We start from the raw sequence: 72,089 nt of genomic DNA, 5'->3' as shown, positions 1-72,089 counted from the left end.
CACTTCACCATTGGAGTCGTGGCTACCATAGTCCCAACCACTCTTAGACACTGAGATGCTCGAAGGTGAGTGGCCGTCATAGCTAGGCGTACCCTGTCCCTGACTACCGGGATCTTCTCGAGGGGCAAAGAAATTGTGCCTTGACTTGTGTCGAACCGAGCTCACAGAAATATTAATGACTGGGTAGGCTCCAGGTGGCTCTTCTCCATGTTCAGTAACCAGCTAAACTCGCAAAGAGTGGCTATTACCTGAGACCTGTGTACCAGAAGTTGTTCTCGGTCTTGTGACAGCAGGAGCAGGTCGTCCAGATAATGGTGTAGACGGACACCTTTGGTCCTGATCAAAGCCACCACTGCTAGTAAGACCTTTGAGAATACCCGCAGCGATGTAGTAAGCCCAAACGGGAGACAGACAAACTGTAGATGATTCTGATCTACTGGGAATCGTAGGAACTTCTGGTAATCTGCTGCCACTGGCACATGGAAATAGGCATCCTTGAGGTCGATTGACACAAGCCAGTCTGCCGGTTGTATTGCTTGACGGATGGTGAATAGTGTCTCCATCTTGAATTTCTCCTTCTTGATAAAAGAGTTCAGGTGCGTGAGGTCTATGACCGGTCTCCAAGCACCGCTCTTTTTCTGAACCAAGAAGAGAGGAGAATATAGACTCTGGAACTTCTCATTGGTTGGAACTGGAACCACTGCGCCTTGAGCCACCAACAGATCTACGTAAGACAGAAGGCCTTGTCTTTTCTCTTCTGACTGTGGCAATGAGGTTGGAATGAACTTCCAGGAATTTCCAGGAATGGCCTGTTGATACTGCCTTGACGACCCAGAAGTCGTTTATCGAGGCTGCCCAGACATGTTGGAAGCGTAGTAGCCGAGCCCCGACTTGCTCCGCCTGGGCAGGCACAACGTCAAAAAGACTTTGTGGCCTCCCGACCACCAGAAGACCCTCCTCTGGGTGCTTTCTGTCCTGAAGGCTGTGGTCTTCTCCAGTTCTTTCGGAATTGACGGCCAGGCTTATATAGGCGAGCATCCCTTGCTCAATCAGCCCCTTGCCTGGGCTGAGACTTCTTCTGGTCCAGCAAGTGCCTATCCTGGGGAAGGAACCCCGACTAACCACCTGTGGCACGGGAAATGGCGCATTCTAACTTGTTGCCGAATAGGGAGGACCCCTCAAATGGAATTCGGCACCAGGCCTGTTTTGACGCAGGATCAGCAAACCAAGGACGTAACCAAAGAGCCCGTTTTGCAGTCACCGATGAAAGCATTATCCGCACCGCAAGGCAGACCATGTTTAGGGAGGGCTCCCCCAAAAAAGCCGCCACCAGCCTCAGCTCATGTACTGGCGATTTTTCTTGCGACTTCTTCTGACACGCTTCTGAGCATTGTGTCCACACTGTCTGTCCACACCTCCATTGCTTTAGACAGGGCTGCGAGAGCCAATGCTGGCTTGCATGCCATTCCTGCTAACACATAGATGTGCTTGAGGTCTAAATCAATGCGTCTCTCAAGGCCATCCTTAAAGGTGACTGTCTTAAAGCGGCAGAGTGACATGACGCACCAGACACATCAGTGCTGCATCCACCAGAGGTGCAGATTCCAGGTGTTTAACCTCTTCCATTTTAAACGGGTACATTTTATTCACTTTGGAGAGTAGAGAGTTTTTTCTCTCTGTGCAGCCCCATTCGTCTGTAATGATTTTGCCGACCTCCCCTAACAGGGGAAAGACAGGGCGTTCCTTCTTGAGGTGCTTAAAATACCTCTTCTGTTTAGAGGGTGACTCTACCGGCTCATCCCACTTCAGGGCTTCCTTCACAGCTTTGACCAAGGAGGGAACCATGGCAAAGTCAAAACCCACACCAGGGTCATCCGCTTCAAGCTCACCCTCAGAGTAGTCAGATGAGGAGTGACTGTGCTGGGAAGGCCCAGGGATATGAATATTTTCACCAGCCGGAGTACTCGCCATCCTGGGGGAGGAAGTTCCAGCACGAGCAGGATCCAAGGTTTTTAAGGACTCCTTAACTACTCGCCTGACCAGCGACTCCATCTGCTGGTTGCTGTCTTCCCTTTCGTTTGCAGCATGTGCAAAACATGGCTCACAGAGCGACTTTCCGTCAGGCACCTGTGCCCCACATCCCCAGCAGGATCTTTTGTCAGAGTGGTGGTGTCCTGAAGTAGCTCCAGACTCTTCACCATGGCGCCTAGAGGACGAACAATGGCGCCTGGAACTTGATGATGAATACAGCGTTTGCGACCTGGGAGGATCTTGATCTTCACGGGCTGAGTGATGTCTTTCAGACCTAGAAGAGCTTTAGGAAAGAAAATAAAGACTCAACAGAACAGCAGAAAAACCCCCAAACATTACAGGGAGAGGAATAAAACCAATCTTACCTGTAATGTAAGGGCTGGCCACCAGGGGGCTGTGAGACATCCATATCACTTTAGGAAAACTGCAAGAGACCATGAATGAGTGACATGCAGAGAGCAGGCAGGAAGCCTATTCAGCATAATCACAGCCATCTCTCACCTTTAAAAGACTCCTGCAGAGCACGGGAAAGCCGCTGGAAACACTGCTGAACAAACCCACAAACAGCTGAAACTGACAGCTATTTGAATTTTCCGCCGGAATGACGTCACCACTCCCCTCCCCCCACCTGTGCGAACCAAGCCTCGATTCAGATTGAGCCTGGAAGGCACCAGGAAGCAGTGGAGCGGAGGGGAAGGACGTGAAATGGAACGCCCTGCATCCCACAGCCAAACTAGACCCCAGGGAGAGATAAGTAACACACAACAGGAGAATATACAAAAACAAACTGCTGCCATAGACTGTAAAGCAGGGTACATCACCACTTCCACGACCAGACCTTGGACCATACGGACACCGCGGCTGCACACACGATGGGGCGTATTAATGGGCCTCCCGCTAATAGCTGGGAAGATTGGCCAAATGTCGCTTTGCCTGCCATTGGCCAGGTTTGTAAGCTCTTCTGACAACTGACTCCACGCCCGTGTCCTACCCTGCTAATAGCTAGGGCGTGCTGGACATGAAGGGAACACCACCGGATCCAACGTGCAGACCGCCAGGTCGAGGTAAGATTTGACCACAATCCTTTCAGGAGGAAAACAAAAAAAAAAGGAACACGGCCTCTGGCACGGAGTAAAAATTTATGGGAGTAGGGTCCTATGAGGTAGGAGGAGGCGGGACTAACCCACATATAAGCTGCCATGGAGTCTGTCAGGAAATTATTTTTTGTCACTGGTGGTATTTGATCAACTCTTGTTTTTTTATTTTTTTCAATATAAATGAAAAAAGAACAAAAATTTTGCAAAAAGAAAAGTCCAAAATGTTTTACTTTTTGCTATAAAACATATTCAATAAAAAAAATTAACAAACATGAATTGTCTTTCTAACTTTTGGCCAAATTGTATTCTGCTACACGTCTGATTAAAAGAAAAAAAATAAATAAGTGTATATTGATTGGTTTGCGTGTAAGTTATAGCGCCTACAAACTATGGGATTTATACTGGAATTTTTTTTTATACTACTGATGACGGTGATCCGCAACTTATAATGGGACTGCAATAGTGCGGCAGACAATCTGGCACTAACTGACGCTGGTGGGGAACTGACTGGCACTGGCATCACCAGTTACATTAATAAAGCAATCAGTGATATTACATACACTGTCACTGTTCTAATGACACTGGCTGGGAAGGGGTTAACATCTAGAGTGATCAAGGGGTTACATATGTGCCTAACTATGTGTGCTGTTTTTACTAATTGATCTTTAGGTTTCTTGAGAAACACAGAGATCGAATCCTGTGAATGGAGCTCTGTGTTGAGCTCTGGGCTGTACACAGCCAATCAGCACATGCCCCATTACCCAGAAATAGGCAGTGGCCTAAGGGTATGTCACTTTGCCTACAGCGGCCGCCTGTCTGCAGTACATTGCGGGTGGGCGATCATTAAATGTTTATCTTAATTATATTTACTTATTATATATATTTATATTATATTTACTTGTTTTATATATTTATATTATATTTACTTGTTTTAAACTTTTTACATTTCTTCAGTTATTTCCTGGTTTCTGGCCTAGGCTAAAATGATGTCATACATCCCAGGGGTCCTCAGGAGGGGAGGAGGGGTTTTCTCAGCTAAGCACACCCTCCTGCCTGCATGCCTGAACTAAGAGCAGATGGGACTCCAGGAAATAAATGCTACATGAATCATCTTCCCTTACTCAAGAAGGCTGTGTTTTTCAAAGTGATTAAAAATGACTAAATAGCATGTTTGGTTCGCGGTGCTCAGATATGGTTTGGTTCCACTTTAATATAGAACGGATGGCAAAATATTACATTTCGAAATCAGTAAAGTGAAAAATTACTTTAACTATAAGTAAATCCAGACACTAAAATCTTATACAAGTTTTAACATGTCAGATGTCATCTATGCTACACATGCCCCAAAAAATATAATCGAAAGTTTAATCTGCTTTTATTTTGTCTTCCTTTGTATTCCTTACCACCATCCTGAACATGCTGTAATGGCATTTTTAAAATAAAACGGTTCCATTTTCATTACATATCTTATTTTAAACAGCGAGCTTCCTTATGCAATGCAGGCAGACAGGGCCAAGACAAGGGGGTGGGCAGGAGGGACAGCTGCCCTGGGTGCAGCAGAGCAAGGGGGCTGAGAATAAATGTATGAAACCCATTCTACAACATGCATTAGTAGTGGGGGAGGGGTGCTGGATGGACTTGTCCCGCTACTGCAGGCAGATCACGGCTGGTGGGAGCCTTCCTGAAAACCTCACAGCACCCTGTGATGGATTAGGTAAAATGTCTACTTTTCTATGTCTATTTTTGTACATGTAAATATGCTTTTTTATTCCTTACTCAAAATGCCCGCTAGCAGCTCCCCCTCCCATCGAGCGAAGCTCGTGTAACTAAGCTGGCGCCTCCATCCAGGACTACACCCAAGATGATGATGTTATGTAATGGTATCAGCCAAATGATCAGACCAGTGGTGATATGCAATTTCTACTTTACTGAACAATGAAAATCAACTTAGATTACACAGGAGATCGTGTGAAAAGGGGTGTGCAGTACAAAACGACAGCATGAGGAGTGGGGAAACAGGCATAAAACATATGAAAACAATTCTACTGCAGTTCTACGAATGGCCACTGGATGGCAGCAGAGTGCTCTGAGTTCAGTTTACTGATAGGATAGAGAGCTAGAGAAATCTCACGTGTCCCAAGATGTTAATCGTTCATTCAGCAGACTGTGAGCTGAGGGATTTCCTGCTGGCACAGACTTCACACTGGCACTGCTGATGCTGACTTTGGTCAGGAGGCTGGGGGCTGTAGATAGGACCTCCCCACTGCTTGGACAACTTCTCCACATGGATTGTAACAGAGTCCTCTCCAGTGACTGGGGCTTGGATAGATGCTGCATGCTCTTGTGCTCGCTGCTGGTGGCCCGCACACCAGACTTGGCAGATAAGGACCCAGCACCTAGGGACAGCTCACTTGCCCAGTCACTGCTGTCCCATCAGACAGGATCTCTCCGAGCACAGGAAGCTGGGCGGAGCTGGCATTTATACTCCCTGGGCGTGTCCTGGAACTCAGGGGATGCTGGGAGCCCAAAAGATTGTGGGGAATTGAGTTATAGGGACTTGCACCTGCATCTGAAAAAAGGGGCACACCACTACAATGACACCTAGATCCTTACATGGACATGACCAATCAGAAGCTACAAGCAAACAGATAACGCTATGCTTATGACGCACTTGCCCACGACACTAGCCCCACGTATCCAGTAGCAATAAAGGAAATATCATTTACCTGCACACGTGGTTCTTCTCGTGCATGCACCAGATTATATACGCCAAATCAGGAAGGAGGCAGAAATTCACCAGACGATTGGTCTGATCCAAAACAGCCCTGCCTCAGTACTCCTCTTAGGAGTCCCCAGCCCCAATGCAAGCAGTGGGCTGGCTTTTGGGAGGAGCTACTCAAATATCAAGATGCCTTGATGGGTAGATGTCAGTCTAGAGGAGTGGGTGCTCCTAGGCAGGCTGCTTTTGCATGCTGAGCTTCCATGAATGAAAGAACTAAAATCCAGTGAATGAAAGGGGTGGGACATGGACTGTCAGGGCTTGGGAAGAAAGGGCTAGATGATGCTGGAAGTTCTACAGCCATGAAATGAGCTGCTGCAGCTTCTAAGGCACGCTGTAAGAAGCTCTCAGTGTGCAGTGAAATCAGAGTAAGCCATTTCACAACTGTGCAAGACAGAAGGGAAGGCCGGAGGTCAGAAATTCAGCTCTGTTTTATATATCTGCAGATCAAAGGGATGAGTTTCAATCTGCATTTGATGTCAGTTATCGCAATCTGACAGGTAAAAACTTTTATTTATTTTTTATTTTTTCTTTGTCTCTATTTACCATCTCGAAAATAACGGACTTTGTAGTAGGGATCGACCGATTATTGGCAAGGCCGATATATCGAGGGCCGATATGCACTTTCCCTGATATATCGGAATCGGCCCCGGAGGTTACCGATATTGCTGATATTGTCGTGACGTCATTGCGTATGTTGCGCCACGTGCCTCCGCGCTTCTGTCTTTTTAGGCCACCTCCCTCAGCCTCATCTGGAGTCGGGGAATCTCGGGACAGCGAGTGTACAGTGCACACAGTGTGTTTAACACAGCCACCACATACATACACCCACCCACAGCTGCCCGGGGCAAGCCAGCCACCCACACACCCACAGGCCTGTACCAGCCAGCCACAGGCCCTGCCTGTACCAGCTAGCCAACCACAGGCCCTGGGCCTGTACCAGCCAGACACCTACCACACAGGGTGCCAGCCAGCCACCCACCACAGGGTGCTAGCCAGCCACCCACAACAGGGTGCCAGCCAGCCACCACAGGGTGCCAGCCAGCCAGCCACCCACAACAGGGTGCCAGCCACCACAGGGTGCCAGTCAGCCACCACAGGGTGCCAGCCAGCCAGCCACCCACCAAAGGGTTCAGTAACAGATTTGTGTTAAAAATTGTGTTTATTTTGCAAAACTTTAAATGTTCAAAATATCGGCCGATACCGATATGCAATGGCCAAAATATCGGTATCGGTATCGGCAATGAAAAACCGATATTGATCGATCCCTACTTTGTAGGCACAGCATGAGGCAGGTAGTATAATTAACTGAAATCTTTATTACAAAAGTCCTTAAAATATCATAAAATCATAGCAACGCCCTCTACTTCTCAATAAATACCCAAACCCAAGCATGGAGGCATGGAATATATGAAGGTCCATTAATAGAGAGTAAGGTTCGTACTGATGTGGATATCAAGAGTTAGGTCCACAATTCCACCATGCCTATAAGTCAACGTGTTTCACTAAATACACTTGCTTCCTCAGGACTGGTTGGGTGGGTGCTGATAAGCCTTGAGAGTAAGGATTTGAACGAAGGCAAATCCTGGGGGTGAACACAGGTGCCCCTTCAGAGATAAGTGGGAGGACACCAAAAAGATGGCCCAGGTGTCCACTTCTCCAGATGTTTGGCCAGCCAAAACCAGACAAATAAAATAAGATGTTGTATCTATGCGCTCTATAGGGGGATCGATAAAGAAGTATACAATATCGTTTTTTCTATATATTTGGATGTTGGCAAGGTAAGGGTCTTCCCTTTCCCTCTCTAGTTAGCATCTTTTAATCCCTTTTATAGTCACTATTATGAGTTTTATTTAACGCCCTCTTCCCCTTCTCTCCTGGACATTATTTTCCTGCTGAGTTTTGTTATTTTGTTTTTCAGATGTATTCAGGAATCGGATTCAGAAGCCAATGCAGAATGTTTTCAGATGCTTCTAAGATGCTTTGATCTGCCTCTGAGTTGAATAAACCATTTTCTGAGTTGCTTTTGTATTCTCATTGATTGGTACAGAAAGGAAAAGAGCAGCTCGGATGACAACAAATGCCAATGTACACAACCCCTTAAAATGTATCTAAAGCCTTATTATTTTTTTTTTTTTACATTTTGAATAGAGTTGGGATTGAACCTCTGTCAGCCTTTTTATCACTGCCGCATCGTAAGAGCTGCTTTTTCACGCATTCAAGAAGCAGCAGGTTAGATCACAGCGATATAAAAAGAATGGTCTCTTTTTTTAAAAGGGGTCAAATACAGCGATTGCTAATCAATTATACCTTTTATTGTATAGCAGCTGCTTTTTGTATTGGATATTCTCCTATTTTTATATTTAATTATTAGAATTTTCTATTTATATATTTATTTATACATCCATCTGGTATTTTATCCTTGGTGCGTGGTATATACTCTGTATATTTTTCCACAGATCACAGCGTTAATCTGTGTAATAGTAAAAAGTTAAACGAAGATCCTCCTTCGTATGTATTAAAATTTGGGATCCTAATGGAAAGAACTGTACAGTTCTCTGGAGCTTTTACTAACCTGCTACTCTAGTGACACCAAGTGGACACAACAGGGATTATCATTTGAAGAGTCAATGCCAGTGGTTTTCAGTTTAAGAGGTATAGGGCTCCTCAACTGTGCCTCCTGAAAGCATCAAAGGGCCACACATAATATTCAGTGTAGTGCAATGCTACAGAAGACTGTCAGAGACTACAGACATACTAGAATAAATTGTCAGAGACTATGGACATACTGGAATAAATGGTCAGAGACTACAGAAATACTGGAATAAATGGTCAGAGACTACAGACATACTAGAATAAATGGTCAGAGACTACAGAAATACTAGAATGAATGGTCAGAGACTACAGAAATACTGGAATAAATGGTCAAATACTACAGACATACTAGAATAAATGGTCAGAGACTACAGAAATACTAGAATGAATGGTCAGAGACTACAGAAATACTAGAATAAATGGTCAGAGACTACAGACATACTGCAATAAATGGTCAAATACTACAGACATACTAGAATAAATGGTCAGAGACTACAGACATACTAGAATAAATGGCCAGAGGCTACAGACATACTAGGATAAATGGTCAGAGACTAGAATAAATGGTCAGAGACAACAGACATACTAGGATAATAGTCAAAAACTATAGACTTACTAGAATAAATGGTCAGAGACTAGAATAAATGGCCAGAGACTACAGACTTACTAGAATAAATGGTCAGAAACTACAGACTTACTAGAATAAATGGCCAGAGGCTACAGACATACTAGGATAAATGGTCAGAGACTAGAATAAATGGTCAGAGACTACAGACTTACTAGAATAAGTAAGTCTGTAGTCTCAGACCATTTATCCTAGTAAGTCTGTAGTCTCTGATCATTTATCCTAGTAAGTCTGTAGTCTCTGATCATTTATCCTAGTAAATCTGTAGTCTCTGACCATTTATTCTAGTAAGTCTGTAGTCTCTGACCATTTATCCTAGTAAGTCTGTAGTCTCTGACCATTTATTCTAGTATGTCTATAGTGTCTGACCATTTATCCTAGTAAGTCTGTAGTCTATGACCATTTATCCTAGTGAGTCTGTAGTCTCTGACCATTTATCCTAGTAAGTCTGTAGTCTCTTATAGTGGGACTACGATATTGCAGCGGACAAATTGGACACTAACTGACACTTTTTTGGGGACCGTTGAAATGATTCCAGTGATCAGTGCTAAAAATATGCAGTCACTGTACTAACGACAATGGCAGGTAACGGGTTAATATCAGTGCTGATCAAAGGGTTAACTGTGTGCCTAACTGGTGTTTTAGTGTAGTGGGGGAGGTGCTTTTACTAGTGCAAGGCACTACAGGAACACAGGATCCATGCCTTCTGTACTGACAGAACGGCAACCTGCCTTGTTTACATAGGCAGATCGATGTTATGCCTGTGTACAGAACGATCAGCAGGTGTTGGCAAACATCGGGACCGCAGAACCTCCTGTGTAGAACCACAGCGAGAGCGAGCCGGCGGCAGCGTGCACTCGTACCTGATAAAAGGAAGTGCAGGATCACACACACATTTATATATATATATATATATATATATACTGTACATATATATATATATACACAGTATATAGTGGGAGATTAGCTCACATGAATCACCTTTTCTGGAAAATAAGACCAGCATTCAGGTAATTTCTTTAAAGACTGGTGGGTCCAGCTTTATTCAGCAGAGGTTTTGCAAATATGAAAAAAAAAACAACAAAACAGTAAAGTAAATCCTTGCCATCCGGCACCAAACTATACAGTAGACTTCCTCACTATACGATGTGGGGTCTGTCCCCATCACCCACAAACAGGGCTGGTGCAAGGATTTTTGACACCCTAGCCTAGGCGTAACCTCAAGTTGCCGCCCCCTGGCACCACCTCCTTTGCCCTGCCCATGTATACAGCAAAAAACCTAGACATGAGTGCCCATCAGCTTAACCACTTGCCGACCGCCGCCCGACTATATACGGCGGCGGTCAGCCCCTCCCAGGCAAAGTGACGTACTGGTACGTCACTAGCCTAAGAGCCAATAGGGGGCGAGCGCGCGCCGCCGGAGGCGCGCTCCCGCCCCCGCTCATACCCGAAGAAGCCGGTGCGTGTCTGCCGGTCACTCGTGATCATCGGGTAGAGAGGGAGAAAGGCAGGCGGCTAGTGTAAACAAAGCCGCCTGTCACTCTCCCCTGTGTAAAAGCACAGATCACTCGGTCCTGCTATGTAGGACCGTAGATCTGTGCTGTTACACAAACAGCCACATCCAATGACAGTAAAAAACACGCCCCTAGGGACACACTTAACCCCTCCCTCTCCAATAAAGTTAACTCCTTCCGTCCCAGTGTCATTTTTACAGTAACAGTGCATATGTATAGCACTGATTACTGTAGTAATGTCACTGGTACCCCCAAAAGTGTCAAAAATGTCAGTCAAGGGTTGGATCTGTCCGCCGCAATGTCGCAGTCCCGCAAAAAAAAAAAAATCGCAGATCGCCAGCCATTACTCGTTAAAAAAAAATGACAAAAATCTTTCCCTTAGTTAGTAAACGCAATAACTTTTGCGCAAACCAATCAAAATATGCTTATTGCGATTTTTTTTTACCAAACATAGGTAGCAGAAAACAAATTGGCCAAAAATTTTAAAAAAAATTGATTTTTACATTTTGTTTTTGGGGAATTTCATATAAAAAAATGTGAAAAATATTGTTATTTTTGCAAAATTGTCACTCTTTTTTTGTTTATAGCGCATGATCAAAAAATCGCACAGGTGATCAAATACCACCAAAAGAAAGCTCTGTTTGTGGGAAAAAAAGGACGTCAAATTCGTTTAGGTACAGCGTCGCACGACCGTGCAATTGTCCGTTAAAGTCACGCAGTGCCGAATCGCAAAATACCCCCTGGTCAGGAAGGGGGTAAAATTTTCCGGGGCTTATGTGGTTAAGGTGACTACATTTCCAAACTGCCAATCAGGGACACCCCCCCCCCCTTCCCAAAAAAGATAATTTCAAAACCCTCACCGATGATGGAAGAATCCATCACCCCTTTCCCTCCTGCGTAGCTATCTCTATCATAGAGCGCTAGGAGGTAGTGATGTCACTTTAGAGCATCGGTCCCCAACCTTTTTGACACGGGGGACTGATTTCGTAGAAGAAAATTTTGCCAAGGACTGGAGGGGGATGCAGTTTTAAGGTTGATGGGGAATTTGGTAGCTGTGATTTGTAGGGCAAATGGCTGGTGTTAGCACTTAAATCATCCCGACACCAGGCTTGATATAGTGTCAGGATGATTGAAGCACATTATTTCTATAATTACATTGTATTATATAATAAAATAGTTCAACTCACCATAATGCAGCGTGCCACCGTCGCCTGTCACCAGATGCAGCTTGTCACTTGCCACCAGATATAGCATGCCACCATCACCTGCCACCAGATGCAGTGTGTCACTTGCCACTGTCGCCTGCCATCAGATGCAGTGTGTCACTTGCCATTGTCGCCTGCTGCCAGATACAGCCTGCCACTTGCCACCATTGCCTGTCCCCAGATGCAGCGTGTTACTTGCCACCATTGCCGGTCCCCAGATGTAGTGTGTCACTTGCGACTATCACCTTCTGCCAGATGCAGCGTGCCAATTGCCATTGTTGCCTTCTGCCAGATGCAGCGTGTCAATTGCCATTGTCGCATTCTGCCAGATGCAGTCTGTCAATTGCCACTGTTGCCTTCTTGCCAGATGCAGCGTGTCAATTGCCACCTGAAGCTGGCCACCAGATGCAGTGTGTCACTTGCCGCCCGCAGCCTGCCACCAGATGCAACGTGTCACTTTCCACCCGCAGTGTGCTACTTGCCACCCTCTCTGTCCCTTCTCTTCAGCTGGGCATGCTGGGGGCTGCAGTTTCCCCCAGTCCTCGGGACTACATGTCCCACCATCCTCTCTGCTTCTTTTTTATTTTTTTCCTCTTGCCAATAGGAGAGGAAGGAGAAGAAAAAACAGATTGTGAGTGGGTGTTCTGGCAGATGCCGCTCCCGAGAATACAGCAGCTCAAGGAGGAGGGGGGGGGGGGAGAAGAGCCTCTCCTCCTCCTCCTCGTGCTGCTGTGTTCTAGGGAGCGGCATCTGCCAGAACAGCGTAAGATACCGCCACAGCCTTTCCGATCCTCTCCATTCTGCCCCCCGCTGCTGACAAAGGGAGGGAGAATGGTCAGGAAACAGAGCCCTCTTCTGACAGCGGCGGCTTCGGGGGGGGGGAGAGGGCAGCACAGTCCTTCCTTGCTAGTGGGGAGAGCAAGCAGGAGGGGGATCCGCGGCAACCACACTCACAAATTTGCGAGCCTCTGCCTGTAGCAACACCACTAAGCGCTGCCCCTGACTGATTTGCGCTCTAGGCCAGCGCCTACCTTGCCTATAGGTAGCGCCGGCCCTGCCCACAAAACATATGGTAAAGCAAACCTTTTCTTTTAAAGTCCAAAAAGAGCTCCTGTGCTCTCTTCCTGTTCATTTAAAGTCCACCTGAGCATGGACCCACAATCTCTGGACCGGAACCTAGCCTGTCATAGAGGCTGAAAAAACCCCGGGCCGGATTCCGGTTCAGTCTCTTACTACCGAACGCATGTGAGGTGAAATATACCGATTATTGACTACCTCCCCTCGCATACCGTCACATATCCTCCCCCTCTGCTCAAGCGCCTGCGATTGACCCAAGCATACAGTGCATGCGGGAGAGGGCATCCGCATTGTTTTGGAGTTTGCCTGGCCTATGCTCTAATGTAAATTTAAAGGGCTGTAGAGCCAGGAACCATCTTGTCACGCAGCCATTTTTCTCCCTGTTGTCACACATCCCCTTTAGGGGAGCATGGTCAGTGACCAACTTAAATGACCTCCCCAACAAGTAATACTTCAGGGAGTTCAAAGCTCATTTAATAGTGAGGTACTCCTTCTCGACAATAGCATCGTTTTTTTTCATGCTTGTTTAGTTTTCAGCTCAGGTAGCTCCTCACCACCTCTGTTCTGGGATAGTACAGCACCTAGGCCCATCTCGGAGGCGTCAGTCTGTACCACAAACTCCTTTGTGAAGTCCGGGGTCACCAGCACAGTAGTACACAAAGGGCCTGCTTTAACTTCTGATATGCCTCCTCCGCTTCAGGATTCTATTTGACCATGACCGACCCTCTACCCTTCGTCAGGTCAGTCAGAGGGGCGGCAATGGTGTCAAAGTTGGGTATAAACCACCAGTAATACCCTGTAATGCCTAGGATAGCCCGAACATGTTTCTTGTTTACCAGTTGGGGCCACTTTTGAATTGCCTCAATCTTATTAGTCTGAGGCTTTACCAGTCCCCGACCCCTAACGTACCCAAGATATTTGGCCTCCTCCAGGCCTATGGCGCACTTTTTTGGGTTGGCCGTGAGACCTGCTTCCCTAAGGGAATCTACTACTGCTTGCACTCGGGGCAGGTGCGAGTCCCAATCTGGGCTGTGGATGACCACATCATCCAAATAAACAGCTGCGCACGAGTGATGTGGTCTCAAAGTTTTGTGCATCATTCGCTGGAAGGACGCAGGGGCCCCATGCAGACCGAAAGGCATACGCTTGTATTGAAACGAGCCGTCAGGAGTGGAAAAGGCAGTCTTCTCCTTGGCCGATTCAGTTAGGGGTATTTGCCAATAGCCTTTCATTAGATCTAGGGTTGTTATATAGCGGGTATGTCCCAACCTGTCCACGAGTTCGTTGACCCTAGTTCGGGTATGCATCGAACTTGGATACACTGTTGAGTTTCCTAAAATAGTTACAAAACCTGATAGTGCCATCAGGTCTTGGGACCAGTATTATGGGACTCGACCACTCACTGTGAGACTCTTCTATCATGTCCAACTCTAACATATTTTTGATTTCCTTTGTGACTGCCTCTCGCCTGGCCTCTGGGATTCTATATGGCTTTAAATTTACGCAAAAACCATGGTTCCATCACTATATAATGCTGGATCATGTTGGTCAGTCCAGGCAGTGGCGTAGCGTGGGGGGTGCAGGGGGGGCCGGCCGCACCGGGCGCAACATCTGGGGGGGGCGCATCTGCAATGTCACTCTGTCTGTCTGTCTGACTTTGACATACACAGTTCACACACTGTCTGCGGCTGCCTCCATCTTTAGGCTGGGAGATGTCCAGCGCGGCCGCCCTGTGGCTTAAAATGGCGGGTCGGGGCGGGGCTGGACTGTGCCTCACCTGTCCATTGGTGTAGGGTGGGGTGGCGTTGCAGGCCAAGCCCCGCCTCTCCTCACTGCTCAGTCAGTTTAGCAGCGAGTGAGTCAGTAGCCTGGCGCTGGTCTGTCTGCATTGAAAGGGGGCACGATGATCTCTCTGCATTGAAGGGGGGCATGCTGGTCATTCTGCATTGAAAGGGGGCACGCTGGTCACTCTGCATTGAAAGGGGGCACGCTGGTCACTCTGCATTGAAAGGGGGCATGCTGGTCATTCTGCATTGAAAGGGGGCATGCTGGTCACTCTGCATTGAAAGGGGGCATGCTGGTCATTCTGCATTGAAAGGGGGCATGCTGGTCATTCTGCATTGAAAGGGGGCACGCTGGTCACTCTGCATTGAAAGGGGGCACGCTGGTCATTCTGCATTGAAAGGGGGCACGCTGGTCATTCTGCATTGAAAGGGGGCACGCTGGTCACTTTGCATTGAAAGGGGGCACGCTGGTCACTCTGCATTGAAAGGGGGCACGCTGGTCACTCTGCATTGAAAGGGGGCACGCTGGTCACTCTGCATTGAAAGGGGGCACGCTGGTCTTAGGGGGCGCAAATTACTTGCCCTGCCCCGGGTGCTGACAACCCACGCTACGCCACTGAGTCCAGGTAATGGGGTGAAAAAGTCTCTATTTTTGTCAGGTGTCACCGGCACTCGGTCTGCTAGGGCCAGAGATGCGGCTAATAAAGTTTCTCTGTCCTTCCAGGGCTTTAAGAGATTCACATAATAAACTTTTTGCGGTTTCCTTTTCCCTGGTTGGTAGACTTTATAGTTGACCTCTCCTACCCTTTCAATAACTTCAAAAGGGACCCTGCCACTTGGCTAGGAACTTACTTTCAACCGTGGGAACCAGTACCAACACTCTGTCCCCGGGGCTAAAAGTACGGACTTTGGCCCTCCGATCATAGACCCTCCTCTCGGCCTCCTGGGCTCACTCCATATGTTCTCGCACCAGGGGCAGGACAGCTGCAATTCTATCCTACATCAAGGAGATAGGCTCTATGATGCTTCTATATGGGGTGGCCTCACCTTCCCAGGTTTCCTTGGCGACATCTAGCAGCCCCCTGGGATGTCTACCATACAAGAGCTCAAAGGGAGAATAGCCTTTGGATGCTTGCGGAACCTCTCGTATGGCAAACATAAGATATGGCAGCAAAAAATCCCAGTTTCTCCCATCTTTGTCAACCACTTTTTTAACATACTTTTCAAAGTTTTATTAAATCTTTTGACCAGACCATCCGTTTGGGGGTGGTATACAGAGGTACGGAGATGGGAGATTTTGTATAATCTACACAGTTCCTTGATAACCCTGGACATAAATGGGGTGCCCTGATCGGTTAAAAGCTCTTTTGGGATTCCCACTCAAATAAACAACTGGACTAACTCCTTGGCGATGGCCTTAGCAGAGGTGTTACGCAAGGGTATAACCTCAGGATAGCGAGTTGCATTGTCGAGGATTACCAGAATATGCTGGTAACCCCGGGCAGACTTCACTACCAGCCCCACCAGGTCCATGCCAATGCTCTCAAAAGGAACCTCGATGATTGGTAGAGGGACAAGGGGACTGTGAAAATGGGGCGATGGTGCCGACATTTGGCACTCAGAGCATGATTCACAGTACTCCCTGACATCTGTATGCAACAGTGGCAGCTGGTGCTCAAAATTTGGGGGGGGGGGGGCGCAAAAAACAATATAATATGTATTGCTTCGCGGCAAAAAACGCTGTAAAAAATTGCGTGACTTTGAGGTCCCCCCCACAGTCAGACTCCTCATCACAAATCCCCCCCCCACTACCACAGACTCCCCTCATCACAGATTCCCCCCACAGTCAGACTCCCGTCATCAAAGACCCCCCCCCCTCCCACTGTCAAGACTCCCCTCTTCACAAATCCCCTCCACTATCCCCCCCAATCACAGATCCCTCTCCATCACATATCCACCCCCTAACACAGATCCCCCCTACCTCAGACCCCCCCTCATCACAGATCCCCCCCTCATCATAGACACTCCATCACAGTCCCCCACCCCCCACCCCCACTCATCACAGATCCCCCCACTATTACAGACTCCCCTCATCACAGATCCCTCCCCATCACAGACTCCCCTCATCACAGATCCCCCCCCACAGTCAGACTCCTCTCATTACAGATCCCCCCACTGTCAGACTCCCCTCATCACAAATACCCCCCACCACTGTCAAGACTCTCCTCATCACAAATCCTCCCCACTACCACAGACCCCCTCATCACAGATTCCCCCCCCCCCACTGTCAAGACTCCCCTCATCACAAATCCCCCCCCCCATCACAGACTCCCTCATCACAGATCCCCCCCCACAATCACAGATCTCCCCACTATCACAGACCCCCTCATCACAGTTCCCCCCCACAATCACAGATCTCCCCACTATCACAGACCCCCTCATCACAGATCCCCCCCACAATCACAGATCTCCACACTATCACAGACCCCCTCATCTCAGATCCCCCCCACAATCACAGATCTCCCCACTATCACAGATCCCCCCCCACTATCAGACTCCTCTCATCACAGATTGCCCCCCACAGACTTCTCCCTTTACAGACCATCTCCTTACAAATCCCCCCCCCCAATCACAGACTCCTCTCCATTACAGACTCATCCCCCAATTCTGTGCGGGATCCTGACTGTGCTGGGATCCTGGTCAAAGATGATGAGGGTCTAGAATCGGAATGATCAGAGACCTGAGAATCTGCAGCTGCTACATGTGTCTAACCAAGCTAAAAATGCAGGCAGGCACTAGAGGTCCGGCAATCGGCGCGGCCAAGTGTCTCCCGGAGTCCCACCACCATTGTGTTGGAGTCCTGTCCCTTATTCATGATAGGGATTAGGGAAGAAATTAGATAGCTTCTATTTACCTGAGGAATCCAAGCCGCGGTGTCTAAGATCTCATACCGCTGAGTGGAGCGGACAGTGAGGGGATGTCAGGGAGCCTATGGTAGGGCCGGCCGGCTGGGTGAGAGAGACGGAGGCGGCTGCTTCAGTTCAATCATTCACTTACCTGCTCTTGGGCTGGCTCGGGCTGGCTTACTCCTCGACCGGACCGACTGCTGCTGTGTGCTGCTGCTGCTGAAGACTCTTGACCGACCACGCCGCTGCTCCTCTTAGCTCTGACGGTGGGCGGCAAGCGCAGCTCTCGCAGTCTCCGGGCGTGAAGGTGGTCACGTGACGCCGGGACGGTGAGTGACTGGCACACGCACCGCCCCCACGCGTCACGTCACCAGGTCCCGGGGTGTCCTCCTGTGTGATTGGTCCAGGCTGGAGTCTGGACCAATCACAGCCAGGACATCTGTATAGTGGGGAGTGTCGGGGCGCATTGCTCTGCGCCCTGATGACCCCCCAGAAGGCCGCCAATCGTCATCTCTGTCTCCCTCACGTGGGTGGCAAACCCCCCCCCCCCCATATCCACCACTAGGTCCAGTGCCCCTAGTGGACAAAAAAATTGGAAATTTTGTTTTCTTTTTTTAATCTTTTTTTTTTCTTCTTTTTTTTTTTGGGGGGGGGGGGCGCCGCCCCTGCGCCCCCTATGCACAGGCCGCCACTGGCATGCAACCTGGGCAAGAAAAATCTCTGGGTGATTCTCTCCCTGGTCTTTTCGATACAGAGATGTCCCCCCATTACATGACCATGGGCCAGGTCTAGGATCCCCCTGCGGACGGGTTTGGGAACCAGTAGCTGTTCAACCTCATCCTCTCCACATTTTACCACCTGATACAGTAAATTGTTTTTAATGGCCATGTAGGGAAAAGACACCCCCCAGTGAGGATCTACTGGTTCCCCATCCACCATCTTAACGTTTTCTCTGGCTCCAAGGAAGGTGACATCTTGCAGTTGCACGGTACAGAAATCCTCTCTCCTGACCTCTAAGTCAGGTACCACATTCTGCCTACTTTCATTGTCAGGGCCAGAAATGTCCTCCTGGGCGTTACCCTCGGGCTGGGAGCTAGCTTCCAGGTCCTCCGGCTCCCCAGTCATGACAGGGAAAGGAAGAGGATCATCAGCTCCCTCAATTTCCCCAACAGTCTTTCCTTCCCTTGGGCAAAAAAGGATCCGGGGAGAGTTCTTGTGCTTCTGGAGCAGGGGGAGCTCTATCCACCAGCCTCCCCTTGCTCTCCCACAACCTCCAAAAATGGGGGAAATCCCTCCCCACTAAAGCTTCATGAAACAGTGAAGGCACCACACCCACTGAATGGGTCATACTGCCCCAATGGGTATAAACCTCAACCACCGCTGTCTGGTAGACCTGAGTGTCCCCATGGATGCAAATGACCCCGATAGTACAGGTCGAACATTTGAGTTCGACCTGTACTATCGGGGTGGCTTGCTGCTGGAATAGATCCACTAATGCACGCGCTGGGCCCGGACTGCCATGGTGACACCCAAGCGTGCGAGTATCTCCATCTTCAGAGTCTCATAGTCCTGGGCCTTATCCGTGTCCAGGTCAAAATACGCTTTTTGTGGTTCTCCGGTCAGAAACAGGGCCAACAGACCCACCCACTGTTCATTTGGCCAGCCTTCACGGACAGTGACACTCTCAAAAGTCGCCAGGTATGCTTCAACATCATCGGCCAGTATCATCTTCTGCAGGTGATACGAGGCACGTACCAATTTTGGTTCAGCTGGCAGAAGAGATGCAAACCCTTTTTTCAACTCCAGCAGAGCCTCTGCGAACTGCCGTTTTATCTCCTTCTGGGCCGCCTGTTGTGCTGTAGCAGCCTCTACGATTTGGCAGTTGGTTTCCCGCTGAGCTGCATTGGCCTGTAGCAGGGCCTTTAACATTTCCTCCATCTTTAGAAAGTGCCCGCTGAGTCCACCACATGTGGGAGATTAGCTCACAGGGATCGCCTTTTCTTGAAAATAAGGCCAGCATGCAGGTAATTTCTTTAAACAGCCTCCTCAGCACTCCATCCCCATATTACACCCAACTTCCCCTGCTAGCATTACTCATGGCTATTTATGAAGTGGCCTGCCCCCTTCCAACCCCTTTCTGCTGGGGATTGGCTGAGGCCCTCATAAATATTCCAAACAGCCTCTCCTAGCCTGCATCCACTGCATCTGGAAGCTTCTCCAAGGTTCCGGAAAACGGGGATTCACAGGAGATGCTGTTTGCTGAGTCATCCAGCTTCCCTGAGTCACTCAACTCTGACCCAGATTAAACCCAGGCCTGACTCTCAGCCAAACTAATTTGCCTACACTAACAAAACCTATTTACACCTAGCACACTAGCTAGAGGGTGCTACACTTACAGTCACCATTTGCGTGTGTATAGCACTTACAGTATCTCACAAAAGTGAGTACACCCCTCACATTTTTGTAAATATTTTATTTTATCTTTTCATGTGACAACACTGAAGAAATGACACTTTGCTACAATGTAAAGTAGTGAGTGTACAGCTTGTATAACAGTGTAAATTTGCTGTCCCCTCCAAATAACTCAACACACAGCCATTACTGTCTACACCGCTGGCAACAAAAGTGAGTACACCCCTAAGGTAAAATGTCCAAATTGTGCCCAAAGTGTCAATATTTTGTGTGCCCACCATTATTTTTCCAGCACTGCCTTAACCCTTTTGGGCATGGAGTTCACCAGAGCTTCACAGGTTGCCACTGGATCCTCTTCCACTTCTCCATGACTACATCACAGAGCTGGTGGATGTTAGAGACCTTGCGCTCCTCCACCTTCCATTTGAGGATGCCCCACAGATGCTCAATAGGGTTTCGGTTTGGAGACATGCTTGGCTAGTCCATCACCTTTACCCTCAGCTTCTTTAGCAAGGAAGTGGTCACCTTGGAGGTGTTTTTGGGGTCATTATCATGTTGGAATACTGCAATGCGGCCCAGTCTCCGAAAGGAGGGGATCATGCTATGCTTCAGTATGTCACAGTACATGTTGGCATTCATGGTTCCCTCAATGAACTGTATCTCCCCAGTGCAGGCAGCACTGACCATGCAGGCAGCACTGACCCCAGACCATGACACTGACACTCCCACCACCCACCACCATGCTTGACTGTAAGCAAGACACACTTGTCTTTGTACTCCTCACCTGGTTGCCGCCACACACGCTTGACACCATCTGAACCAAATAAGTTTATCTTGGTGTCATCAGACCACAGGACATGGTTCCAGTAATCCATGTCCTTAGTCTGGTTGTCTTCAGCAAACTGTTTGCGGGCTTTCTTGTGCATCATCTTTAGAAGAGGCTTCCTTCTGGAACAACAGCCATGCAGACCAATTTGATGCAGTGTGCGGCGTATGGTCTGTGCACTGACAGGCTGACCCCCCACCCCTTCAACCTCTGCAGCAATGCTGGCAGCACACATACGTCTTTTTCCCAAAGACAACCTCTGAATGTGACGCTGAGCACATGTACTCAACATCTTTGGTTGACCATGGTTAGGCCAGTTCTGAGTGGAACCTGTCCTGGTAAACCGCTGTATGGTCTTGGCCACCGTGCTGCAGCTCAGTTTTAGGGTCTTTGCAATCTTCTTATAGCCTAGGCCAGGGATCCTCAAACTACGGCCCTCCAGCTGTTGCGGAACTACACATCCCATGAGGCATTGTGAAACTCTGACATTCACAGACATGACTAGGCATGATGGGAATTGTAGTTCCTGAACAGCTGGAGGGCCATAGTTTGAGGATCCCTGGCCTAGGCCATCTTTATGTAGAGCAACAATTCTTTTTTTTCAGATCCTCAGAGAGTTCTTTGCCATGAGGTGCCATGTTGAACTTCCAGTGACCAGTATGAGAGAGTGAGATTGATAACACCAAATTTAACACACCTGCTCCCCATTCACACCTGAGACCTTGTAACACTAAGGAGTCACATGACACCGGGGAGGGAAAATGGCTAATTGGGCCCATGTGTGACATTTTCACTTAGGGGTGTACTCACTTTTGTTGCCAGCAGTTTAGACATTAATGGCTGTGTGTTGAGTTATTTTGAGGGGACAGCAAATTTACACTGTTATACAAGCTGTACACTCACTACTTTACATTGTAGCAAAGTGTCATTTCTTCAGTGTTGTCACATGAAAAGATAGAATAAAATATTTACAAAAATCTGAGGGGTGTACCTACTTTTGTGAGATATTGTAGTTAGTTCCCCCCAGCGTCAGTGAGTGTCCGATTGAATGCCACACCATCGCAGTCCCTCTATAAGTCACTGATCGCCATTACTAGTATAAAAAAATACATAAATATTCCAGTATATATCCCATAGTTTGTAGGCGCTATAACTTTCACACACACCAATCAATATACACTTTTTTTTTACCAAAGAGGAAGCAGAATACAACATATTTTAAAAGTAAAAATCATTGTTTTTTTGTTTTTTTATTTATATAATAACCACTTGTCGACCGCAAAACGTATCTACACTATATTTCCAAAAGTATTGGGACGCCTGCCTTTACACACACATGAACTTTAATGGCATCCCAGTCTTAGGCCGTAGGGTTCAATATTGAGTTGGCCCACCCTTTGCAGCTATAACAACTTCAACTCTTCTGGGAAGGCTGCCCACAAGGTTTAGTAATGGGAATGTTTGATCGTTCTTCCAGAAGCGCATTTGAGAGGTCACACGACTGCACAATTGTCAGTTAAAATACCGCAGTGCCGAAGCGCAAAAAATGGTCTAGTCATTTGGGGGTAAAACCTTCCGGTCCAGAAGTGGTTAAGTACTGTAGTTTGTCGCCATTCCACCAGCGTGCGCAGTTTTAAAGTGTGATATCTTAGGTATCTATTTACTCGGTGTAACATCATCTTTCACATTTTACAAAAAAATGGGGTATATATTGTTTTTTTTAAGAAATTCGTAAAATTTATTTTTTCCCCAAAAATTGCGTTTGAAAAAACACTGCGCAAATACCGTGTGACATGAAAAATTGCAACAATCACCATTTTTTTTTTGGGTCGCATAGCATTAACCACTTTACGACTGCCCGCCGCAGATTTACCGCGGCAGGCAGCCGCTCCTGGGCAAAACGACGTAGCTCTATGTTGGTCGAGCGCAGGCAGCTAGGGGGCGAGTGCGAGCTGCCGGCGGCGTGCTTCCACCCCCCGATCGTCAGCGGGGAAGCTTGCGCGTGTCAGGAGGCTCCAATTGCCGCCTGACACTCTCGATCTCTCCCCTCTGATGAGCAGGGTCGGAAGCGCGCCTCTGCTGACAGAGAAGGACGGTCGGCTGATGTAAACACAGCTGTCAGTCCTTCTGCCTGCAATGATCACAGAGACCATGTGATCCTGCTATATAGGATCGCATGTCTCTGTGATCATTCTCACAAGCCCAACCCCCCACAGTTAGAATCACTCCCCTGGGTTCACCCCTTGATCACCAACAGAATTAACCCCTTCCCTGCCAATGGCAATATTACAGTAACAGTGCATATATATAGCACTGATTACTGTAGTAATGTCACAGGTACCCCTAAAGCGTCAAAAATGTCAGTAAGGGGTCCGATCTGTCCGCCGCAATGTCGCAGTCCCGCTAAAAATTGCAGATCGCCACCATTACTAGTAACAAAAATTACATAAATCTTTCCCCTAGTTAGTAGACGCAATAACTTTTGCGCAAACCAATCAAAATACGCTTATTGCAATTTTTTTTTTTTACCAAAAATATGTAGCAGAAAACAAATTGGCCTAGAATGTTAAAAAATATTGATTTTTAAATTTTTTTTTTTTTTGAGAATGTCATATAGCAGAATGTGAAAAATATTGTTTGTTTTTTTTTTTCTCAAAATTGACGCTTTTTTTTGCTTATGGCACAAAAAATAAAAATCGCACAGGTAATGGAATACCACCAAAAGAAAGCTCTGTTTGTGGGGAAAAAAGGACATGAATTTTATTTGGGTAAAGTGTCGTACGACCGCACAATTGTCTGTTAAAGTAACGCAGTGCCGAATCGCAAAATAGGGCCTGGTCATTAAGGGGGGAAAATCTTCCGGTCTTAACCACATGTCGACCAGTCACGTTGACTGTACTGCGGCAAAGTGGTTATTTATCGTAAAGCGGCGTAGACCTACGTCGCTGGACTCCTCCCCTTGTGGGCGGCGCGCTCCCGCTGTATTCAGTCACAGCGGGAGTCGGGCCAGGGGAGGAGCAGCGGTGATCACCGCCGCTCTTCCCTGATCGTCGGGGAATCGAGTTTGTAGATCCGCCCGCTTGTGTAAACAAAGCAGGCGGATCTCCTAAGTGACAGGCAGTGACAGATTTCAGGGTTCAGCATAGCTGAACATGCGATCTGTGCCTGTGTCACTCAGTCCCCTCCCCCCACACATGTCAGTAAGCACCAGGCATACATTAACCCCTTGAACACCAATAAAAATTAACCCCTTCACTGCCAGTGTCATTTTTACAGTAACAGTGCATATGTATAGCACTGATTACTGCAGTAATGTCACTGGTACCCCCAAAAGTGTCAAAAATGTCAGTCAAGGGTCCGATCTGTCTGCCGCAATGTCGCAGTCCCGCAAAAAAAATAAATCGCAGATCGCCGCCATTACTCGTTAAAAAAAAAAAAACACCAAAAATCTTTCCCTTAGTTAGTAAACGCAATAACTTTTGCGAAAACCAATCAAAATACGCTTATTGCGATTTTTTTTTTACAAAAAATAGGTAGCAGAAAACAAATTGGCCAAAAATGTTAAAACATTTTGATTTTTACATTTTTTGGGGGGGAATTTCATATAAAAAATGTGAAAAATATTGTTATTTTTTCAAAATTGTCGCTCTTTTTTTGTTTATAGCGCAAAAAGTAAAAATCGCACAGGTGATGAAATACCACCAAAAGAAAGCTCTATTCGTGGGGAAAAAAAGGACGTAAATTTAGTTTGGGTATGGCGTCGCACGACCGCGCAAATGTCCGTTAAATTCGCACAGCGCCGAATCGCAAAAAGTGGCCCAGACGTAAGACAGCAAAATCCTCCAATGGTAAAGTGGTTAAATGGCCTGGTCAGGAAGGGGGGTAAAACCTTCCAGAGCTGAAGTGGTAAATAATGGCAGGATTTTTTTCTGAGCAGACCTGGTATATTCCCTTCGCTGTGCAATGGAGTGTGTGCAGCACTTTATATCTTCCCCTCACTATAAATTGGGCATTGAAGTATGTACACTTTCCCCTCACCCCTTACTATAGGCCGGGGAATAGAATGTGTGCATCATGTTAGGCTTTCTATGGGCAGGGCAAGGGAATGTGTGCAACTATATGTATGTTCTCCTTTATAGACAGAGCAATGGCGTGTGTACTGTGCAACACTTTGTAATTTCCCATCCGCTTTGTAGTAGGAGGCCGCATTTCTGTGACCATGGCAATAGTCCCCCGAGTGACGTCACCTCACTAGTGACTCCTCCCCAGACTCGCGAGATCGGGAGTTATCGCGAGAAGAGAGTACGGGTTTCTGAGTGTGGAGGAAAGAGGCGCTCCGGGGACGGTGAGTGTGTGTGAGGGGATGAGGGAAAGGTGTGTGTGTCCCGGGAAGTGTAGGTGGCTTTGTGTGGAAGGCGGTGCGGACAGCGAGAGCTCATCTTCCCGTGCGGCCTATGAGTCTTCCTATACCTATACGGATTACCGCCGCCGGTACAGAGCCGGCCTGACTGATATCCCTCCGCCTGTGACTTACTGCCATGTTACCATATCCCTCCGCCGCCTCATTTCCTTTATTATAGGGGGACTTCCCAATATACGGGGTTATCTGACCTAGGATCCCCCATGCTATCCCTCCGCCAGTAGATCCCCCGTGCTATCCCTCCGCCAGTAGATCCCCCGTGCTATCCCTCCGCCAGTAGATCCCCCGTGCTATCCCTCCGCCAGTAGATCCCCCGTGCTATCCCTCCGCCAGTAGATCCCCCGTGCTATCCCTCCGCCAGGAGATCCCCCGTGCTATCCCTCCGCCAGTAGATCCCCCGTGCTATCCCTCCGCCAGTAGATCCCCCGTGCTATCCCTCCGCCAGTAGATCCCCCGTGCTATCCCTCCGCCAGTAGATCCCCCGTGCTATCCCTCCGCCAGTAGATCCCCCGTGCTATCCCTCCGCCAAGAGATCCCCCGTGCTATCCCTCCGCCAAGAGATCCCCCGTGCTATCCCTCCGCCAAGAGATCCCCCGTGCTATCCCTCCGCCAAGAGATCCCCCGTGCTATCCCTTCGCCAGTAGATCCCCCGTGCTATCCCTCCGCCAGTAGATCCCCCGTGCTATCCCTCCGCCAGTAGATCCCCCGTGCTATCCCTCCGCCAGTAGATCCCCCGTGCTATCCCTCCGCCAGTAGATCCCCCGTGCTATCCCTCCGCCAGTAGATCCCCCGTGCTATCCCTCCGCCAAGAGATCCCCCGTGCTATCCCTCCGCCAAGAGATCCCCCGTGCTATCCCTCCGCCAAGAGATCCCCCGTGCTATCCCTCCGCCAAGAGATCCCCCGTGCTATCCCTCCGCCAAGAGATCCCCCGTGCTATCCCTCCGCCAAGAGATCCCCAGTGCTATCCCTCCGCCAAGAGATCCCCCGTGCTATCCCTCCGCCAAGAGATCCCCAGTGCTATCCCTCCGCCAAGAGATCCCCCGTGCTATCCCTCCGCCAAGAGATCCCCCGTGTTATCCCTCCGCCAATAAATACCCCGTGTTATCCCTCCTCCAATAGATCCCCGTGCTATCCCTCCTCCAATAGATCCCCCGTGCTATCCCTCCTCCAATAGATCCCCCGTGCTATCCCTCCTCCAATAGATCCCCCGTGCTATCCCTCCTCCAATAGATCCCCCGTGTTCTCCCTCGGTGGCCAGATCCCCCGTGTTCTCCCTGGGCCGTCAGATCCCCCGTGTTCTCCCTGGGCCGTCAGATCCCCCGTGTTCTCCCTGGGCCGTCAGATCCCCCGTGTTCTCCCTGGGCCGTCAGATCCCCCGTGTTCTCCCTGGGCCGTCAGATCCCCCGTGTTCTCCCTGGGCCGCCAGATCCCCCGTGTTCTCCCTGGGCCGCCAGATCCCCCGTGTTCTCCCTGGGCCGCCAGATCCCCCGTGTTCTCCCTGGGCCGCCAGATCCCCCGTGTTCTCCCTGGGCCGCCAGATCCCCCGTGTTCTCCCTGGGCCGCCAGATCCCCCGTGTTCTCCCTGGGCCGCCAGATCCCCCGTGTTCTCCCTGGGCCGCCAGATCCCCCGTGTTCTCCCTGGGCCGCCAGATCCCCCGTGTTCTCCCTCGGCGGCCAGATCCCCCGTGTTCTCCCTCGGCGGCCAGATCCCCCGTGTTCTCCCTCGGCCGTCGGATCCCTTCCTATATTCTACTCTATAGACCAGGGGTGGGCAACCTTGGCACTACAGCTGAGCTGAAACTACAAAATCCCGTCAGGCCTCTGCCTCATGAGACTTGTAGGATGCCTATCCCTGCTATGGACTGTCCCCATGGATAGTGCTGTATCCTGATAGCTGGCCCACAAAGCTATACTCCCCCCCCCCATCTGTACCTCTTGTTCCCTCCCTGTGCCATCAAGAGCCCTCACTCTGTTGAGGTAATGGAGCCAAGCTTCCCTATTCCGGTTAGCTTTGGACTGTGCTTGTGCCTGAGCAGCCAATCGCCAGGCCTGAACACTGCCAAGTGGTTGGGGGCAGTGACATTAACCTGTGTAACTTCTGATTCCAAGGGTTACTCTTGCGGGCAGCTGGCAAAGGAACTCGGATGAATATACCTTGCTGATAGGGTGGGTTATTGGAAAGTGTTGCCCTGAATTGCCAAATGATGAAGTCCATTCAATTGCCAAATAAAGCAGCCTTCAGTTATAAAAAGCAGCCACCCAGAGGGGAATGCACCAGCTGGAATTGCTGAACGGGCATCATAAGAAATGGCTGGTGGTGGGGGGTAAAACTTTATTGACGTCCCTCACTTGTTCCCCACCTCATCCTGTAACCCACATGACAGTTACCAGGGTGCAGGGCTGTTCCTTTTTCTGACCCCTAACTCACTATGGGACACAGGCATCTGACACTCCCAGAAGTGTCAAATGCTGAGGAGTCGGGTGAGGAAATAGACAGGAGGTAGGAGTATGGGCTGCCAGAGAGGCGAGGTTCTCTTCTAGGGAAGTCGTGTTTTTAATTATTTATTTTTAGTGACTTGATAGGATCTCTTTTAAACAGACCTTCACTTATTATATTATTATACAGGATTTATATAGTGCCAACAGTTTGCGCAGCGCTTTACAATGTTAGGGCAGACAATACAGAGAAATCAGAGTGCGCTGCTTCTTAGAGCTTACAATCTAATCACTTAAATTTAAAAATGTAATTCCAGTCAATCCCTAACTAAGCTAAAATCGACTCCCACCCCCATTCTAAGCCTATTCTATCGACCCTGTTAACGGAAAGCTTGCCTATACTTACCTATTCTGAAGTCGCTTCGATCCAGTCACATGATTGGATCCTAGTGATGGTTTCAGTGTAGAGGAGGGACAGCCGTCAACGGCTGCTCCATAGTAAGTCTATGGGTGATGTCATCATCCATGCTCTGCAGTTGTCACTTTTCTCTCCTCTACTCTGAAGTCCTCGCTTGGGAGATCACATGACCGGACTGGAGCAACTTAAGAATAGGTAAGTATAGACATCTTTTCTTTTACCGGGTAGACAAAATAGGCTTAGAATTGGGGGTGGGAGTAGATTTTAGCTCCGTTAGATTTTAAGTGGAATTACACTTTAATACATCAATACATCCTAACCCTTCCCCCTTCTTTAATACATTAATTTTTTTCTATTTTTGGGTAGCAAGCGAGCACTGTTCGGAAGGTACGGGCGGTGCCCTATATCGCTCTTGGCTTATTCAAGAGCGAATACTGCTGCACATAATGTGAGCAGGTTGTTTCCTTGTAAACCCAGGTCCTGAATCTAAGGAAGCAACTGGCAAAACTGTGAAGCATCACCAACCTGAAATCGAGTTTGGACCATACTTGTCAGGTGCTGGCAGGGGCCAGTACAGAGGTGGGTGGAAATATAGAGGTGCAGGCACCAGAGTTGTTGGGTGACAAACTGGGTAGAAGGCAAAGTGTTGGGGAAGTCAGTCCTGAGCTAACCCATCCCAATAAATATGCCCGGTTGCATGATGGTGGGGATATCGATCAAGAAGTGACCTTGCTGGAGCAGAGTGACTCGCCTACCTGCCTCGAGAACCACTCCTCTAGTGAGGGCGGGGGCAAGGATAAAAGAAAAGGATAGGCAGAGACTGGTGGTAGGGGATTCAATTATTAGAGGGCAGTCTGCCACAAAGACTGTCATCACTGAACAGTATGTTGTTTGGCACATCGCAGATCGTGTTGACAGATTGTTGGGTGATGCTGGGGATGACCCAGCTGTCATGGTACATATTGGTACTAAGGACAAAAATAGAGGAAGGTGGAGCATCCTACAAAATTATTTCAGGGACCTATATTGAAGAAAAAGAAATGCAGCTCAGAAATGCTACCTGTACCTCAAGCCACACTAGAGAAATATCAGGAGCTTAGAGTACTTAAGAGGCCAGGTAACTGGTGCAGGAAGAAGGATTTTGGTATCCTGTAGAACTGGGCTGACTTTTCGGTCCGTTAGCAGCTTTATAGCAGGGACAGACTGTACCAAAATGGGGAGGGTGCGCTATGTTGGGGGAGAAGATGGCTTAAAAACTGGGGGGGGGGTCAAAGAAAGAGATAGCCAGTAGTGAGCGAAGGTCAGAGGCTACTATTAGGTGCATTAATTGTAATATAACCAGAATACCGAAACCAAAGATGAGTAGGTTGACAGAACGCAATTGCAGTTTCAGAACAACTAAGGAAAATGATGTGCTCATGAAAAACGAAAAGGAATGTACACAAATGCTAGAAATTAAAGCGGTAGTATCCCCTGAGTACAAAAAACCCTGCAAGACAATGGCATAATGTGCTAATATTCATCGCATACTAGCACATTATGAAATGCTTACATTAGAACGAAGCCCCCACACGGTCACCTGGACACCACTAAGGGAGCTGTTGTGTTCCCTCGGCGGCTCCGGCACTGTGAGTGGCCAGAGCTGCGATGATGTCTCTCCCATGCATGCATGCGGGAGTTCACTTTCCGACAAGGTCCACCGGGGGGCGTATGTAAAAGGCCCTATGTCTTGAAGGATGAAGAGGAGTCTGACCTTTTTGTTACATTTAGGAATGGTGGCAAGGCAGGGCAATGTTATAATGGGGGATTTCAAATATGGGCAGAAGGAACTGCTCACTCATTTAAGGCTCGCTGTTTCTTAAATGTGTTGCAGGACAACTTTATGAGCCAATTGGTAAATGCCCCGACTAGAAATAGTGCTCTGCTAGATCTACTAATTACAGATAACCCAGATCTAATGGCACATGTGGAATTACGGGACCGGATAGGAAACCGTGATCACAGGGTAATTACACACCGAGTAAAAGGAGGGTAGGGCAAAAACTCTAAATTACAAGAGCTAACTGCTATAGATTGTGATCAGATTCTAGAAACTTTGAGCTCTAAGAGAAAATGGGAGTGCTTTAAGGACATATTAAATAAGAGTATTAGCCAGTCCATTCCAATGGACAATAAATATAAAAGAGCTAAGGGTAAACCTGGTTGGGTAAACTTTAATGAAAACAGGTTTAAAAGAAAAGGCTCTTAAAAAATATAAGGCCGAAGGGTCATTTTCAGCATTCCAACACTACAAGGATTGCAACAAGAAGTGTAAGAGCACAAACAGACTACGAGAGGCACATGGCAGAGGAGGGTAAAAAAATAAAATAAAAATGTATAAATAGATTAATAGTAAGAATTGAAAATGAGGTCAGAACATATTGGCCCCATAAAAAATGATCAGGGGAAGTTGGTTACAAATGATAAGGACAAGCAACTGTACTAAATGCATTCTTCTCCTCAGTTTTTACAAAGGAGAAGGAGGGGTATAGTAATCAAGACTGGATCGTTAGTAACGAATGTACCCTTGTGGCTAACAGAACCGGTGTCCGAAAAAGACTTGAAAAACTGAATGCAAATAAATCACCAGGACCAGATGGCTTACACCCAAGAGTCCTCAAAGAACTTAGCCAGGTAATAGCCAGAACATTATTCCTAACTTTTATGGACAGCATACTGACAGGAGTGGTACCAGCGGATTGACAAAAAGCCAACGTGGTACTAATCTTTATAAAAGGGCAAAGACGTATACCTGGAAACTACAGACACCAGTCAGTCTAACATCGATAGTATGTAAACTATTGGAAGGGATGATAAGGGGATTATATCCAAGAATTTGAACATGAAAACCCTATCATTAGTCATAATCAACATGGATTTATGAAAGATCATTCTTACCAAACCAATCTGCTAGCATTCTACAAGGAAGTGAACTGTCATCTAGATAAAGGAAGGCCTGTGGATGTCGTGTATCAGGATTTTGCAAAAGCATTCAATACAGTCCTCCTAAACACCTAGACCACAAGGTACGTACCTGGATAGAAAACTGGTTACAGGGGCATGACCAAAGGGTGGTGATAAAAGGTGTGTACTCAGAATGGTCTGGAAAGTGGGGTATGCTCTCCTGGGACCAATTCTGTTTAATTTATTCATATGAATAAAAAGTGTTTTGCTGACAATACAAAGCAGGGCGCAATGACTTTACATCGGGATATAGAAACCTTACAAGAAGACCTCAATAAAATAAAGGGATGGGCAACTAAAGTTTATTGTTGAGAAATGTAAAGTAATCCACTTGGGGGCCAAAAATGTGAATGCAAGTTATTCACTGGGGGGGGGGAACCGTTGGGGGAGATGAAGGATCTAGGGGTCTTAGTAGATCTCCAGCTCAGCAATGGCATGCAATTCCTAGCATGCATAAAAAAAGGTGATTTACTCAAGAGATAACACTATAATTCTACAAGACTATGGTCGGGACACATCTTGAATATGTCGTCCAGTTCTGGTCACCAGTCCTCAAGACAGATGTGCTGGAACTGGAAATAATCCAGAGGAGGAGTACCTTAGTTGGGAGGAAAGAATGCAAGCGTTAAACGTATTCTCCCCGGAGAAGAGACGCTTGTGAGGAGATATGACAGCGATATACGAATACCTCTGTGGTGATTCTAGCATAGGAGGGAAACTATTTTTAGGGAGCTTAAAGTAGTTGTAAAGTCAGAAGGTTTTTTTTTATCTTAATGTATTCTATGCATTAAGATAAGAAAACTTCTGTGTGTGGCAGCCCACTAATACTTACCTGAGCCCCATCTCAATCCAGCGATGTTGTATGAGAGACTCTGCTGTCCGGGTCTCTCCCTCCTTATTGGCTGAGACACAGCAGCAGGGTGCATTGGCTCCCGCTACTGTCAATCAAAGTCAGTGAGCCAATGAGTAGAGAGAGGGTGTGGGGCATAGCCCTTGCATAGGTGTAAATGGAGCCCTAGAGCCCTTTCACGCTGATGCATTTCTCTTGCGTTTTTTACCTGCAAGAAAAATGCAATGAAAATATTTCCCAATTAATCCTTTGGAACTCTTCCCGCCGCTGTGGGTGCGGTGGGTTTTAAAAAAAAAAGTCCAGCATGCCACAACTTTGGTGCGGTTTTGAAAAGCGCACCAAAAATGCAGAGTTCCCCATTGAAATGAATGGTAAACGTATCAAAAACGCTCTGCATTTGCATTTTTTGGGATCCGATGTTTATTTTTTATGGGTGCAGGCAACCAGAAATGCATCTAAAACACAGTAAAAACCGTGATTTTTTCTACAGAGCAGCATGAAAGTAGGATTATTCCTGGCTCCAGCAGGCTCTCTACATCCATGCACCTTTCTAATGGGCCATACACACTATAAGATTTTCTGAAGACTTTTTCCTTTAGATTTACCAAAACCATATAATATGAGGTCAAACCTAAACACTTTCAATTTGTATGCAATCTGGCAGGCCCTTGCAATACATAGAAAAGGTAAATCTGAAGGAAAAAGTCTTCCGAAAATCTTATAGTGTGTATGGCCCTTTAGGCTCTTCCAGCCTCTGATAATTTTGACATCAAATTTTATTTTAGTTTTAGTCAGTCTTTTACCATTTTAGTCTTAGTCATATTTTAGTTATATAAATTTGTTTTGTTTTAGTTGTATTTTAGTCAACTAAAATCTAATGGGTTTAGTTAAACTATAAAGTATTATTTAACCCCTTGCCGACTGCCCCACATACATTTACTGGGGGGGGGGGGGGGGCTCCCTCCTGTGTGCAGAATCATGTACCAGTACGTCTTCTACACTTCTGGGTCTGGGGTGTGCGGGTGTGCCGCTAAGCACCCGTTCCTGCTGTGATTAGGCACAGAGAGGGAGTCACTCAGCGGGTCTTGTGTACCTGATGTCTGCCGCACCTTGTGATCGTTCCCGAGGTTCCCTATGTAAAAAAGGCAGATCACCGTTCTGTTAGTAGGGAAGACAGAGATCCTGTGTTTCTGCTAAGCAATTATCCCATAGTTTGTAGATGCAATAACTTTTGCGCAAACCAATCAATATACGCTTATTGGGCTTTTTTTTTTTTTTTTTATGTATAGAAACGTAGCAGAATACATATTGGCCTAAATTGAAGAAGAAATTTGATTTTTTTTTTTTTTTTTTATTTATTGGATATGTTTGTTTTATACCAGAAAGTACAATTTTTTTTTTTTTTTTTTTTCAAAATTGTAGCTCTTCTTTTTATTTATTTATTTATTTATTTGTGGGGAAAAAAAGGACATCAATTTTATTTGGGTACAGCATTGACCGAGCAGTTGTCAGTTAAAGTAACTGTGGCGTATTGCAAAAAGTGGCCTGGTCATTAGGGGGTAAAACCTTCCAGAGCTGAAGTGGCTAAGCCTTTCTCTAGAAATGCCAAACCCATTATATACTAGAGTAAAAATCGATTTACATTATTATTTTATGGTAATAAGGTTGGCACATACACTACAGACAGATTTACCTTTGTGATATGACGTCTTTAGGAATAAAACCAAGTCTCATAAACAAAAATAATGTTTTTTGACAAACATAAGTGCAACTTTAAAAAAAAAAAGGAAAAATATTGCCTGAATATATTACCAACATGGAATATTAAGGGGGAAAAAAAAAGGAAAAGCCTTTTTTTCTTAATTTTTTTTTTCTTCCAGAAGCTTAGTAGATACCCCCTACTTATTCTTATGGAATAGTGCAATACATGTTTAAACTTTTAATGTGCTATTAATATAGGCTGGGGATGGAATTGTATTGTGAAGGAAGAAAATGGTCACACACCATGGATTCCGTGGTGGTGTGCGACCATTTTCTTCCTTCGTGCTTCTGGTGGCGAGCCGAGGTTCAGCACCCACCTTGAACCGTGGACTTTGACTAGCCTGAGTGGTGTTATCTCTCTTCATTGATGGAATTGCGTTGCAGATTTAGAAAAGGCCAGCAGAGGGTGCCAGAGCGTGAATGAGTGCAAGGCCCCTTTCACACGAACCATCCGATCAGATCTGCCTGTCAGTTTTCCAGGCAGACCTGATCAGATGCTCCATGCATCCCTATGGGGGCAACGGATGTCAGCGGAGACCTCTCGCTGCTATCCGATTCCGATCCTGTCTGTGAAATCCGAACGGATGGAAACCCTATTTTCCATCCGTCCAGGGGATTGGATGAGAGCGGACAGGCGGACCGTTCTCATCCTATTCCCCCATAGAGGACAGCGGGTGTCTGCTGGCAGCTCCGTCTCTGCACACAGAGTGGAGACAGAGCTGTCATCCGCCTGATCGGCGGATCCACCCCCCCCCCCCGAGCAGAACGGACCACGATGGACGGCGCATCATGTGTAGGGACACTAAATGTGGAACTGCATAGGTAAGGGAAAGGATTGATGGGAGCCTGCGCCTCTCTTCCAATACAGCTTGCCGATAGTCAGGGGACTGGGGGGCTTCCTCAGGGGCAAAGCCCTGAGGAAAGTGGAAGTTCAGGTGGGTAAATGTCCCTCCCTCACATTTTCGCTCGTTGACGAAAATTAGAATTGATTTTTGTCATAGTTTTCGTCAATTGACTTTGTTGAGTTTTCATCTTTGAAAACATTCAGCCGACGAAAACATTTTCGTTGCTTCCAGCTGAGGGACGGCCAACAGCTCGGAGTTTCGGGCAGAAGAGAACAGCGCTAGAGCTTGCTGGACCGCGGGATGGAGGTAAATAATACCGCTTATCTCTGCTCTCCCCTACACTAAACAAGCATTTAACTTGCAGTGTTGGGGCCCATTTAATATAGTAGTTTTTGTATAATTCCAGTAGTTCAGCTTTAACCGCTTGCTGACCGACTATTTACTGCGGCGGTCAGCCCCTCACAGGCAAAGCGACGTAGGACTACGTCGCTAGCCTGTGAGGCTCTAGGGAGCGAGCGCGCGCCCCCGAAGGCGCGCTCCCGCTCGGTCGCGGACCCGCCCCCCCCCCCCGTGCGTGTGCACCGGCGGACACGATGTCCGCCGGTCACTCGCGATCGTCCGTTGCAGCGGGAGAAAGGCAGGCGGCTAATGTAAACAAAGCTGCCTGTCATTCTCCCCTGTGTAAGAATGGAGATCAAACGGTTCTACTATGTAGGACCGTTGATCACTGTTCTTACACATCAAGCCACATCCAATCACAGTTAGAATCACGCCCCTAGGGACACACTTAACCCCTCCCTCTCAAAAAAAGTTAAACCCTTCACTGCCAGTGTCATTTTTACAGTAACAGTGCATATGTATAGCACTGATTACTGTAGTAATGTCACTGGTAACCTCAAAAATGTCAGTCAGGGGTCCGATCTGTCCGCCGCAATGTCGCAGTCCCGCAAAAAAAATCGCAGATCGCCGCCATTACTCGTTAAAAATAAAAAACAGCAAAAATGACAAAAATCTTTCCCTTAGTAAACACAATAACTTTTGCGCAAACCAATCAAAATACGCTTTTTGCGATTTTTTTTTTACCAAACATATGTAGCATAAAACAAATTGGCCTAAAATGTTAAAAAAATTTTGATTTTTAAATATTTTCTTTTGGGGAATTTCATATAAAAAAAATGTGAAAAATATTATTTTTGCAAAATTGTCGCTCTTATGTTTATATTGCATGATTAAAAAATCGCACAGGTGATCAAATACCACCAAAAGAAAGCTCTGTTTGTGGAAAAAAAGGACGTTAAATTGGTTTAGGTACAGCGTCGCACGACCGCACTATTGTCCGTTAAATTCACGCAGTGCCGAATCGCAAAATAGGCCCTGGTCAGGAAGGGGGTAAAATCTTCCGGGGCTTAAGTGGTTATCTGAGTTTTTAGCCGCCCCATATCCTATATAACCTCTTCTTTTGTATATTTGTCCCACCCAGTGCTGTATTTGCACAGTGCTGGGGTCAAATGCTACAACATGGAGATCTTGGCATTGAAAGTAACTGCTTTGCATACAAACTTTTAACAAAACGTGAAAAAAAAATCATAAATGCTTATTTGTACAGATGGCTGAAGAACTCGCAAAGCAGTTGGCTGGATACAAAGCCCAGCTTCAGCAGGTGGAGGCAGCGCTAACCGCTGATGGTGACAATGAGGATTTGCTGAAACTGAAAAAGGATTTAACGGTAAGTGTGCGCCACAAAGGCGCCTATAGAGTTGTATTCCTTTTAATAGTGGTGAAAGCCTCTGTTTGTGTCCATCTGTGTATAAGAAGCACGTGTGATCCTAAAGTGTGTGTCTGGGGAACATCGAAAAACAAATTCTCTATATAAGAATACATGGATGATTCTCATTTTCTTTTTTCACTTTAACCTTTTCGCTGCAAGAGCCTTTTTTTTTTTTTTTTTTTTTTAACCCGTTTAAAAATAATAATTTTAGACGTGAAGATTACATTAAAACCCCCAAACATATATTTTCTAAAGTCAGACACACTAGAGCTGGCGAACCTTGGCACCCCAGATGTTTTGGAACTACATTTCCCATGATGCTCAACTACACTGCAGAGTGCAAAAGCATCATGGGAAATGTAGTTCCAAAACATCTGGGGTGCCAAGGTTCCCCATCACTGCCCTAGAGAAAATAAAATAGAGGGTTCCATTTTTGTTGTTTACCGCAATGGTCTAGTAAACACACTAAAGTGAATTTTAGGGCAAAGAAAAACCCTTTTCTGTTAAACTATAAAGGCCAAGGTTGCACCAAGTAAATGGATACCAGCATGTCAACCCCTAAATTTGCGTGCGCCCGTGAAATGGCAACATACTTTAATACCCTATATTTTCTATAGGCGACTCTTCAGAAGCCCCCCTTTAGGTCCTCAGTTTTTAGTGTTACAGAGGAGGTCTGATGCTAGAATTATTGCTCTCACTCTGGCGTGCACAGCGATATGTAACATGTATCACAATAAAAGCATGTAGGCGCCCTCGACACGTGCATTTACAGTCATACTATTTGTGGGCAGGGGGGGGCCTCCAAATTTGTGGGGGAGGGGGGGGGAATTTAGGTGGTTGGGTGTAACGATTTTTTTATATAAAATAAAAAAAATGTTTCAAGTCCCCTATGTGATTTATTTTTAAGTGACAGTTTCTCTTTATTGAGACATGCAGGGTCTAAAAGACCCTGATGTCTCCTTCTAGCTCCACTGAATGTAATGCAGTGCAAATCACATTGAAATACAATCCTTCCCGGCTATGCTAGCCTCGGAAAGTGACGGGTGACCCAGAAGTGACGTCATACACGTCACTTTCCAGGTCACAGCAAGAAGGGGAAAGAGCGGACGTGTCTCTGCTCTTCAACCTCCCCTCCACCCGCAATGTCGGTCCTGAGCCCACAGATGGGCAAGCAGTGCCCAGAATACATGGCAGGTGGTGCCAGTACCGGGTTGTGTGGAAGCTGCACTGTGCAGCCGCCCGAATGCTTCCACCTGACTGGCAAGAGTCTGCATGGGCAGTGATCACCTGGAGAAACAGAGAGGGTATGGCCTCATTTACAGCGGTGTACTTAAACATACATCTGTGCAATGGGCCATTTTTGGCTGCATGTGTGTCCCGTGCATCTGCGTGCAAGCAGTCCCATTTATGTCTTTTGGGACACAGTGGCTGCAGAGACACAACAGCTGCGGCTACCTATTGGACATCTTAGTGGGTGCGTGACCCTGAACTTAACACTGTCTGTGTCTGGGGACATGCATCTGCACGGATGTAAAATTGGGAGCAGCAGCTGTGTCCGTGCATCCCAATAGACATGACAGAATGGGACTGCCTGTATACGGATGCAAAGAACAGCCTAAATTTTGCCGGGGGGGGGGGGGGTTTAAAGCAATACAGATTCGTCTGAGGTTCTGTTTCTTCCCTGCTCTGTCCAAAACTGAAAAGAAAAGTTTTTTTGTGTGTGTGTGTGTGTATATATATATATATATATATATATATAATGTGTATGAATCTATCTATCTATCTATCTAACTTTTCTTTTCAGTTTTGGACAGAGCAGAAACAGAACCTCGGATATGTACTCTTTTTGTGAAATACTGTGTGTGTGTGTGTATATATATATATATAATTTAATAGCACAGCACTCTTGGAATGCTAAATTGAATTTGCTGTATACGATGTGAGGAGCCTTAATCATTACATCAGGAACCTTGTGGAAAATTTTTGAAATGTTTAAATATTTTATTAGGCTGATTGGCAAGGTCATACTTTTATAATCGCTGGCAAAAATCCTGACCTTCATTTTTTCCAGGCTGTGGGATTTTTAAAGTGGAAATTGCAGTACAATGCAAAGGACACTCAGATTGCCTGGGCCCCCTTCTCCTTTGTAAATAAACTATTAGTTGGTGTAAAATGAACCTGTACGGAAAAAAATAATAATTGGCCTTACGTGCTTGCCCTACCCGTGTGTTCTGCTTGGTGTCACCATCTTTCCAGGAAATGCAGAACAGGCAAAATCTCACAATAAGACACTCCAGTCCATTGCAAAAGAGTCTTGCGAGTTTTTGGCTGCTCTGTATTCTCCAGGATCTTGCTCATCCTCGCCTAGGTGTGGTGAGGTAAATATAAATCTTAACGATACATTTTACACCTAGCAGTAGTAAGTGATTTGTGATGGGGGGGGGGGGTCCAGATATTGTAAGTGGACATTTTACTGCAAAGGCTGCTTTACAGACAATCAGCAGACCTTCCATTTGTAAAGGAACCATCAGATTGCCCTCAGTTTTCCGCTTCCTTGCTGTCTGGAACTACCCGAATTGATGAGTTTATTTTCAACCACAAATCTGCACAGTCTCTACTTTTTTATATAATTTCAGGAAGTCATTGAATTGACTAAAGACCTTCTCGCCTCACAACCCTCGGAAACCCCTGATGATTCAGATGATCCAGCCTCTGCTGGTGGCAGCCAGGTCTGGAAAGTGGGGGAACGTTGTATGTCCGTATGGACGGAAGATGGACAGTAAGTGGCAGGCTGCATAGTATTGGTTTATCATATGATGTACTTGTGAGCCGGTAAGATGTGCTTGGTCTGTTGTGGCTGTAACATTGTGTTAGCTCTGTAGATTGCATGCAGGGAACACTATCTCAACTGTTGCCTAGAAGAAATGCTGATTTTATTGCTTGTTTTATAAAGGGTGTATCTAAAGAATGCAGGGTAATCATCAGTATAGGCCGTAGTGTACTTTGGTTTTGTGCTGCCCTAGGCAAGACAAAACATGGGCGTACGCCCTCCTCGTCCAAATTTGGCCCAGCCGCTCTAAAATTGCGCACGCCTGGGCAACGGCCACAAACAACATAAATTTTACTATCCATAGGTAACAATTTAAAAGCTTTTGCAGGTTCCCACTTTGGATTTACAGAGGGGGTCTGGTGCTAGAATTACATCCCATGATCTGATGTTCGTGGTGATACCTCGCATGTGTGGGGAAATCGCTGTTTGCGTGCTTACGGGACAGACACGTGCGTTCATATTTGCAAACGAGCATGAGAGGACAGAGGCACTGATATATATATATATTTTTTATCACTTTTATTGCTGTCCCAAGGATTGTTAACATCCTTGTGACAGGTAATCTTTATGGAGAGATCTGGGGTATAAGACCCCAAATCCCTCCTCTGCCCTTAAAAGCTTGTAAAACACGATTGGTGTTTTTTAAATGCTTTTGATTTTTCAAATGTGGCGCAGATGGTTCCCGAAGCAAACTGAACGGAGCTCCCAATAGCAGTAAAAACATGACCTCCTAGCCTACTTTAACCACTCGCGGACCGCCCACCGTACATATACTGCGGCAGGGTACGTTATCTGACGCTTCCGGGTCTAGGGCGCGCACATGTGCTGCCAGTGACCTGCTCCCGAGTTCTGCAGGTACTGCAGACTCAATGTCCGCCGGCACCTGCTGATCATTCATTAAAAAGGCAGAATGGCAGTCTGCCTATGGAAACAAGGCAGAGTACCGTTCTGTCAGTAGGGAAGGCATTGCAGGAACATAGATTAATGCCTTCCCCTAGTCAAAGCACCCCCCCCCCCCCCCACACTACACAAGCACTGGCTAGGCACAAGGTTAACCCTTTGATCGCCCTTGATGTTAACCCCTTTCCAGCCAGTGCCATTTGTACTGTGACAGTGCATATCTTTAGCACTAATCAATGTATTCGTGTCACTGGTCCCCAAAAGGTGTCAGTTGGTGTCCCAACTGTTCGCCGCAATATGGCAGTCCTGTTATAAGTTGCTGAACGTTGCCATTACTAATAAAAAATAAAAATAAAAAAAATATCCCATAGTTTGTAGACAGTTTATAGTAACTTTAGCGCAAACCTATCAATATACGTTTATTGGGATTTTTTTTTTACCAAAAATATGTAGCAGAATACGTATTGGCCTACATTTATGAAGAATTTTTTTTTTTTACATTTTTTTTTCTATTGCATATATAGCAGAAATTAAAATTTTTTTTTTTTTTTTTCAAAATTTATATTTTATGTTTATAATGCAAAAAAAAACCAAAGAAAAAAACGCAGAGGTGATCAGATACCACCAAAAGAAAACTATATTTGTGGGGGGAAAGGGGACATGCATCCCATTTAGATACAGCGTTGCACGTTGTCTGTCAGTAAGGGCTATTTCACACGGCCGTTCAGTTTGTTGGCTCCGCTCCGGTCCTTTTTTTTTTTTTTTTCCACGGAGCGAATGACATTTATGTCATCCGCTCCGTATGTCCTCATATCATCCCATCCGTTTGCGGATGATACAGTGGATACGGAAAGTATTCAGACCCCCTTAAATTTTTCACTCTTTGTTATATTGCAGCCATTTGCTAAAATCATTTAAGTTCATTCTTCTTCCTCATGAATGTACACATAGCACCCCATACTGACAGAAAAACAAAGAATTGTTGACATTGTTGCAGATTTATTAAAAAAAGAAAAACTGAAATATCACATGGTCCTAAGTATTCAGACCCTTTGCTGTGACACTCATATATTTAATTCAGGTGCTTTCCATTTCTTCTGATCATCCTTGAGATGGTTCTACACCTTCATTTGAGTCCAGCTGTGTTTGATTATACTGATTGGACTTGATTAGGAAAGCCACACACCTGTCTATATAAGACCTTCCAGATCACAATGCATGTCAGAGCAAATGAGAATCATGAGGTCAAAGGAACTGCCTGAAGAGCTCAGAGACAGAATTGTGGCAAGGCACAGATCTGGCCAAGGTTACAAAAAGATTTCTGCTGCACTTAAGGTTCCTAAGAGCACAGTGGCCTCCATAATCCTCAAATGGAAGACGTTTGGGACGACCAGAACCCTTCCTAGAGCTGGCCGTCCGGCCAAACTGAGCTATCGGGGGAGAAGAGCCTTGGTGAGAGAGGTAAAGAAGAACCCAAAGATCACTGTGGCTGAGCTCCAGAGATGCAGTCAGGAGATGGGAGAAAGTTGTAGAAAGTCAACCATCACTGCAGCCCTCCACCAGTCGGGGCTTTATGGCAGAGTGGCCCGACGGAAGCCTCTCCTCAGTGTAAGACACATGAAAACGCGCATGGAGTTTGCTAAAAAACACCTGAAGGACTCCAAGATGGTGAGAAATAAGATTCTCTGGTCTGATGAGACGAAAATAGAACTTTTTGGCCTTAATTCTAAGCGGTATGTGTGGAGAAAGCCAGGCACTGCTCATCACCTGTCCAATACAGTCCCAACAGTGAAGCATGGTGGTGGCAGCATCATGCTGTGGGGGTGTTTTTCAGCTGCAGGGACAGGAGGACTGGTTGCAATCGAGGGAAAGATGAATGCGGCCAAGTACAGGGATATCCTGGACAAAAACCTTCTCCAGAGTTCTCTGGACCTCAGACTGGGCCGAAGGTTTACCTTCCAACAAGACAATGACCCTAAGCACACAGCTAAAATAACAAAGGAGTGGCTTCACAACAACTCCGTGACTGTTCTTGAATGGCCCAGCCAGAGCCCTGACTTAAACCCAATTGAGCATCTCTGGAGAGACCTAAAAATGGCTGTCCACCAACGTTTACCATCCAACCTGACAGAACTGGAGAGGATCTGCAAGGAGGAATGGCAGAGGATCCCCAAATCCAGGTGTGAAAGACTTGTTGCATCTTTCCCAAAAAGACTCCTGGCTGTATTAGATCAAAAGGGGGCTTCTACTAAATACTGAGCAAAGGGTCTGAATACTTAGGACCATGTGATATTTCAGTTCTTCTTTTTTAATAAATCTGCAACAATGTCAACAATTCTGTGTTTTTCTGTCAGTATGGGGTGCTATGTGTACATTCATGAGGAAGAAGAATGAACCTAAATGATTTTAGCAAATGGCTGCAATATAACAAAGAGTGAAAAATTTAAGGGGGTCTGAATACTTTCCGTACCCACTGTATACGGACATAATGTAAGTCTATGGGCATTGCGGATGACACCGCTGACATCCGATTTTGCCTCCTTTCCGTTTTTTTAACGGAGGAAAAATAGGGTTCTGTTCCGTACCAAAAAACTGAACAGAACTGAAAGGAAGAAAATCAGATGTCAGCGGATGGTCATCCACTGACATCCGCAATCCCATTGACATACATTATGTCCGCAAATCATCCGCAAAAAAAAATAGGATGATTTGCGGACATACGGAGCACCCTTGTGAAAGGGCCCTTAAAGTACCAGTGTGGTATCCCAAAAAATGCCCATGTTATGAGAGGTGGGGGGGGGGAATTTTCCGGAACTGAAGTGGTTAACCAATAGTAGAGGGGGGGAAAAAAGGTTTTGTTATAATGTATACTTTCACATTGATGTTAAGTGGGTATCTGCAGACAAGGGGGATCGGGCTCTTGATTTGCACTGTGTGATGTTGGCGTCATGCCATGTTACAGGCCATTACTCACATGCTTACAGCCATGATCTCTTTACAGGTGGTACGAAGCCGAGATCGAGGAGATAGATGAAGAGAACGGCACCGCAGCCATCACCTTCTTGGGTTACGGAAATGCTGAAGTCACATCTCTGCTCAACTTGAAACCCTTGGAGGAGGGAAGGAAAACCAAGGAAGTCAGCGGCAGCTTACCTATGTCAAAGTGCGTATGCCTTCCAAACCAGTGTCATGTTTATGATTTATGCAGTTGTACCTTTAAAGCCTTTTGCATTTTTTGTACACGTTTACAAATTCATTTTAGGCTTAAAGATTTGCAAAAACCCCAAAAAAGAGGACACCCTAGAGAATAAAATGGTGGTCTTTTTTTATATCACATGATATTACTGCAAAGGTTTAGGAAACACAAAATTTCAATAAAAAATACATGAAAGTAAATATACACAATGTATTACCCAATTTTTTGATCAAATATAAAAGATGAGGTTGCACCCGGTAAAAAGATACCCAACATGTCGAACCTTAAACTTGCACGCACCCGTGAAATAGTGAGTACCTTATATTTTGCGTAGTTGGCACTTTAAAAGCCCCTATAGGTTATCAGTTTAGCATTGCAGATTGTACAGGCACATGTAAATAATACAGACAGAAGTGCAGTAACCCTTGGAGTCAACAAGAGGAGTATATATTAAGAGGAGTACATATTCCGGTGATCTGGGTATAGCCAAGCAGATAACCAACACCACTTCCTGATTGAACTAGAGGAGACATCCAATGAGCATATATATTGTTATATCTGGTAAGAGGCTCATTTGTGTGGTTACACCAGGGTGGATCTGCATGCCTTTGTGGTGTCATATTGCCTAAGAGATGCATATGTCTGGTAAGCAGGATTAGCAGCTGGTGTTGGGATCTTTATTCACGTGGAATTCACTCTTTTTGGAATATTACTTCAAGCACCGTCACTTCAGAACACCATTTTGTTATCACATGATGGACTTTTTGTTTTGAATCACCTTATGAAAATTTTGTTGTCATTTTGAAACCATTTATGAATTGTGATTATTTATATACACTTCACCTTTGAAGAGTCACTTTATATTTAAACAGTTGAGCAATACAGTTACTTTTTCTTGTTTAGCGCACCAACCACCATTCACATATTTTTCACTAGGCACAGTTTCTTGGTTGCAGCTTTACTAAAATATATTATCAGCGCACTTTCATTTAATTTCACCCACTAAAAGCAACAATGGGCTTAATTCCTGCTGTGGCACGTGTACACCTTTTGGCTGCTCCCTCAGCCTCTAAAGAGGGTAGGGGGCTGTAAAACTTTGACTCAACAGCAGTATCCGCTTTACGTGTAAACAAGCCTTAAGGTTGCTGCTGCTGAATTCAACTAAGGGCCTATACACAAGTGCAGCAGGCACTGCGGCTCCCCTCAAAAGCGATCCAAGTGTGTTTGACAGGTGGTGAGGAGGAGATATGTTCTCTCCTCACTACCTGATTTAAACCCATGATTGACGTGAAATGCACGCTATTGCAACACGGTAGTATGGCAATTGGAGGTTTATACCAGGTAAGGAGGCAACACTGCCCGGTGATTTTTGAATTTCTCCCATGTTGTTCAGGTAGATTTTTACCGCTGCTATATGGTCTCTTCTAAAAATATGTTTGGGGGTTCCAAGTAATTTTGTAGCAAAAAAAATGTAGATTTTTCTCTTACGTCCTCTGACAGTCGCCGCCCACTCATACAGTCTTCACTATTGTGTATTGGCCTTCTCCGCAGGAGCAAGCTAGGCAGTAATTTTGTTAATACAAACAAACTTTAACACACAGACACACCTACAGGGAGCCGTCCCTCTGGCCAATATCCTTCAGCCAGTAACACTCTAATCCAGTTCTTTGCTGCCTAGGATCAGGAGTAGGCTAGATTTTCCCTGCTGGGACCTAGTGTCTCAGTTTTTTCCATCTGTTTCTTTCTGAAAAAGTGATTTTTCTTTTGAAATAGCTTTTTATTTTTCTCACCTGCGCTAGTTAGTCAGAATTTCGAGGACTACAAGCATTCGCAGAACTGGGCCTCGCACTGGGTAATATAGAACCTTATGGAGTCCCAGTCTGCCATCGAGCGTCGCAGGCTTTTGGTACGCCCAGGCCTCGCAATGAAAGTGCCCCTGGAAGCGGGGGACGAGCCTGCAAAGTTTCCTATCTTCGCTGGGATGTCTCAACTTCGGAACACCCGGGTGTTGCTAGCATCCTTCCTGGCTGACGGCACCCCCACCCAGGTGGGAGGTCTCCCGTGTCTGAGCGGTGCCCACGTTCGCTGGATGGGGAGTACGATTGCCCCTCTGTCCCTGGAAACAGGTGTTGAGGGGGTATTGAGTGGGCCCACTCTGGGGATGGCGGTACATGTACAGTTTGCTGTAATATTCCCCTCATGGCCATGGATGGCCCTCTGTGTCTTGCCTTCCCTGCCCCTGTGGGGGCGCTCCTGTGGTGTGGACCGCCATGCGGGGGGGTGTGGGGACTTCTTTCTCCTGGGGGTGCTCTGTGCAGATCTCGGTGGGGGCCAGTACAGGCGTTTGCTGCGTGGTTCGCCCGGCCGCCATTTTGGGTGAGGGCTGGCTGTTTTGGCCTCAGAGTGAGGGCAGCGGCCATTTTCTATCATCGTTGGCACCGATCAGGCGCCATCTTTAGTATGGGCGGATGTCCTTTTCTGGGTAGCGGCCATTTTCAAAGTGCTTTCCCTCCATTGACTTATATCAGGCAACATTTTTTTGTGGCTCAGGGCTTGCTTTTGCCTCTACGGCATGAGGTCACTTCCTCCTTTTTCATCAGCCTTTTCAGCAGCGTGGCAAGTACAGGGATGCTGTGGGGGGATTTTACTGTTTTTCTCTGGCTATATTCCTGCTAGCACTCTTTTTCCAGGGTGACTTTAGTTAAGGGAAGGGTCTCCACCTGTAGTGCAGTTTGCTATAGGGGTCCGTGGGAACCACCGTTTTAAAGGGCCAGTGTCATTATTTTTGCACTTTGATAATATGGAGTCCCAGGATAGCAAATTCCGCACAGACCTAGTTGATGGTTCAGGTACTCCTGATTCCACTTCCTTAGCCTCTTTATCTGCTGGACTTGCGACTTTAGCGTCAAAAGTTGATCTGCTGATGTCTGACCGTGTTACAAAAAAAACGGCCTATGCCCTCTCGTTGCCACGGACAACGTCCCCCCTGAGGGGTCCCCGTCTTCTCAGTCGGATGTGGAGGAGGAGGATTCATCCTCTGGGATAGCACGTGACCGTGCTGCGGTTGACGCACTTATTAGCTCCGTTAAGGAGACTTTAAATCTTTATGACGAGCCCTCCATGGCAGGTTCCTTCGGGACCCGCAAAGCCCAGAAGTCAGGTCAGGTTTTTCCTTGTCCCGAAGAGTTTCAGGAAACAGTAAATGACCAATGGCGTTGCATTAAACATACGCTGGTGGTACCTAAGAGATTTAAGTACAGTTATCCCTTTGCGGATTCGGTTGATTCTCGCTGGACTGTGGTTCCTAAAGTTGACCACACTGTTTCCAGACTGAATAAATCCACCTTGATGCCAGTAGAAGACTCCCCGGTGTTTAAGGACCCGGCGGATAGACGGGTGGAAACGCTTTCCCACCACATGTATTTGGTGGCGGGTTCCCTGCTGAAGCCTGTGTTCGCCTCAGTGATGGGGTCTCAGGCTATCGCTGAATGGGCCAATGTGCTTAGGCGCACTCTGGTAGCAGAGTCGGTTTCTGCTGCTTCGCTGGACATGTTGGATCAAATGGCCCAGGCTGTGATGTACCTGTGTGACGCAGCTTTGGACGAGGCTCCTTTGGTCTCACATCTATCTGCGGTCGGGATTGCAATCTGCCGCATTATTTGGCTGAAAAGCTGGTCGGCCGACCATGCTTCTAAGAAGACAGTGTCTGACATCCCTTATGCGGGGGATCGTCTTTTTGGCGACACTCTAGATGAGCTGATCAAGGGGCTTACTGGGGATAAGAGCACTCTCTTGCCTCAAGTCTTGAAGGGTAAATCTCCCCGCGCTAGGCGGGGTCCCTCCTTTAAGACTAACCGGGGGTCCTTTTCGTGCCTTCGGGGCACAGGAAAAGGGCAAGGCCTCCGGCGGTCACAAGAAATCTTGGGCGGGTAAGCCCAAAACTGGTCAAGCTGGGCAGGCAAACCAGTGTACCATTTCCTGAAGGGACGCCCTCACCCGTATCAGGGGTGGGGGGACGTGTGCGTTGTTTCCTCGAGCCCTGGTTGTCCAAGATTCAGGACAGGTGGGTTCACAAGCTCATTCATTCAGGGTGTTGATCTCACCCCGCAGACAGATTCTTTCCATCAAATCTCCATCTGACTCCTGATCGTTTCTGGGATCTAAAACAGGTGGTTCAGGATCTTCTAGGAATCCATCCGGTTGGTGGAGGCATCTCTGAATCCAAGGGAATTCATGGGCTCCATCGACCTAAAGGATGCGTATCTGCACATCCCTATTTACGATGGTCATCAGCGGTATCTCCGCTTCACAATTGCAGAGGAGCATTACCAGTTTGTGGCGTTGTCCTTCGGTCTTGCTTCAGCTCCAAGGGTGTTCACCAAGGTTTTCGCTCCTGTGTTGGCTCTGCTGCGGGTGAAGGGGATTGCGATCCTCGGTTATCCGGACGATCTCCTGTTAAGGTCGAGCTCGAGTGCCACCCTGTTGAGCGATCTGTCAGTCACGGTTCAGACGCTCCAGGAGTTTGGGTGCACCATCAATTTTCAGAAGCCTGCTCTGTCCCCTTCGGTTCGTCTCCCCTACCTGAGGATGATCCTGGACTCTGCTCAGGCGAAGGTCTTCCTTTCTGAGGACAAACTCCAGATTCTGCAGCACAAGATCAGGTCCCTCAGGGACAACGATCTCTCCTCGCTTCGGACCTGCATGCGGTCCCTGATGGTGTCGGCCTTCGAGGCGGTCCCATTTGCGCAGTTTCACACGAGAACTCTTCAAGCAGAGATTCTTGCCAGGTGGGACAGACATCCTCAGTCTTTGGACAGGATGATTTTGCTAAGCCACCATGCGAGATCGGATCTGTTGTGGTGACTCCAGTCACCGACTCTGACACAAGGCAAGTCCTTCTGGACGGTGCTCACCACGGATGCCAGCCTGTCGAGCTAGGGTGGAGTTCTGGGCAAATTTTGTGCCCAGGGGACGTGGTCGGAGGAGGAGTCTTCCCTACTGATCAATGTCCTGGAGCTCTGGGCGATCAAGCTGTTTGTTACGTTGGTCGTCTCGGCTTCAGGGCTGCCCTGTGCGAGTGCAGACGGACAACGCCACGGCCATCAGGGAGGCACCAGGAGTGCCTGGGCGGCCAGGGAAGTGGCCAAGATTCTGTCTTGGGCCGAATCGCATGTTTCGGCGATTTCGGCCATTCACATTCCAGGTGTGGACAACTGGCCTGCAGACTATCTGAGTCGCCAGACCCTAGACCAGGTGGAATGGTGTTTCGCCTTCTGTGTGTCCGGTGGGGGTCTCCGGACGTGGATCTGTTCGCTTCCCGTCTCAACAAAAAGGTAGAAAGGTTCATGGCTCGATCTCGCGATCCTCTGGCGGACGCCTCGGACGTGTTAGTGGTGCCGTGGCAGCGGTATCGGCTGATATATGCCTTCCCCCCGATTCAAATGTTGTCCAGGTTCCTCCGCAGGTTAGCCTCGGAACAGATGCTGGAGATTTCTGGTAGCTTCAGACTGGCCGCGTCTATCTTGGTACGAGGACATCATGCAGATGGTTGTTGAACCTCCCTGGCGGCTTCCACTAAGAGATGATCTTCTGTCTCAAAGACTGATCTTCCATCCTGCTTTACAGTCGCTGGTTTTGACGGCTTGGCTGTTGAAAGCCAAGTCTTGAGAGGCAGGGGTATCCCGTCAGCTGTCATTCCTACCTTGCTAAAAGCTAGGAAAGCTTCTTCTGGGAAGGTTTTATCATCGCACCTGGAGGGCATATTTTGCCTGGTGTGAGTCACAAGGTCTTCACCCCCGCTCCTTTTTAATGGCGAGGGTTTTGGCTTTCCTGCAGACTGGGGTGGATCAGCACCTGGCTATTCTTTTCCAGCGTCCTTTGGCGTCTAATTCCTTGATTCGCACCTTTATTCAGGTGGTGCGTCATCTGGCTCTCCCAAGGAAGGCTCCCTTACCTCCCTGGGACCTGAATCTGGTTCTGTCTGTTTTACAACGACCTCCTTTTGAGAACATCAGAGAGATCCCTCTGCCTGTGTTGTCACAGAAGGTTGCTTTTCTAGTGGCGATCACATCTGCTCGAGTGTCGGAGTTGGCGGCTCTGTCTTGCTGCTCCCCTTATCTGGTTGTTCATAAGGATAAGGTGGTCTTGCGACCAAATCAGTCTTTTCTTCCTAAGGTGGTTTCAGCCTCCCATCTCAATGAGGATATTGTGTTGCCTTCGCTTTGCGCGAAGCCCAAGCATCCTAAGGAGTTTGCTTTGCATTCCTTGGACGTGGTCCGGGCGAGGCCTATTCGATTGTGCAGGCCTATTCGATTAAGGGTCGGGTTTCTCCCTTCCCTGTTAAGGCACACTCTACTAGAGCTGTTAGTGCGTCTTGAGCTTTTCGCCACCAGGCGTCGTGGTTCAGGTGTGCAAAGCGGCGACCTGGTTGTCTGTACACACCTTTTCTAAGTTTTACAAACTTGATGTGTTGGCATCTTCAGTTGCTTCTTTTGGCCGCAAGGTTTTAAGTGCGGCAGTGTTTTAAAGAGACATGCTATTTTTTTTTTTTTTCTGTCTCTTAGTCATGGGGTTTATTTCATTTTTCCTGGGTTAGCTCCTGTTGAGCTTTACTTACCCCCCTGGTTCAGTTCAGTTTTTTTCTCTGACCTGGGTGCTGCGTTGCCTATTTTAAGGTTGCGTCTTCCCACCCCTCACATCTGCACTGCTTTGGGACGTCCCAATAGTGTAGAATGTATGAGTGGGCGGCGACTGTCAGAGGAGGTAAGAGAAAATAGAATTTTTGTAAGATCTTACCGTAAAATTCTTTTCTCTTGAGTCCTCTGACAGTCGCCGCCCCCGCCCCTTTCTTTGGGGTTGATGGTTTTTCATGGACTGCTTGCTACATAACTGGATTAGAGTGTTACTCTGTAGGTGTGTCTATGTGTTAAAGTTTGTTTGTATTAACAAAATTACTGCTTAGCTTGCTCCTGCGGAGAAGGCCAATACCCAATAGTGAAGACTGTATGAGTGGGCGGCGACTGTCAGAGGACTCAGAGAAAATAATTTTTCGGTAAGATCTTACAAAAATTCTATTTTCCATGTAGGAGAGAAGTGTCAGTATTGGCCAGGTTGGCAAGTGGTTAAAAAACATCCTTGTCTGGGAGCATGTGCATGCACACAATGCCTGTGATTGCGCTGCATTGGAACAAACCCTAAGCCTCCCTCAAAGTATGCTATTCCCATGTGATCGAGTCATCATGACATTATATTCTGACTATATATACCAGGGGTACTGAATTAAAATTCACGGAGGTCCGCTTAGTAAAATCATCTTCCAGCGGAAGTCCGAATCACATGTTTGTGATTTGATTCAGATCCTTTACATTACAGCACCCTCTCCTAGGCGTTCCCATCTCTGCAGCTGGGGAGCGCAGGTGAATTTGCACGTGTTCCTAGCCCGCAGAGAAACAAGCCACACTTCAGCCCAGCTTGGTGCTGCGCAATTTAAAAAAAGGGCCAGAGACTTGTTTCCCTGCATTTCTCATGGGTAGTGCAGCCCGTTAAAATGAGTGGGCTGACCTACCAGTGACATGCGCAAGCCTTAACATCAACACCCTTCTTGGCCCCCTCATTACAGTACTCATATCGCCCACATTGTCCTCAGCCCCCCATTACAGTCCCCAGCTCCCCCACATTATTGTCCTCCGCCCCCCAAAAAAGTATTTAGCTCCCCCACATTCCTGTGCTCAGCCAATCGCAATTCCTGTCCCCAGCCTCCTCCATTACAGTACCCAAAACTCCCCTACATTACTATCCTCAGCCCCCCCCCCTCCCTCATCACAGTACTCAGCCCACCAAATACAGTACTTAGCTCCCCTACATTGCATTATTGTCCTCAGCCCCCCAATATGGTATTCAGTTCCCCCACATTACTGTCCCCAGTCCCCCACATTGCATTCCCCAGGCCCCCCATTACAGTACTCGGTCTTAACCCCTACCCACACACACACATTAGAGTACTCAGCCCCCCACACACAAACACATTAGAGTACTCGGCATCTCTCCCCCTTCCTACATTACATCTGCCTACCTTACACAGACAGGAGGACTCGAGGCATAGCAGGTCTGAATGGAGGACAGAAGCTGCAAGGTGATTGGTTGCTTAGACTGCCCTTCATCTTGGCAACCAATCACTGGCTTGTTCACCTCCAGAATGGTCCCACCTCCCCCTGTCAGCTCTGCAAGTCTGCAAAGAAAGCGTGACAGCTGAAGGGAGAACAGGCTCCTAAATGGCGCGATCACTGCGGTCCGGGAGAGAGAGTGATGGGTGCCGGACTCGGGCCCCCATTTAGTGATGCCTGATATATACAATCTATCATTTAAAATGTGCCAAAAAGCCTGTGCCAATGTTTAAAAAACTCCATTGCAGCATGTTCAAATGGAGATCCATGTGTGCTGTCCTGGAACCTGACCTCATGTTATGTTTTTATAGGAAAGAACAGATTGCCGCGCAGAGGGAATATAAGAAGAAGAAAGCACTGAAGAAAGCTCAGAGGATAAAAGAGCTGGAGCAAGAGAGAGAGGATCAGAAAAATAAATGGCAAACATTTAATAACAAGGCCTATTCTAAGAACAAGAAAGGACAGGTACTCTTCCATTCAGTGTGGTTAGAACAAAATGCTTTGTGCTGTATTGTCTGGTAATTAAAGCTGAACTCCAGTATGAGTATGAATTTTCATTCTAAACAAAATGCTTTGCACAGCGTTGTTTTGTCCAGTAGTTAGAGCTTTAGGTGGTGACGGGTCATTTCCATGCTCTCACGTATCCGCCCACATGGCTACACAGCGCTGTCATTTACCTGCTGGGAACATTGACATTTGCATATGCTGTCCATCAAGAAGCAAGGACTTGCACTGGCAGGACAGCTCGGTGAGCATCTCAAAACAGACCATTTATCACAGGTACCTCAGATTATAAGGATGTCAGACAGGCAAAGACTATACAAGGGCGTACATATGATAGTGTGGGGGAAGGGAAATGGATGGTATCGGTCTTATGATGATGATTGGATCGGTCTTATGGTACAGGAAAATAGATGAACCTACCCCTTTTAATATCCTCTTTCAAGTAACTTTATTCAGGCATTGTTGCTGCTGTTTTTTTTTTTTTTGTTTTGTTTTTTGCATAGTTTTCATTAGGGGATTGCTTTTGTAAAGATGCAATAAAAAATCAGACTGGAGCTCAGCTTTATAGTATTTGTAAAGCCTTACAATGGTTTTCTATTTTTTGCTCTCTTTTGGTCTGTTAAATATACCATTGAAAGTGTTTTTTTGTGTGACTAGTGCAAAAATTGCCTTTTGATCCTGCCAGAAATTCACTAAGCCACAACTTCTTTTGCTGTCTCAGGACACAAACACCTCCCACCTATCTTGTTATAGTTTAGGGGTGTTATTCTGTAGTCCGGATGGTACGCTCTGTCCTAGGTGACAACATTGCCTATCCATACAGTATAGTGAGTGAGCATTGTCACCCTGGGAGAAGAAGTGTGTTTCTGGCAGGATGACCAGGGGAAATGGTGAAAGGACTGGTAAGCTGCAATATTTAACACACTTATTTCACGAGAGGGTAGAAACGCTTTAAATCCCAACTTCATAAGAGATTGCTCTCAATGGCTACCCTGATGATGGTGCCACATCCCAAAGGTATGCAAATGCAGAAAAAGGAGGTTCCCCTATGGTGGGACCTTTCAGGCACTCTAGTGAAAATACAATAGTATAGTATAATACAAAATTAATATTATTGAAAAGATAAGTTCATACATATAAAAGCATGGCAAGCAGTTATGAAAATACAAAAGTTGCAGACAACGTGAGTACTGTAGAAGCAGGGACCCAACGTGTTTCGAAGTGTAATACTTATTCCTCAGGGGTACTCCTTTTTAGCTTAGTGTCTCTATTAACTGCGTTTGTATGACCAATATCTTGCTTGCACAATAATAAAAGCAACCGAACTGTGGAGGTCCATGTGATCGGTTCAGATGATGGTATAAATAGTTTTAATAGCCCAATGATTCAGCCAAAGTGTGGGAAGACTACCAGCAAAGCTGACTCGCTGATCTTTGTGAGCTGTGGTCATGAATTTTTGAAGCTGCTTATCTCAGTTCAAGGGCTCCCTTCTTTGGACTTCAGCTACCCAATGGGCTTTGCTGATAGTCTTCCCACATTTTGGCTGAATCATTGGGCTATTACAACTATTTATACCATCATCTGAACCTATTTCATGGACCTCCACAGTTCGGTTGCTTTTATTATTGTGCAAGCAAGATATTTGTCATACAAACGCAGTTAATAGAGACACTGTAAGCTAAAGAGTACCCCTGAGGAATAAGTATTACACTTCGAAACGTGTTGGGTCCCTGCTTCTACATTACTCACGTTGTTTGCAACTTTTGTATTTTCATAACTGCTTGCCATGCTTTTATATGTATGAACTTATCTTTTCAATAATATTAATTTTGTATTATACTATTGTATTTTCACTAGAGTGCCTGAAAAGTCCCACCATAGGGTAACCCCCTTTTTTCTGCATTTAAATCCCAACTTCACCCCTTTTTTTTTTTTTTTTTTTTTATTACTGTTAAAAGTGGACCTTACCCTCCAGAGCACAGTTGCGTTTTCTGACACTAAACTGTTTTAAAAAATATATATATATATATTTCAAGTACAGTATGTGTTTTTAACTTAAAGGATAATTTCACTTTTTGTAAAAAAATAATAAATGCACATTTTTTTTGGAGGTAAAAAAATGTGTATTTGTTGTGTGCGTTTTTTTCTTTTTTTTCCCTGTTTTTTGAGTCTGTAAAGAATTGCACTAGCTATGCAGACCTCCAGCAGATCTGCTTCCCTGTACATCCCATACGGGTAAGCAGATACAAACTACTACTACAGTGCCGTGGTAGTTCATTGAAAACTACAAGCCGACCGCTGCAACGGCTGCTGGACTTGGTAGTTTTCCATGCACAGAGCTCTGTTAATCAGTGATGCAGCTGGGCCGAGCCCTGCTCGGGCCCTTTTTTAATTTGAATTTTCACAGCTAGTGGGGAGGAAGAAGAACCCCGCTAGCTGTCACAGCGGAGATCGGGGAGGTTCGGGGCTGGGCCGTATGTTACATCCTGAATATGGGTGTAACATGTTACAAAGGTGAACTTATCCTTTAACCTTACCTTTAAAGTACCTTCTGTTGCTCTCGACCTCCAAGTCACTAATATTTTTTTTTTTTTTTTTTTGCGGTGTTGTGGCTTTTTGTTAGACAGCAGCTACATTCATTCTCCATGGTCCCATTGTATGTAGGAATGTAGCCAACCTCCTGCTTGCTCCCGAGCTAGATTAGGGTCAATGGGATGTGTAGTGTACATAGATTAGCGCACTGCTAATTCCAAACAAACTAAAAGGAGAGGCTCACGGAAGACGTTAGAAGGCAGAAAAACACTGTATGAAATATCATGAAAAATAGATTTTAGGACCATTAAGTAGTAAATATAGTTTAGTATCACACACTTTTGTGTGGAAATCTTTCCCCCTCCCTCTTCCTCTCCTCCGAAGCATTCCCAATACAAATTCTGGGGTTGTGGGTTTTGTAATTGGCCAGAAAGGAGAGGCGGAGAAATTATCGCAGCAATGGGGTCTATGAGACCTGCAGTGCTTACGTTTAGAAGTACAGCAGAGGCTGAACCAATACTGACATGTAAACAAGATTTAGGCAGTAATGTGAAAGTATGGGAGGTTCTTAGAGTCGGTTCACACTAATCTCGACTTGTCAGGCGACTTGGTCGCCTGACAAGTAGCTCCCAATGCTGTGCAATGGAACCGTTCTAATCGGAGCGACTCAGGTCGCTCAAGAAAAAGGTTCCTGCACTATTTTTTGGCGAAGTCGGAGCGACTTGCATTGACTTCTATTATGAGAAGTCATTTGCAAGCCACGATAAAGTCGCGCTGCACGGGCGACTTCAAAGTCGCCCAAAGTCAGGGCAACTTTGGGTCGGATTAGTGTGAACTGGCTCTAACACTAACACTATTAAGCTTCCTGTCTCCAGAGTTGAGCTGTAAACCTGTTTTGTTCCCCAGGAGAAACTAAAGCTAAAAGTAGATTTTAGATCCCTGGTGTCCAACATGCGACCCTTTTGATTTATGCAGTTGCGACCGCCCAATAATAGCTTTACTGCTACAGGGCGACCGCTCTGTGCAGAATCGGATATATATACATGATTCTGCTCTTCCGGGTAGGGGGCGCACCATCTGCTGGATGATCGCCTGCAACTGCTGATCAGCGAGACACACTGGACCGAGCTCTGCATCTGTAAACCATGCAGAGCTCCATTCTCTGTGGGGATGTGCCATCGCTGGCATTACCAGAATAAAAAAAAATGAAAATTCCCTTATATATACCATAGACGCAATAACCTTTGCGCAAACCAATCAATATACACTTATTGGGATTTTTTTTAACCAAAAATATGTAGCAGGGATACATATTTGGCCTAAACTTATGAAGAAATTTGATATTTTTAAATGTTTTATATTGGATATGTTTTATAGCAGAAAGTAAAAAATCTAGTTAACAGTGATCAAATGCCACAAAAAGCAAGCTCTACTTGTGGGGAAAAATGACTTAAATTTTATTTATGTACAGTGTTGCATTACCGCACAATTAGCAGTTAGCCACTTCAGCTCTGGAAGGTTTACCCCCCTTCATGACCATGAATAAAACTGATGTCCTTTTTTTTCCCCACAAATAGAGCTTTATTTTGGTGGTATTTGATCACCTCTGCGGTTTTTATTTTTTGTGCTTCAAAAAAAAGACAATTTTTTAAAAATCATTTTTTTTCTTTCTGCTATAAAATGCACCTTAAAAAAAAAAATGTAAAAAATCTAATTTCTTCATCAATTTAGGCCAATATGTATTCTGCTACTTGTTTTTGGTAAAAAAAAATCCCAATAAGCGTATATTAATTGGTTTACACAAAAGTTATAGGGCCTACAGACTAAGGGATATTTTTATGCAACTTTTATTTATTACTAGTAATGGCGGCAATCAGCGACATTGTGGCGGACAAATCAGACACTAAGTGACACTTTTTTGGGGACCAGTGACACCAAAACAGTGTTCTGTGCTATAAAAAAATGCACTGTCACTGTACTAATGATACTGGCAGGCAAGAGGTTAACGGGCGATCAATGGGTTAACTGTGTGCCTAGAGAGTGCTTTCTAACTGTGTGGGGGTGCTTGTAGTGTGGGAAGACACAGAACCGTGTTCCTGCTTAGCAGATACACATGATCTATCTTCCCTGGTCACAGACTGGTGATCTGCCTTGTTTACATATGCAGACTGCCGTTCTGCCTCTTTTGGGAACGATTGGCGGGTCCACTGGACCCACTGATTGGCTCACGATATGTCCAGTCAAAGCAGGAGCTGATCGCTGGCGTTTCCAGTTTCCTATTGTCTTCTGTAGCATATCCTGCAGCGTAAAGTAGAAGTGAATACTAATAAAAATTTAGAGAGCTCCCATTCCTCACGCGCAGAAGTGAATGCATACGTAAACAGTATTTGAACCAGACATGAGGTATGGCCGTGAATGTTAGAGCGAGAGAAATAATTGTAGCGCTAGGCCTCCTCTGTAACCCTAAACAGGTAATCTGTTAAGGTGTTTAAAGTGTCGCCTTAGGAGATTTTTAAGTACCTTAGTTTGTCACCATTCCATGAGCGTGTGCAATTTTAAAGCGTGACATGTTGGGTATCTATTTACTCAACGTAACATCATCTTTCACATTATACCAAAAAATTGGGGTTAACTATTACCCCACTTTATACACTATAAAGTGTATTTTCTCTTTCGTTCATTAAAAAAAAAAGACACAGCTCCATATCATCTTTGGCCCTTGGGTTATGCTGCTCTTCCTAGGAGTAAGACACTAGGCGGAAAAGAGATAAAATAGTTTGACTACGCCCATAGGGCAACCTCGGGGGTATACTCTCACTTCCTGCTCTAGCTCTTCAGTTTTTTTCTGCCTTTTCTTTCATTATTTTCTGTTCCTGTGAGAACTACAATCAACTGCCAGCCTGGGCGACGGACTGGATATACTAGATCCTTACGGTCTTCCCAGTCTGGCCAGCGAGCGCGCGCAGGCCTCAGCTCCGCTCTAGCTCGGCTCCGACATAGTCCCACTGGACAGGGACTGGCCGGCGAGTTAAACGCCTCGCGTGGACGCATAGCCCTGGTCACGACTTGAGTCACAGCGTACCTCTGGCCCGCAGCTCCCCCCATTCTAAGATGGGGAGGTGGGCTGCCTGGAATGGTGTCCACCTGGTTACATAATGTGGTAAGTAGTGTCCCCCCTCTCTTTTTGTGGTCCCTTGGGGTGGACGGTGGGCCCCTCCCTGGGATGGTCGGCCCCCCCGGGTTCCTTTCCATTCCCCCCAGCCTCTCTGACAGTCGCAGTGATCTTTTGGCCCCAAACTACCCCCCACCTCCCTGGGTGAGGTAGGAGCTGGTTCTGCCACTTGCTCCAGTGGGGGGGTTTGAATGTGGTTATTGTTGACCGGGCTGTCCGGTCCGCACACAGGGGTCTTTGAGCAGGTTCCCAGCCCCCTGGGGGTTAGTGACTGTGGCAGGGATGTCCTTTGGTCTCTCTTCAGTGGTTATTGGGCTGGGGGGGAGCGGATGTTTAATCATCTGCGGGTCTATGCCTCACGTGGCTGTATCAGACCGAAAATGAAGACCGCGGCTTTGCGGCCTACTCGCAGCTGTCTTGAGTGTCTGACCAAGCTGCTGATATAGCAGACGGTACTGACGACGGATGCACACCTCATGCGGCCTACTCGGGCCTAAGGAACTAGTCCAAGCGACTGACCAAGCTGTCTGAGCTGCTGATCAAGCTAACAGAGCTGTCGGCGGACTTGAAACTCACGCGACCAGTTCGGGCCCCAAATTTAGACCACATATTTGCGGCCTACTTGCGGCTGGCCATCCGAGCTGCTGTCCGAGCTGTTGACCAGGCTGTTCGAGCTGCCCTTGAACTGGGGGGCACTAGTTTCGTCAACCTAGTTGGACTATCTGGGTCTGTTCTGGACTCGGCCTCAGCCAGGGTGTTTCTCCCATGGCATGAGTTTCAAAAATTCGTCCACACGAGACCTCTGCAAAGAGAGATTCTTGCCATGTAGGGTAAGAATCCACAGTCTCTAGACACTCTGATCCTGTACAGCCGGGGTACGAGAGGGTCCTTGATTCGGTGGCTTCGCTCTCTGGCGCTTTGACAGGGTAAATCTCCTTCTGTACTGGATGGTGGTCACCACCGATGCCAGCCTGTCTGAGTGGGTTGGTGTTTTTTGGCACGGATTGTGCTGAGGGGGTCTGGACTCTGGAAGAATCCAGATTACTGATCAATATACTAGACATTTCCTCCAGAGGTGCTTCATCAGTTGTGTTTCCAGTGGGGAACTCCCGAGGAGGTCCTGTTGGCCTCTCGTCTTAACATGAAGGTGCTTGGGTTTGTGGCACGGTCTCAGGATCCTCTGGCTGACGCCACAGATGCACTGGTGGCTCCCTTGGGACCAGTATCGTCTGATATACGTCTTTCCTCTTCTAGAACTTCTGCCAAGACTCCTGCGTAGGCTAGAGGCAGAAGGGATTACGGCTATCCTAGTGGCTCCAGACTGGCCTCGCCAGTCTTGGTATGCAGGTCTGATACGCCTGGTCACCAATGCTCCTTGGAGACTTCCTCTTAGAGGAGATCTGTTGGCTCAAGGGCCAATCTTCCATCTTGCTTTACACTCGCTGGCTTTAATTGCTTGGCTGTCGGAAGCCAGGCGCTGAAGACTAGAGGGTTGTCTGAATAGGTGACTCCCACGCTGCTGTAAGCTAGTAAATCTACTTCTAGGTAGATTTAGCATCGCGTTTGAAGAGCGTACTTTCCGGATGTGAATCTCTTGAGGTTCACCCCCACACCTTTTAGGTGACTCTTGAGTTCGACTTTCCTCCAACGAGTTGTGGAGCAGAGTCTGGCATCGGGTACCACCAAGGGCCAGGTTTGGCTTTGGCGGTTTTCTTTCATCGTCCTATGGCTACGCTTCTGTGGGTCACATCTTTGTTCAGGGGGTTCGCCCCTTGCTCCCCCAGTGCGGTCTTCATTGCCCTCGTGGGATCTCAACTTGGTGCTGTCGGTTCTTCAGTAACCGCTGTTAGAAAATATTCGTAAGATTCCTCTGCTTACATTACCCCAGAAGTTAGCCTTCTTGGTGGCTTTTAATCTGCACGTTGGGTGTCAGAGCTGGCAGCTTGTCTTGTCATTCACCTTACTTGGTGGTTCATGGACATAAAGTCGTGCTTCAGCCCTGCCAGTCGTTACTTCCTAAAGTCGTCTCTGGTTTCCATTTTGAATAAAGGCATTGTGTTACCTTCCTTGAATCCTAAGCCTTAGCACCCTAAAGAGATTGCCTTACATTCTTTAGATGTGGCTCGGGCAATCGGGGTGTACCTGGCGGCGACTGAGTCGTTCCAAAAATCAGATTCGCTATTTGTCCTTACAGATGGACCATGTAAGGGGCTGGCCAGGTCTGCTGTGACCATTTTTAGATGGATTAGGCAGACGTTGGTGCAGGCCTATTCCATCGAGGGGCAGGATCCTCCTTTCCCGGTTACGGCACATTCTACATGGGCGCTTAGTGCCTCTTGGGCCTTCCTTAATCAGGCTTTAGTGGTGCAGGTTTGCAAGGTGGCCACCTGGTCGTCCGTGCACACTTTCACAAAGTCTTATGAGGTGGATGTGTTGGCATCTGCGGATTCTTCCTTTTGGCTGCAAGGGTTTGCAGGCCACTGTTGGAGTGGATAAGTCCTCTTTGAGGGTGTACTTTTATGTCAGATGAGCTCCAGTTGTTCCTGGTTGGCTACGTTTAGCCTTTTGAAGTTTATTTATTGCTGTGTTCTTCCCACCCCTCATGTTGACACTGCTTTGGGATGTCCCAAGAGTCAAAGAAGATCTGGAGCTGTGTCTGTCAATGAACGAAAGAGAACTGGATTTTTTTTTTTCTTACCGTGAAATCCTTTTCTCTGATGTTCATTGGCAGACACAGCACCCACCCCTCTAATGAGTTGGGGGTTATGTCTGACACAGCTTGTTACAAAACTGAAGAGCTAGAGCAGGAAGTGGGAGTATGCCCCCTTGACTGCCCTATGGGCGTAGTCAAACTCTTAACTCTTTTCCGTCTAGTGTCCAATACTTAGGAAGCATAACCCAAGGGTCAAAGAAGATATGGAGTTGTGTCTGTCAATGAACATCAGAGAAAAGGATTTTACGGTAAGACAAAAATACATTTTTCTCTAGCGCTCATTGACAGACGTAGTCCTCGGTGATACAGCACCTTCGGGTTATGTTGCCTCCACAGGAGCAGGACTAGACAGGAAATTAAAAAGCTCTGGCCACACCCTAGGGGCAGTCCCAGAGGGTATATCCTCTCTCTCTCTCTCTGCCTCAGCAAATCAGTTATTTTCTGTCTAGTTAGGAGTAAGGACCTAGATACCTTGCTGGGATCTTAGGTCCTGGCAAGATTTTTTTCTTAAAAGATTTTTTTAGACAGCTTTTTTTCTCCAGTGTTCCTGTGAGATCTTCAAGCAAGAAAGCTGAACTGGGCGACGGGCTGGATGTTGAGATCCGGTGGTCACCCCAGTTCAGCCTACGAGCGCGTGCAGGCCATAGCTCCGCGCTGGGTCGGCCGCGACAAAGTCCCATTAAAGGACTGACCCCGCGAGTTAAACGTCTCGCTGAAACGCCAAAGACCATGAGTCACGGCGTCCATATCGGTCGACAGCCCTCCCGCCCCGGTGGAGAGGGGTATTGTCAGGAGTTGGTGCCCGCCTGGTTCCGGTATGGTGAGTAGTATGTTCCCCCTTTTCCCCTGACGGGTCTTGTGGTGAACGCGGGCCCCTCTCTGTATGGTAAGATAGAGTCCCTCTCTATCCTATAAATGACACAGATCCTCCTACTTTGAGTGTGATTTTATGTGCAAAAGCCAGGAGGCTTGGTTTGGGAGCTAACAATCTAATTGTATACATGTTAAAAAGATTGTAATCAGTGGCATTCTGGGAATCTTACGGTGATAAGAATAAGCTACCTACCAGTCAGAAGCCACGGACATGTAGACTGCCTTCCTAATCAGATCTCCAGCTATTAGCAGGCCTCCCGAATGGCCATGCGGTCCGCCAGGGCCGGTACCGCCAACCACGCCAAATCCCCATGCAGAAGAGTGTTGTGTGCCCTGCAGCACACCGCTATTCAGTACAGGCCGCCGCCATTTTTTTTGCTGGATCGCACGAGCCGCCATTTTGGCGTAGCCTCGTGTCTCCAGCATGGGGGCGGCCATGTTTGAGGTGATCCAAACACCTCGTGGAGCTAGGGGAGGCGCCGGAAGGCGTGCAGAGGGGCGGAGCCGCCTCCTTTCTTCCTGGGCAGCCAGCCAAAAGACTTCCTGTTTGTCAAGACAGCGCTGTAACCTGTTGCAGTTAAACTCTGAGCATCAAGTGGTGAGCCTGGGGGTCTATCTCTCTCTCTCTCGATCGATAGGGATCCCTAGCAGGTAACACTAAGGGGCTTTTTGTGGCGCTGGGGGTCTGGAAAAAAAAAAAAAAAAAGTTTTTTATTTTTGAATTATATTATCCAGGAAGTGACTGGAATTATCATGGACCCTGCCACACATATTCCCCCACCTGTTTCCCTCGAGGGGGCCACGGGACCCGCCGGTGCACAGAGTGTAGAGTCATTTACAGCAATTTTGGAGTCTATGGTGGCTCGGGTGGAGGCGGCCTGTCAGGGACGGGGGTCAAGGAAGCGACCCCCGCCTACCCCTATACTATCTGACACCTCTGACTCAGATTCAGAGATGGTCACTGCAGTTGCAGGTTCCTCTGCAAGGGCTGTTGTCTCAGGTAAAGCCCCCTCAGACAGTGAGGAGGACGTTTCTTCTCCCGCTATAATTCAGGAAGAAGCATTGGTGGACGCACTAGTTGTGGCAGTGCAGGAAACCTTAAAACTTGAGGCTTTACCGGCAGAGGCAACTGAAACAGAGATTCCTTTTGGTACTAATAAGCCCATCAAAACGGTGAAGGTTTTTCCTGTACCCAAGTGTTTCGGTAATCAGATTAAAGGAGAATGGGAGCATTCTAAACGTACCTTTACTATTTCCAAGCGTATTGCTAGACGCTATCCGTTTGAGGAATCCATCATTAAGAAATGGACGGTACCACCAGTGGTGGATCCACCTATTTCCAGGCTGAATAAAGCCACGGTTATCCCAGTGGAGGACACTTCGTCCTTTAAGGATTCGGTGGATCGAAAGATGGAAGCAGAGTCCCGCACCATCTCCTCTCTGATAGGGTCAGCATTTAGACCAGTAATTGTTATTGGTCTAGTTTCCCAGACACTTACGGAATGGGCGAGAATGGTACGCCAAGACCTTAGGGGAAAAGATATTCCCCAGGAGACATCTGATTTGATGGAACAGATTATACAAGGGCTACAGTTTATCTGTGACGCAGCCTTGGACACTACTCCCTTATTAGGGCATGCATCTATGTCAGCGGTCATCCTCAGACGTGTGCTGTGGTTAAAATGCTGGTCAGCTGACCTAGGTTCCAAAAAGACCTTGACAAATCTCCCTTTTCAGGGGAATCGTCTATTTGGGGCCAACCTAGATGAAATCATTAAGGATGCCACTGGGGGCAAGAGCACTTTTTTGCCACAGGCTGCTAAAGCTAAGGGACCTCGCAACAAGCGAGGACCGTTCTTTACCGCCCATAAAGGGCGCCCGGCTGGTACAAGCGGGAAAGGCAAGACTCCTCCAGGAGGGTTCAAGAAGGGCTGGTCGGACAAGCAGAGGACCAACCCAGCCAAACCCGAAGCAAAGGAGTACACAGCCTGAAGGTGCGCCCCCACCCGGTTTCAGGGTGGGGGGACGTTTTCACCGGTATTCAGGACATTAGATCGAGCATCAACCACTACTACCGGTGCGATTCTTCCCTTCCAACATTTAAGTACTACAGGAAGCGGTAGTTACCGTTCCCTGAATAGATCTTTTCCTTTACCTTTTCCTAAGATTAGTCCCTATACCTCACAGGAATCGGATCTGGTTGACCAGATAGGCCAAGTAGCCTCTAGTCGGGTGACTTCGGTCCCTGAGGTTCAACCAGAAAAGATCACCCTTCCTGATAACAATCAGGTATCTGATAAATGTGTGGGAACAGAAAACGACCAGACTTTCTCGGATGGTCGGGGCCAGATACCTCTAGGGACGCCTGGTTCAGATTCTATCAGCGCCAGTGGTCCTAGAAATTCTAGGCTGGCCTCCTCAAGCCGGCCTGGCCGACTTGGACATGCTAGTCGCAGACGTTCCGTGGGAACTTCGTCTCAGGGAGTGTCTGTGGTCTCAAGGACCAATTTACCATCATGCTTTACAGTCGCTGGTTTTAATGGCCTGGCCATTGAGACCCAAGTACTGAAGGACAGAGGTTTGTCTACTTCAGTCATTCCTACCCTTATTAAAGCAAGGAAAGCGACTTCCAGCAAGGTCTATTATCACACATGGAAGACTTATATTGCGTGGTGCGAATCTTTAGGATTTCCTCCACGTACCTATTCGGTGACTCGAATATTGGCCTTTTTGCAACAAGGGGTTGAGCAGAAGCTAGCCTTGAGCACCATCAAGGGTCAAGTTTCAGCATTAACAATCTTCTTTCAGAAGCCTTTAGCTACCAAGTCCTTGGTGCGGAATTTCATCCAGGGGGTGCGGCACCTGGCTCCACCAGTCCGCGCGCCCTTACCGCCCTGGGATCTTAATTTGGTTTTGTCGGTTCTACAGAAACCTCCCTTTGAAAACATCAGGGAGATTCCCTTGCTTACTTTATCCCAGAAGGTGGCCTTCTTGGTGGCTATTACTTCTGCTCGCAGGGTGTCAGAACTGGCTGCATTATCATGCCAGTCCCCATACCTAGTGATTCATAGGGATAAGGTAGTACTTCATCCTAAGCCATCTTTTCTTCCTAAGGTGGTTTCAGATTTTCATCTGAATGAAGATATTGTACTACCTTCCTTGTGTCCTCAGCCCAAGCATCATCGGGAACATGCGTTGCATTCCTTAGATGTGGTTCGGGCAATCAGGGTATACCTGAAAGCTACGTAATCATTCCGTAAGACGGATTCACTTTTTGTGATCACGGATGGCCCCAGAAAGGGTTTGCCTGCATCTGCCGCGACCATTGCCAAATGGATTAGACAAACGGTGGTACAGGCTTATTCTATTAAGGGTCAGAGTCCTCCGTTCCCTGTTAGGGCGCACTCCACTCGAGCGCTCAGTACTTCCTGGGCCTTTCGCCATCAGGCGTCAGTGGTCCAGGTATGTAAGGCGGCCACCTGGTCGTCGGTACATACCTTTACAAAATTCTATAAAATTGATGTGACGGCATCGGCGGATGCCTCATTTGGCCGCAAGGTTTTGCAGGCCGCAATTTGAGGAGACCGGTGGTCTACCTCGAGGGTTTTTTCTGTTTGAAAAAAAAAAAAAAAAAAAAAATTTTCTCTTTTTTGTTGAGTCTCATCATTAAGGATGAGCATTGTAAACTTCTAGTTGGCACCGGTTGGGCCTTCTAGATTGGGATTTGATTTTCATTTTCCCACCCCTCATTTGTGATACTGCTCTGGGACGTCCCGAAGGTGCTGTATCACCGAGGACTACGTCTGTCAATGAGCGCTAGAGAAAAATGGATTTTTGTAAAATCTTACCGTAAAATCCTTTTCTCTTAGCTCATTGACAGACGTAGTCCCCGCCCCTCTGTTTTTTGAGTTGGGTTGGGTTAAAATCTCTAAAGACTGCTTTTTCACATAACTGATTTGCTGAGGCAGAGAGAGAGAGGATATACCCTCTGGGACTGCCCCTAGGGTGTGGCCAGAGCTTTTTAATTTCCTGTCTAGTCCTGCTCCTGTGGAGGCAACATAACCCGAAGGTGCTGTATCACCGAGGACTACGTCTGTCAATGAGCTAAGAGAAAAGGATTTTACGGTAAGATTTTACAAAAATCCATTTTTTTCCAAAAAATTTGCGTTTGCCAAACTGCTGAGCAAATTTCAGTGATTGCCGTTTTATTCCCTGGGCTCTCTGCTAAAAAAAAAATTATGTATACTGTTTGGGGGTTAAAGTAATTTTCTAGCAAAAATATACTGATTTAAACTTGTAAAAATGCCAGAAAAAGCCTGGTAGGCAAGTGGTTAAATTGCTAGCACCTTTTGCCCATGTGATAGAACACCATTTGTTCAGTAGGGGGAGGAGTTGCTGTAAAACTTTCCATACAGTATTAGCTAGTTGATGTTCTGTCTCTTTATGTAAGTCCTAATTTAAAATGGGGACATGATGTTCTTGGGTATGGCTGCCTATAAAAAACATGCGACACCTCCAGCTTCTCCCCTCAGCCGATTATTTTATAGTGGTGTACATTGTGTTCTAGCTGTGACTGTAATGCAAAGCGGGCACTAACCAACTCTGCTATGCTAATCTCCCATAGCAGGCAGACTTCTTACTTTACTGTTACTGTAAACAGAACTGTAAATCAAAGGGAATAAAGCTTATGTGGCCTCAGAACTCAATATATTGCATGTTACCAGTGCTTTAGATGTGGTGGCTGCATTTTGTTTTCTTTTAACCACTTTGCATCTGGGCCAATTCTCTCATACATGTAAAAATCATAATTTCTTTGCTAAAAACATTACTCAGAACCCCCCCCCCCCCAAACATTATTATATATATATATATATATATATATATATATATATATATATATAGCAAAGACCTTGGCGAATAAAATAGCGGCCGTTGCAATTTTTTATGTCACACAGTATTTGCACAGCAATTGTTTTATAAAGTACACTTTAATGAATTTTAATGCAAAAAAACACCTTAGATAACCCAATTTTTTATTAAAATTTCAAAGATGTTACACCAAGTACCTAGATGCCAAACATGTCACACTTTAAAATGTACGCACATTTGTGGAATGGCACAAAACTACGGTACTTAAAAATCTCCATAGGCTATGTTTTAAAAAAGAATATACAGGTTACCAGTTTAGAGCTACAGAGGAAGTCTAGTGCTAGAATTATCGCTCTCACTCCAATGCTTGTGGAGATACCTCACGTCTGGTCCATACGTCATTTACATATGCGGGCGCTACCTGCTTATGCACTTGTTTCTACGTTGAGCATGAGGAATGTAAACATCCCTTGTAAGTCCCGGTTCACACTGCTGCAACTTCTCATGTGACTTGAGAGTTCAAAGTTCCATAACCAATCACGCCCCATTAGCGGCAATGGAACTGTTCTAATCTGTGTGACTCAAGTCGCTCCGACTTAGAAAAAGGTTCCTGCACTTCTTTGGTAAGACTTCATCACAAATTGCATTGACTTCTGGTAAAGAAGTTGTATGCAAGCCGCAATAGTGTGAACAAGGGCTAATCGGAATAAGGCGTGACATGTCCTCTTTATGGAGACATCTGGGTCAAAAAGACCCCAGATATCTGCTTTACCCTGGAAAGCATGAGCTCAAAAAAAAAAAAAAAAAAGAATCGATCTCTGCTTTCCAGGGTAAAAAACTGGCAGTGTTTACGTCTGCCAGTGCCTATCATGATGTCACTACGGCCTCCCGGGGTCATAGAAATGGCTAGAGACTGTCTAGGGAAGCAATGGAGGATGGCAGGAGGGGCGGAGGGTGGATATCCTGCTGTCTCTAAAAGCAATCTAGCAACTCATGAGCCACTAGGATGGCTTTTACAAGACGGGGAGTCCACTGGCTGAAAACAAAGATACCTGGATGATGCCTGTAGCTGCACCCATCTTCCAGATAGCACCACATTAAGTCCAGAACGTCATGTAATGGCCTTCTGGTGGGAAGTGGTTAAACCTGTAACAGTAGCAGTCCTGCCTAATTACAGATACCACGAGGGGTCAAAAACTTTTTACAGTGTTGGTTAGAATGACCCCTTTTGTGAGCCCTCTGACCTAGGGTTAATAAACTGAAAGTAGAATTCTAGACAGGGATTTTTTTTTTTTTTTTTAATCAAACCGCACGGGGTACTTCATATTCATGACTACTTGGGTTAAGCTGCTTCCTGACCCTGGCCAATAAAAGGCGGAATTGCCCACCCAGCCATAACCCCTCCCAGCTCAGTTAAGGGATAAGTTCACCTTTTTGTAAAATATTACAACCATATTCAGTTCACCCATTACATATGCACCGGCCTACGATCCCCCCTTTTTGACAGATATCACACTAGCTGTCACAATCTGAAATAATTGCAGCTGTGGCATTACACCCAAGATCTGCTGATCATGGATGCAATGCTTTACAGGTCCCTGTTAAGGTCCCTGCTAAGTTAAGAGATGTGTCTATGAGGTCACCCTGAAGATTTCTTTTAAAGGGCACTAGTCCTATAGTTTATGGTCTATTCTGCACACCTCTGCTGGGCAAGGAAAAAAGGCATCATCTACATTGGTCACCTACAGCCCTGAGGCCAAAAGGGACCATACCTGGACCTTAACAGTGGGAATTAAGTGTAATGTTGCTCTTCCATGCTGGACCTTGTGGGCAGCAATCGCCAGGGTACTCAGTATCCAATGACCTCCCTGGCAGGGTGTTGTACCAATGGTAGTGACCCCTTTAGGTGGAGTTGAGTCTCTGTAGGCCCTGTGGCACCTTCCCATCATGAGGGGTGAAAATTGGGCTCTTTGGCCATATTGCAAAGAATAAGTGCCCCTGTATGTGGCTTATGTGTCCCCTGGTGCTTGGGCTCTGCAGGCGGGCAGCAGTGCAGGACTGGAGCGACACACCACAGTGCCATCTCTCCCCTTGTCCATTCACAGAAAATACAACATTCTGTAAATAAATATGGGGAAAGAGAGGCAGATGAATGACAGTTTTACTTCTCTGTATGGTGGACCTGAAGCTGGGGTTAAACTTTATTAGAACCTATATTGAAGCCTGCAGAACACTGTACCCACAACACACTGATTACGAGTACAATGCACTGTAGGCTGAAATACAAAAAATAGTAAATGCACACTGATCATATCATTGGTGTAGCTGCATGTATAGGTGTAAATATATAGTTACATAGTAGTTGAGGTTAAATAAAGACAATAGTCCATCCAGTTTATGTGTATATTATGTGTGTGTGTGTAAAATGGAGAGAGATGGAGAGAGATGGAGAGAGATGGAGAGAGATGGAGAGAGATGGAGAGAGATGGAGAGAGATGGAGAGAGATGGAGAGAGATGGAGAGCGATAGATAGATAGATAGATAGATAGATCTCTTTTTTTTTTTTTTTTTTTTTTTTTGGCAAAAGGTGTAGATGGCCATTTAAAGCGGAGGTAAACTTCCATCTTTAAGTTTTACCTATAGTTAAGCCTATATTAAGGCCAACCTGCATGGTTTAGGAGATCTTTACTGTCCTAGCAGCCAGTTACATCACCGGCGCATGCACTCTGAAGGAACAGCCACCCATACTGTTTCCTCGCAGCAGTGAGCCATGACTGGCAGCTCCCGCGTGCATGAGCGGGACTGACGTCATCACGGCTACGGGCAGTCACGGAGCCGCGAACCAGAAAGGAAGACCGGGTAAAGATGGACGCCATCTTCAGCGATGACATTGCATCGCTGGAACAGTTTGCTTTCAGGTAAGTTTAACATAATGTGCTAGTATGCAATGCATACTAGCACATTATGCCTTTGCCTTGCAGGTAAGGCAATAAAAAAAAAAGTGCAGAGGTTTACCGCCCCTTTTAAACAGGCTGACTTGCTTAAAGTGGTTGAAAAGTCACATCTATGAATTACTTTGTTCCTCGGTTTTAGGTCCCTGTTTAGTACAGTGTGTGTAGTCTCAAAATTATAATGCTACATACTTTTTTTGCACAGTGCTGTTGTGCAGTCATGTGTCCTCCCTCTGCTTCCCTTCCTGATTTGAGAGAGCACAGTGGGAGGGGCTGATATTTCCTTCTGATGTATGCAAGCTGGCAGAGAGAGGACACCTGACTGCACAGCAGCACTGTGCAAAGAAGGTATGTAGCATTATAATTTTTAGAAAACACACTGCACTAAACATGGACCTAAAAAAGATGATCAAAGTAATTATTAGAGGTTTTTTTTACAAGCACTGGAGCAGAAAATAGTGTTACTCAAGGGGTAGCAGATGAGATCGTCTCCCAAACAGACTATGGAAATTACAGGGGAGGGGGAGATGCAGAGACGCTGAGAAGAGAGTAGGATGAAGGAAGCATGTAATCTGACCACGCTATCATGGATCACCAGCCATGATAAGCGTGGTCAGATTTCAGAGGGGAACACAGGAACAGGCAGGATCAACCAGGTATTGTACAACTCGGAAAGGGCCGCCAACTGACACTACAAAAGCACTATGCTATATATCATGCCTTAAAGGGACAGGGACATTTTTTTTTTTTTTTTCAGCTACGTTTTTGCACTATTTCAGTAATATATTCCCCTTTTCTCTCCCAATCCACAGGTGAAAAGAAGTATTTTTGCCTCTCCGGAGAGCGTCACTGGCAAGGTGGGAGTCGGCACCTGCGGCATCGCAGACAAACCAATGACACAGTATCAAGACACTTCCAAATACAACGTCAGGCACCTGATGCCTCAGTAAAACTCACGTGTACCACATTCACCTTTTTATCCCTCTATTTTTCTAAAACTAAGTTATTTGTCGTCAAATGAAGATTAGCATGGCTCTCTGATGAATCGTTTAGAAAGCGCAAGGATACAGGCAACTGAAAAGGCAGACTTTTATGTTAACATACATTGGGCATTTGACCAGGGAGCATATTTGGAACCAGTGAGTTCTTTGGGGCCCTTCTGAAGCAGTCTGCACCCGCAAAGGAACTGCAGGTAACCTGGCAGGGAGCATTTGGCAGTTCAGTTCCTGTACAGGTGCTCATAGCTGGTTTACTGGTCTGAGTCGTTTTGATATTTCATCAGCAAAATCTGATACTGCTATTTTTCCATCTGACTGCTGTTGCCACCTCCCAATTAGAATTTGAAGCCTGAAACTGATGTCTCAGTTTTTCTGTGATTGCTGGCAAGTCAAATCACAATTTGAGGGGGCGGGGTGGGGGCACAATCATATGGCAATGGGTAAATATATTACACAATAAGACGTGTCCTGCTTTCCTGATGAATAATCTCATGATACAGAATAACTGCAGAGTATAGGCTGCAAGAAACTAACACTTATATTAAGACTGTGTGTAAGAGATAAACTTCTGCCAGGATACTTTGCTGACGGAGAGGGATTTATTCTAATAGGCAGACTGGAGGCATCATAAGGTGCCTTACGTTAAAGTTGATATCTGGGCAAAATCTCACCACTCCTAAAAATGCCTTCCCTCTCCTAACACCTATTCTGACTAACCTGTGTAAGAAAGTCCTGTATGCTTGCCGATTTTCAGGCTGTTTTGGTATCAGGCTCCCCTCTGTCAGCCAGGGGTGGCTGCAGGGGAGAGGAAGGAGCACTGACAACCGGTGTGCCATAGGCTGCTATGGGTGACGTCGCCTCTTCCAGACATAACCAGCCATTATCGATTGTTCTCTCCTCTCCCCTGCAGCCAGCACTGGCTGCCACAGGGGAGAAGGAGATTAGTGCTGCTCAGCACCCTACTCCTGCGCTCAGAACCTGGTCCTCAGGCTGCCTCAATCCTGGAACTTGTACTCATACTTGGCATCCACTATGGCTGGGCTTTGCTGCCCCCTACGACCGGGGCGGTCGACCAAACACTGTAGATGCAAAACAAAGAAAGGGCGCACCAGCCTAGCGCATTATCCTCAGCGAGTTTATTGATAATAAGAAGATAAAAATCAGCTACTCACAAACATACGTGAAAGTCAAGCATATCAATTCCATAAAGCAGCATCATTACAGGAGTCCGATATATCATGAAAGCAGAGGGCTGACGAGTTTCGAGGCCATGCCTCTTCCTCAGAGCCTCCCACAGGGGAGATCATGTGACTGTAGCTGCCTAAAAATAGTCAAGTATACAGATCTTTCTTACACAAATTAGTCAGAATAGATGTTAGGAGGGGGAAGGGAGCATTTTTAAGAGTAACTTAGGATTTCCCTGAAATTCTCCTTTAACCGAAGTGCTACAATCCTTCGCACAGTGCTGCAAGAGCCGCCCCAAACTTTCCATCAATTTAGGATATTGGAACAGAAGCCAGGCCCCTCTTCTGAGTGCCCCCACATGAATGAATGGTGAACAGACCACAAGTGTTAAGGCTGGACATGCTACTCACACTCCACCTAACGATATACGGGCTCTCAGGAATTTTGCATAGGAATTTTAGAAGTCTCTTAGGGTTTTGGCTACTTTTTTTTTTCCAGATGTTTCTTCAATTGAGATCGGGATCATATGGGCATTTAGAGCAAAGTGACCAATTCTTTTGTAAGACCTTTTGTTGCTTAGGGTGAGTCCTTGGAAAATAGATGGTCCTTCTGGGTACAAACAAGCATGTGACCACATGCAGTGCAGAATGCAGTGCTGTCAATTGAACACTGTCACAGAGGGAAGAATTAACCCCGCGTAAGATCTGGCACTGATCTTACATAATGCTTTGACATCTGACTCTGATGAAGGAATGGAACAGCGAGGAGCGCAACGTTAAACCAGTTTCACCTTACAAGAGAACCTGTCGCTTTGCTTTGAATGGCCTAGTTACAACTTAAGAATTGTCTTA

General features: G+C 46.6%; 1 protein-coding gene across 2 annotated transcripts; it reads left to right on the top strand.

The window, feature by feature from the left end:
- Positions 1 to 25,067: 25,067 nt before the first annotated feature.
- On the top strand, positions 25,068 to 70,295 carry SMNDC1 (survival motor neuron domain containing 1). Of its 2 annotated transcripts, XM_082269188.1 has the most exons (7): positions 25,164 to 25,196; positions 30,630 to 30,799; positions 36,192 to 36,311; positions 38,990 to 39,132; positions 43,085 to 43,246; positions 51,753 to 51,906; positions 69,868 to 70,295. In XM_082269188.1, exons 3-7 carry the CDS (start codon positions 36,192 to 36,194, stop codon positions 70,003 to 70,005), a joined length of 717 nt encoding a protein of 238 aa, XP_082125314.1. In that variant the 5' UTR covers positions 25,164 to 25,196; positions 30,630 to 30,799; the 3' UTR covers positions 70,006 to 70,295. The 2 variants fall into 2 exon arrangements, with proteins under 2 accessions (XP_082125313.1, XP_082125314.1); XM_082269187.1 differs by lacking the exon at positions 30,630 to 30,799 and having other exon boundaries at positions 25,068 to 25,196.
- Positions 70,296 to 72,089: the final 1,794 nt, after the last annotated feature.

Source organism: Pelophylax lessonae (genome assembly GCF_965119305.1).
Source record: "Pelophylax lessonae genome assembly, chromosome: 9".
NCBI classification, from domain to species: Eukaryota; Metazoa; Chordata; class Amphibia; order Anura; family Ranidae; genus Pelophylax; species Pelophylax lessonae.
Note: the sequence above shows the minus strand (reverse complement) of the source record. Positions and strands in the feature narration are given on the sequence as shown.

Excerpts from the sequence above, each read along its gene's own strand:
- SMNDC1 (XM_082269187.1), top strand. The coding sequence starts at position 36,192 with ATGGCTGAAGAACTCGCAAAGCAGTTGGCTGGATACAAAGCCCAGCTT. Across the intron at positions 39,133-43,084 it reads GTATGGACGGAAGATGGACA|GTGGTACGAAGCCGAGATCG; the intron begins GTAAGTGGCAGG and ends ATCTCTTTACAG. Across the intron at positions 51,907-69,867 it reads CTAAGAACAAGAAAGGACAG|GTGAAAAGAAGTATTTTTGC; the intron begins GTACTCTTCCAT and ends CCCAATCCACAG.